A 72,089-nucleotide genomic window follows, 5' to 3' on the forward strand; every position below is an offset into this window, starting at 1 on the left:
GAGGAAGCCTGAGTACCCAGCTAGATCGAGGGCTGATGATCTCAGCCCAGGTCTGCACAGGACTATTACACCTGGAGACCTGCACTAGATCTGTAGCCTTCGAGGGGCCGTTTGCTGCCGTCTCTACCTGTCTGCTGCCTCTCCCTGCTGCTATCAAATGCAGACGGTACAAAGGCTGCCAGAGACAGCACTGCAAGAGCTTCTGCTGGCCTGCTCACCATTTCTGTTGGGGCTGAGTGGAAGGATCCCAGACAGCTGATTGGTAACATGGCGCAAACCTTGCATGGGCCACAGTTGGCCAACCCTGCTTGCTACATCCCCAGCTAGGTAAGGAGGGTAACCTGGGCTACATGAGACCCTGTCTCAAAACAAAACAATAAGAAGTTAAAAACATCCTTATAAAAGTAATAAAAAACTATATACACAGATTCTATATGAAGAGAAAATGTCCTTTAAGAAGGAAGATAAAAATTTCAGACAACAGCAGCAGCAACAACATGATTGAAAGTGTTCCTTACTGCCAGAATGCCAATGGATATTCCTGAGGCTGGAGGAAAGAGGCACTAGACAATGGTCATATCCCCATAAAAGAATAAATGACATTTTTCAAAGTCAGTGTAAGAGAATATTTTTCATTGACATGTCCTCTTAATTCTTTTATATGAATCATAACTCTAAAAGGATGGTTATATCTTGTATGACATAACAAAGGCAGATGGAATACACACACCAATAATAATGCAGATAGTTGAGTGATACAGTTCATAACAGAGGACTTTGGGCCTTCTGTATTTTTCATGAGTGATACAGTATTAACTGTAAGTTGACTGTGAAAAACTAAGGATTTATAATGTACTCCTACTGCAATGACTAACACAAAGAAATACAAACAATTTTAGCAAGATGGAGGAACAGAGTCTGGTTGTATTTTCTCCTCCTAAACAACTAGAAGCAAAAATAAATGAATATCAATTTCTTATCAAGGGTCAAGTAATGAAGGATATGGGGATAAATAAACTAAGTTTGTACAGTTGCCCCAGCTTGCTGTCCAGAGAGTCCTCAGGTGTTGGTTTAGGAAAGTGGAAGCCGGACAGAGCCCAGATGCCCACCTGAATTGAGGCCTCAAAGCTGAGAGAATGGAGAGGGTGAAGAGGCTAGGACAGGAACCAGAGAGGAAAGAGCTGTCCATAGAGAGACCTCTATCTGCAACAATGGGTATGCTGAGTCTTTAATTGAGCACCAGTCAGTACATGTTAGAGGAAATTAGCAAAAGTTGGAGAAAGAACTAGCTGGGCAATTACAGGACTCAGCATATCCTCAGGAGATGCTTGTCTCAGTAGTCAGGGGAAAAACAGTATCCTAGGCTGTACCTAAGAAAGCTTAACAGCAACCTATAAAAGATTAAATTGTCACCGATAACTCAGCTGTGCTAAAAGCAAAACTGTACTTTAAGGAATGTAAATCAGCCAGTTGGCAATACATATAGAATTAACTATTTATTAACTATTAGCAGCAAATAATTAACTATTCCCAAGAGAAGTCATTCCGGATGCTGCTTAAGTAATTGTACCAATATGGACTGGGTGCTTTTCTTTCCCAAAATTTGTATGTTGGAATCCTAACCTCAGTGTTTGGAGGTGTAATTGTGTTATTTACTTTATTGTTGGTATGAGAAAATACCTGATAAAAACAGCTTAAGGAAGTGTTTATTTTGACTCACAGTTTGAGGGGCTCACAGTTTGAGGGACCCATAGTTTGAGGGGCTCACAGTTTGAGGGGCTCACAGTTTGAGGGACTCACAGTTTGAGGGGCTCACAGTTTGAGGGGCTCACAGTTTGAGGGGCTCACAGTTTGAGGGACTCACAGTTTGAGGGGCTCACAGTTTGAGGGGCTCACAGTTTGAGGGGCTCACAGTTTGAGAGGCTCACAGTTTGAGAGGCTCACAGTTTGAGTGGCTCACAGTTTGAGGGACCCACAGTTTGAGGGGCTCACAGTTTGAAGAACTTGCAGTTTGAGGGGCTCGCAGTTTGAGGTCCAGCCCATCATGACACAGAAGACACACTGGCAGGACAGAGAGGTAACTGGGCACACTGCTGTCTCCAGAGAAACAGAAGCTGGTGCTTTCTGCTTTTTTTTTTTTTAAATTTCAGTCAGGACATCAGTTTATGGAATCCTGCCACCAATATGGAGGGTGAGAATTCCCATCTCAATAAACCCAGTCTAGAAATACCCACATAGACACTCACAGAGCCTTTGGTAATTCCTAGGAGACTTTGGGTCCCATCCAATTGACAATGTCAGTTGTTATAGGGATCCTCAGTGGGTAATTAGATTGGGAAAGAACTAATATCTGCAAAAGGGACCCCAGGGCTTTGTCCCTCTCATTCTACCATGTGAAAATATAATTGGAAGTTGGAAGTCTGTCAACAGGAAGACAGTTTCACAAAATCCTAACCATAAAGATCCCTGACCTTTGGCCTCCTGCTTCTAGAACAGTTTGTGTAATTTGTAAGTTGCCTGGTCTCTGATAGTTTGTTACAGAAGGCCCAAACCGTCTAAAAACATAGCTTAAGGGAATGAATATAATCATTACATAGTTCTGTAGGCCAGAAGTCCAATAAGGTCCAATATATTCCCTCCTGAATTATAGGGTTGGAATCAAGGTGTTAGTTAGTCATCTGAGCATTAGGATCCTTTGGAGGGTCATGGGACTTTTGGAAGGACTCACTTCCTTGTACTCTAGATCTTCTGGAGGCAGGGTCTTCTTCACATCCCTCTGATTTCTCTTTTCCCATCAACTATCTGTCCTCATCAACTAGCCTACATGGCAAAAATATCATATGACTACACCCTCACACCAAGGGCAATTTCCTCTATTGAGTAATTCAATTAATAAGAGACTTTAATTTCGTTTCCCCATTGACAGCTGATGGGATATAATTATGAAAATGATAGCCTCTCATGAAAGTCAGGGAATCATAAAATAGTGTAAGTCTTTAGGATATTTTAAAACTTTCTCAGCCATGCTTGGCACAGTGGTATGCACCTTAAACATCAGCAATCAGGAGGCAGAGGCAGGTTGATCTCTGTGAACTCAAAGTGAATACCTGATTGGCTGGGGTTACACAGAGGAACTGTGTCTGGAAACATTTTTTCTCAGCTATATTAGACATGTTAAAAAAGTAGGAGAATATGCCTTATGTTTTAGGAACATAATGAACAAAATAACTGGATAGAAACCAACCTACAATGGCAGATGGAAGAATTAACAAGAGGGATATTAAAACTATCTCTGTAATGCTCTGAGTGTAAGGAACTAGAGGGAAGTCTCACAGGTTTGGTAGTGATTAGGAGACCACAGAAAGACACAGTGGCTAAACGACACAAAGAGACACAAATGTGTCTAATAGGTTGAAATGGTAATATATGAGATTAAAATGTGCTCTGGATGGGATTAAAATCAGATTAACACCTACAGAAGAGCAGGGTATCTCGAAGATTCATTTATCTAAATTATGCTAATAAAACAGAAGGCTGCAAACAATAAACAGTGGCATACAATGTTCTAGGAGGATGGGAAATCAGGTTTAGATTTCCAAATTCTCTAAGCACACAGAATAGAAAGAGTATTTAAGGAAATAAGGCTATGCATTATCAAATTTTGATGAAAACTAAATAAACTCATGGATACAAGAGACTCCATGATTATTAGTCATAGAATATGACTTGATGAAGAAACTTGCATTAAGGAACTTCGGAAATCAAACTTTTAAATATAGCGATTGAGAGGAAATTTAAAAGCATCCAGATGAAAAGTTTACAGAACACAGTAAGGAAGACGGCAGATTTCCTACTGGAAACAACACAGAAGAGAAGATGGCAAGGGCGTATTTTTAAAGTGTTGAAAGAAAAATACCTCAGTAAGTTAAATTTCTACATTGGCAAATAAGTTTGAGAATATGATGTCAAGCTTTTCTCAGACACACAGGAGCTGAAAACACGCCCTGTGAGTGGTACCTTATGAGGAGACCCTTTCAGGAAATCACCCAGTCAAAAGAGAAAATAAAAACAACCAGCCAACTGTAAATCCCAGGACTATAAATCCTTAAATAACAGAATTGAAAAGAAGTGATTATAGTCAGTTAACAAAGGACTCAAATAGAATCATAAAATTCTATAAAAACAAACAACCTGTGACAAATGCTCACTAGGGTGTGTGCACATGTGTTCGTGCATGTGTGCATGTGTGCAGCCCCATACACTGATAGTGGGGTATAAAGTACTGTAGCCACTATGAAAATCAGTCTTGATGTCTAATAAAGAAACTAAAACCGAACATGCCCTGCAATCCAGCTGTATCACTCCCAGGAATGTGACCAAAGAATCTAATGTAATTTACAACAGAGGCATCTGCTCCTCATGGTAGGCCAGGTTATGGAGTCAGCTCAAGTGTCCAACAGTACATGGATGAAGAAAAATGTATACACACACACACACACACACACACACACACATACAACACACATATAGACACATCACATATGCACACACATACCACACCACAATGCCAACACACCACACACAAACTCATACATACACAGACACATGCACACACATCCCATGTATATACACATATCCACACACACTGACAACATGAAATAAGAAAAATAAGTCACAGACACACATATCCACACTTTGTAAAGCTCATCACAAATACATAATAATAAAAATACAGAAAATAATAAAAAAAACAGCAAATGCTTAGTTCTATGTGTATTACTATGTAAGTTAAATTTCTGGCTAAATTAGTGGCTAGGTAGTAATATGACATATTAAAATAAATCATATTAATGGTCATGTTAAATCTAAGTGATCTAACCATTCTAACAAAGGATGTGCTGTCAGATTGGATTAAACAAAAAAGCAGGGCTAATCTATTTGCTGCCAAGAGGAAACTTGATTTAAATGTAAGCTAAAAAAATGTACAGAGGTAAGGATGAGACTATATATACATCAATTAATACCAACCTAAATTCCATCTAAGCTGGAGAAGGTTTGTTAATGTTAGATAAAGTAGACTTCCAAAGAAAAAGACAGTGCTCGGAACAAAGGGGTGGTTTTCTCTGTTTTTGTTTTTAATAACTAGAAAAGTTCCCAGCCATAGAGAAAGTATAGCAATCACAAATGCTTTACAGCCAAATATTGCATTTCAAAATTCATAGAACAAAACCTGCCAGGACTAAAATTCCATAAACAAACTCACAGACACAGCAAGGGATTTAAAAGTCCCTGAGTGAAAACCTGACAGAGAGGCTGTAGCTCAATGGCACAGCCCTTGCTGCTTTACACAGGCTCCGCATTTGATCCACCCTAAATAAAAAACACAAGACAAGACGAAGCCAAACAACACCCCCATGAAACCCCTATAGAAGGTTAACAACTCATGGCCTCGCTGACCTTTGATCTACACGCTAACCAACAACACACACATGTCATGCACCACACTAAAAGGCCTCCTAGACCATCAAAAAGCCCTCCTAGGTTTCAAATGATCAGCATGTTACTAAGTTTATACTGTGATGTTAGAAGCAGTAGGTGAGAGATTAACAGAAGCCTCTCTGGGAAATCCCCAGACATTAGAAAACTACTTAATGGGACAAAAGTGAAGTCCCGAAGGGAAATTACCAAGTTGTTTGAACTGAGTCAAAGTGAAAATATAGCATGCTAAGATGTGTGGGTAGCAAGACTTGAAATAAGACTTGTGAATATACTCGCACCAGAGGGAAGAAAGCACCCATACTTTATGGTATTGGAAAAGAGGAGAAAACTCAGCTGGAAGGGATCTGAAGAAAAGAAACAACCAACTTACTGACAGTAGAAAATGAACAGAGACAGCAAACCGAAAGGGTGTTCTGACAGTCCTCGCCACAGGACAAACCAACCCACAGTTCACGGGAGCCTTACAGTCAGTGGGAGGATTTCATGGCTGATTCTGCTGTATGGGGAGCTGTACTGGAAAAAGAGACCATTTTCTGGATCCTGATATTCCAGACAGCTGTAGTCTGACACCATCTTGAGAAGGAGACAATTGTTTGAGACCGGGCTGATCTGGTGACTTGAAATCAAGAAATAATTATACCTCAAGGAGCCTGAGGTTGTTCAGTCACAGTGTGGGTAGAAGACAGCAGCTCCGGAGAGGACAAGATGAGCCGAGAAGCTTAAGCAGCAGGAAGGTGGTCAAGGAGAGAAAGCTCTGTGGTAAGGAATGGGGACGCCAGTGGATACTGGGAGCCCTCAGCTCAGCCAGTGAACCGTTCATCCTCCAGAGCAACCTGAAGTGAATAATTTACTGCTATCCAGGGCAGAGACCATGGAGTTCCAGCACGCTATAACAGCTGATCGGCACAGCCTTCTCCTCCGGCAGGGTGCTATGGTACTGGCCGCAGTCTGGAAGCACCAAGAACAGAAGGCAGAATGCTGGGTTCCCCCTAATTCTCCCCATCTGGCTCAGATCTTGGTGCTGTTTGCTGAACTGGGGAGACGCCTCTCAGCTTGGGCAGTTGGTACCCCCAGGTGACTTCTGGAACAAGTGGGTACTTCCTGGCCCATCAGTCAAAAACCTCAGTGCTATAAGCTATGGCTCATGGAATGCAAAGAGGGAATGTAGAACTGCCGAAACTGAGCATTAAGTCTTAGCTACACTGGTCTTCAGCCTGCACACATCACCAGCCTGAATGGCTAGTTTTGGTGGTGTTGTCTTCTCCCCTCTGAGTGGTTCTGGGGACTGAGACCTTAAATGAAGATTAAGAAGACCCCCTTTCCAAATAACATCAAAAGAGATTCACATGCCAAAGGATGCACAAATTATAACATAGAAATGTAAAAGTAAGGAAACATGACTTCTAAAATGTTTACTCAATAACTAACTCCGAAGACACTGAGGTCACTGGAATGTAGGAGAAACAATTTAAAGATAGAAATGAAATAAAGAAGTCAGTCAAGATCTGAACAAGCAAGCCAACAACATGGATGAGAAATTCAGTAAGAAAACTGATAGTCTGAAACAAAAGAACAAATGAAAAATTAGAAATGAAAAACTCAACAAATCAATGAAAGACAAAGTGGACTTTCTCACCAACATACTAGATTAAGCAGAAGGAATGATATTGCGTGTAGAGGCTGGCAGATGGCCCCGTTGGTAACGGTCCTGCTGTGCAGGCTCCCTGAGTTCAGATTCCCAGCACCAACAGAAAGCTGGCTGTGGAGGTGTGTGTCTGTAGCTTTAGCCCTGAGCGCGAAAGGGTGGACTCCTAGAACTCAACGGCCAGTCAGGCTAGCCATCCGATGAACTCTTAGTTCAATGAAAGATGCTGTCTCAAAAATTAAGATAGATGGGGAGGGAAAACTGTAATCCGAATATAGTTTAGGAAAAGAAAAACCATTTTCAATAAAAAAGGTAGAGAAAGACAGAGGAAGACCCCTGCTTCTAACCCATGACCTTTGCACGCACGCACACACACACACAAACACACACAAACCCTAGGGAATTCTAGATAAGGTGGTAAACTGGAATTCATGTTAGAGCAAGTGACTTATTACAGTCTGAGAAACAAAGAAAACAGGAATATTTTATTTTCACTCCATCAGATACTTCTTGAGTTCCCAGCTCAACTTAGTCAGTGACCCCCAAGAAACTTCTTCTAATGCTACATTCATGAATGTCCTCTGCCACCCCACTGGACTTACTGCTGTGACTGTAACCAGTGTATCCTCTGCCAGAGCTGCATATTAACTCCTGAAAATTGAATTTAAAGAAGACGCCTATCAGTAAATCTACAAAGGCTGTGCCATTAGGGCCCAGCAGCAGCAACCCAATGGGGAAAAGCAAAGAGGTCAGAAACAAGAATAAGCTCTACTCATGAGTGAGCACATACCATATTCATCTTTTTGGGTCTGGGTTATCTCACTCAGAATAGTGTTTTTTATCTCCATCCATTTGCATGCAAAATTCAAGATGTCATTGTTTTTTACTGCTGAGTAGTACTCTAATGCATAGATATTCCGCACTTTCTTTATCCATCCTTCCATTGAGGGACATCTAGGTTGTTTCCAGGTTCTGGCTATTACAAATAATGCTGCTATGAACATAGTTGAACAAATGCTTTTGTAGTGTGATTGGGCATCTCTTGGGTATATTCCCAAGAGTGGTATTGCTGGATCCTGTGGTAGATTGATTCCCAATTTCCTGAGAAACCACCACACTGATTTCCAAAGTGGTTGCACAAGTTGGCATTCCCACCAGCAATGGATGAGTGTTCTCGTTATGCCAGTCCTCTCCAGCATAGGCTATCATTGGTGTTTTTGATTTTAGCCATTCTGACAGGTGTAAGATGGTATCTCAAAGTTGTTTTGATTTGCATTTCCCTGATCATTAAGGAGGTTGAACAAGACTCATTAGTAGACTCTAGCCATAAACAAAGGACATTAAGCCTATAGTTGGCAAGCCTAGAGAAGCCAAATAACAAGGTGAACCCAAAGAAAAACATATATAGATCCTCCTGGAAATTGGAAGGAAACAAGATTGCCGGGCAAAAGTTGGGAGCATGAGAGTGGGGGTAGGGGTAGGGGCAAGGAAAGGGGGAGAGAGAAGGGAGAAAGGAAAGACTGGAGAGAGCTTGGGGGAGTGGGAGAGTGGATATAGGATCAGGGAAGAAGATATCTACATTAAGGGAGCAATTTTAGGGTTGACAAGAGACTTGGCTCTTGAGGGAATTCCAGGTGTCCCCGGGGATGTCCCCAGCTAGGTCCTGGGGCAGCAGAGCAGGCCTTGCCCCACTATCACACCGATGTTTATCTTGAATATCACCACAGAATCTTCGTCCGGCGAAGGATGGAGATAGAGACACAGACCCTCATCAGAGCAGCGGATTGAGCTCCAGTTGAAGAGCAGAAGAAGGGAGAAGACGAGCAAGGAAGTCAGGACCGTGAGGGGTTGGTTCACCCACTGAAACAGTGCCTGTTCTAATGGGAACTCACCAAATCCACCTGAAGCAGGACTGAATGAGCATGCGATCAAACCGGACTCTCTGAATATGGCTGACAATGGGGGCTAACTGAGAAGCCATTGAGGCACTGGGACTTGTTTCTACTGCATGTACTGACTTTTTGGATGCACAGCTTCCTAATCCTGGATGTAGGGGGGGAGGGCCTTGAACTTCCCACAGGACAGGGTTGCCTGCCCTCTCTTAAGGAGGGAGGGGGAGGGAGGAGGGTGGGTGGGGGAGTGGGAGGGAAATGGGGGGAGGGGAAGAAGTGTAAATTTTTGATTGGGAAAAAATAAAAAAAAAAAGTGCTTTGGTCCATTTCGAACTCCAGGTGCCCGAGGATGGTGGAGTGCCATGTACCTCATTCATTGTCTTTCTGAATGCACACTCAGCTCTCCAAGATCTCCTGTCCCCATCCTATGGTTAACAAGAACTGACTCAAGGTAGAACAATTAGACTTGGGGAACCACACCAAAAGGCAACAGAGGAAAGGACCAGCAAGGGGTGTACTGATCCTTGGATGGCTCAGGCCTACAATAGCAGACTCTCAAGAGACTAGAAACAGAATCTGGACCCTAATCACTAGTCCCACAAAAGAAAATAATGTTCCTAATCTCTTTTTAATATTTTCTGAACATTGTGCACACTTACAATAAAAGGTGGTTGTAGCAAAATAATAAAACCCCAGAGACAGATATTGGGATTCAACCTGAAGGTCAGAAAAGCAAAGCAGACAAGCCACTAGAGAGCTCTTACCACTAAGAAGTTCTCAGACTGAAAGAGTGTAAGTTCCTGTCTCATCCAGCCTTATTTCTCTCTAGTGTTGGGATTAAAGGTATGTGACTCCCTAGTACTGAGATTGAAGGTGTGAACCATCACACCTGCATTTTTTTCCCCATTGACTTTGTATAGTCCAGGGTGACCTTGAACTCACAGAGATCCATCTGCCTCTGTCTCCCAAATCCTGGGATTAAAAGCGTGTGACACCACTGCCGGGCCTCTAGTGGCCTTGTTTTACCTTCTGGTCTTCAGGCAAGCTGTATTTATAAAACATAAATAAAATATCATTATAGGTAGGAGACATTATAGGTGGCTGGAAGATTCTTCACCTTCCTCAAGAATACCTGGATGCACTCTGACCAGGGAAACAGGTAGGCTAATTGCAGATCTTCACCTCTCCTGCTCCTCCAAATCAAACTCCCAGAGCCATGCCAGCTCTTCAGCAAAAACACCTGCTGTGATCTCCCTTCTCTTCCCTGACCCTTTCTCCAGTGGATCACACAGGTCTTCCCCAACCTTCTTTCCTCTACTCATGACTTTATCCCCTGTCACCAACTCAAGCAGACATCCTCTGGGAACCCCCAGGCCACTGTGACCTGGGAAACAGGTAGGCTGATTGCATAGCTTCATCTCCCTCTGTTTCTCCAAGTCCAACGCCCAAGTCTCATCTCCAGCCCTGTAGTAGACCTTCCACCATGGTCCTTCTTTACTCTCTGCTCCAGTTCCTAGAGGTCTAAGTAGATCCTGGTAGAACACCCTGCTTTCTTCCCTCCCGTGGACCCCTCAATCCTAGCCTATCCCTATTCCTAAATGTCAACTTCCAATGCCCAGGAATACATTTTACCTGGAACCCCAGTGTCCACAGCTAATAGGATCCCAGAAGAAACTCCTACCAGGAAACACAGTCACCACACTCTCCTAAGAACCAGAGAGGGCAACATAAAGCAAGGAACAAAACACTCACCCAACAAGACAAGACGTCAACATCTAGAATTGCAACCTTCCTAATTCCAGATGCCTAGATGCAAATATAAAACCACACTCAATGGCAGCAGGGACAGTGTGTCTCCTCTAGAGCCCAGCAACCCTACCACAGCAGGGCCTTTTGTATTGCAGCACAACTGACACACAAGGAAAAGAAAGACCTTAAAATAGCCTTTATGACCATCATCGGGGCCCTGAAGAGGAAGTAAACCAATATCTTAAGGAAGTCTATGAAAACACAAACAGTGAAAAATTAATAAAAATGATTCAAAACCCAAAAGTGGAAATAGAATCAGTAAGGAAAACACAAACCGAAGGAAATCATGAACCGAGAAATTTAGGAACTTGGACAAGAATATCAGAGGTAAGCCTCACCAACAAAATATGGAAAAGATATGGAAAAGAGAATCTCAGGTTCTGGAGACAGGATATAAGAAATGGATGCCAGCTGGGCAATGGTGGCACACCCCTTTAATCCTAGCTCTGGGGAGACAGAGGCAGGTGGGTCATCACTGTGAGCTCAAAGACAGCCTGGTCTACAAAATAAGTTCCTGGACAGCCAGACCTGCTATACAGAGGAAACATCAAGAAAAAAAAAGAAAGAAAAGAGAAATGGATATCTTGGTAAAAAAAATGTTAAATTTGTAAAACTCCTAGCATGAAATATCCAGGAAGTCTGGGACACTATGAAAAGACCAAATCTAAGAACAAAGAAAGACTGTTGAAAGCAGAACGGAAAAAGGACCAAGCCCTATATGAAGATAGACCTATTAGAATTACACCTGACTTCTCAATAGAGACTCTAAAAGCCAGAAGGGCCTGGACAGATGTGATGCAGACTCAAAGAGACCACAAAATGCCAGCTCAGATTATTATACCCAGCAAAACTTTCAATCACAATAGAGTAAAATAAGGAACTTCATGATAAAATCATAAGCAATATCTATTTACAAATCCAGCCTAACAGAAGATGCTAGAAGGAAAAATCCAACCTAAAGAGGTTTACTATATCCAAGGAAATGCAGGAAATAAATAATCTCAGACAGCAAATCAAAAGAATGGAATTGTGTATCCCCCCCACAACCATCAAAAACAAAATCAACAACACTGTTCATTGATATCTGTCAATATCAATGGTTTCAATTCCCCAATAAACAACCACAGATGAACAGAATGAATATGAAAACAGGATCCATCCTTCTGCAGTATCCAAGAAATACATTTTAACATCAGGAATAGACATCACCTCAGCATAAAAGGATGGGAAAAGACCTCCCAAGCAAACAGAAATGGTGTGGGAGAATTGTCTGTATTCTGTCAATCATATTTTAATAAAACACTGATTGGCCAGGCAGGCAGTATAGGTGGGAAAGCCAGACAGGAAGTAGGGGTGGAGCAAAGAGATTGGGAGTATTCTGGGACACAGGAAGCTCTCTCGCCACTCCTGTGCAGACCACCGAAGAGGCAGCATGTAACTTGCCCAGCTGAGAAAGGTACGGAGCCATTATGGCTAACATAGATGAGAATAATGGGTTAATATAAGCTATAAGAGTTAACAAGAAGCCTGACCTAATGGGCCAGTCAGCTTTATAACCTATAGAGATCTCTGTGTGATTGATTTTCTGGGGCTTGCTGGTTATGGGGTACCCGGGCAGGACAGAAACCCCAAAAAGCCAGCCCTCATGTTACATATGGCGCCCAGATGTGGATAAATGAATCCACAGAAAGCCTGAGAAAGCTTGGGAAAGAATAGCGTAAAGTATGTTTTCTTGGTAGCAGCAATTTTTCGGTTCTGCTCTGCTTGCTAGAGGCAAGCAAATGCTCTCATCTAAGAGAGGCTTCCTGACTCAGCTTTAGCTGCAAAACCTTGCAGCTCTTTTAAGAGGTCCTGCCACGAAGCACTTAAACGGTGTTGGTGAAAAGCTGACTGCATGCTTTTTGGCTTTTAGCCGTAGCAGGAAAAAAGCTGCGCTGTTTTAAAATGCCAGCTTTCTGGGCTGTCCTGCCAGGGCAAACTCTGACTCTTTCAGGCAGGCAGTCTGACTGAGTGTGGTCTGTGAGCAGAATGCTGCAGCTTGCTTGCTACCAGGGACCTTGAAACGTCATAGAGTTGTGGCAGTGAACACAGCTCTGGCTGGTACCTCAGCCACGAGGATCTAGCCGTCAAAGCCACAGCTTTCATCCTCTTCTTAAAGACTCAAGTGGTCAGAAAAAGAGAGATATACAGTAAAGAGAGATTCAAAGAGGAAGAAAACCTCTAAATGGTTTACAGTATGTTAAAAATATATGCAGGATAAAAGTTAAAGTTCTTAAAGTAAAAAAAAAAGAGAGTAGTTGGGTGTGGTAGAACACACCTTTAATCCCAATGCCTGGGAGACAGAGACAGACAGATCTCTGAGTTCAAGGTGTGGTAGCACACACCTTTAATCCTAGCACTGGGGAAGCAGAGAGGCATGGATCTCTGTGAGTTCAAGGTGTGGTAGCAAACACCTTTGAGCCCAGTACTGGGAAGGCAGAGACAGAAGGATCTCTGTGAGTTCAAGGACAGCCTGGTCTACAGTGTTATTCCAGGACAAAGATATACAGAGAACCTGTGTCAAAAAGTAAAAGTAAAAAAATAATGACATCTTGAATTTTGCATGCAAATGGGTGGACATAGAAAACGCTTTACTGAGTGAGGTAAGCCAGACCCAAAAAGAGGAACACGGTATGTATTCACTCATAAGTGGATTCTAACCATAATTAAAGGTCTTTGAGCCTATTATTCGTGATCCTAGAGAAGCTAAATAAGAAGACGAACCTGATGAAGATTATTTACCTATCTGCCAGGAGGTAGGAAATAGTCAAGAGTCCCAGGTAACCTTGGGCGCATGGGGGGGGGGTGGGAGGGTTGATGGAAGGGGAGAGGGTTAGAGAGAAGGGAGTAGGGGAGGAATGGAGAAAGCTCTGTTGACCGGGATGGGGGGAAGGGAGGAAGGATGAATGTGGGATCAGGGAAGAATATATTTCAACTAAGGGAGTCATATTAGAGTTTACAGGAAACTTGATTATATATGGGATCCCAGGTCCAAGGAGAGATCCCCAGATTGTTCTCTGGACAGAGGAGGGGGTGCCTGAACCGGCCTTGGCCCGTGACCATACTGATGAATATTTTGCTTATCACCATAGATCCTTCATCTGGCGTTGGATGGCGATACAGATGGAGGCCCGCGTTGGAGCACCGAACTGAGCCCCCCAAGATCCAAACGAGGAGCAAAAGGAGGAAGAAAATGACGAAGGACTGCGAGGGATACTATCACCCACTGATACAAGGGGTCGGATCTAATGAGAGTTTACCAAGGCCAGATGGACCGTGACTGAACGAGCATGTGATCCAACCAGATTCTCTGAATGTGGCCGGATTTTCTGAATGTGGCTGGCCTGCAGTCTTTCCGAGAAGCCATTGACAATGACACTGGGACTGGTTTCCTCTGCATATACTGGATTTTTGGGATCCAATCTGTTTGGATGCTCACCTTCCTGGACCTGGAGTGAGGGGGGAGGAACTTGGACTTCCCACAGGGCAGGAGACCCTGACTTCCCTAGGGGACAAAGAGGGAGGAGGAGAGGGAGGGGGGGAGTGGGAGGGCGTTGGGAGGAGGGGCGTAAATGGAAACTTTTTATAATTTAATAAAATTACAAAAAAAAGGTAAAAGTAAAAATAAAAGAAATAGAGGTTAAAAATAAAGCTGCACAAAGATGGAAAATATACAGAGAATCTTGATACTGTATGCTATTATGCTCTCTTTGAATTGTTTGAATGCTGAGGAAGGAGCAACAGCTGCTAAAAGACTTTTGTTTATAAATGCTGCTGAACTAACCCAAGATAGGTATTTTGAAAATACCTTGGCTTCAAAATTGAAGTCAAAAGGTATGTTACTTTGGAGAAGAGATTTTGCTTTTGTTTCCACAGAAAATGAGAGGCTCTGGATTTATTCAGAGTTAAGAAAAATCATCTTTGATCAAGGGAGACCTCCTGAGAAATTTCCGGTAGGAACAGATGGCCTGGATGTCTGAATTCTACATCCAGAACAGATTCAAGACTGCTGCCTGAGATGATCAAGACTCACAGGATACTCCAGTCAGGACTTGATTATAACTCTAAATTTTCTTTAGGTCCCCATAAGATCATCAGCGCCCCCAACCAGCAGGAAGTAGCCTGAAATACTATGCCCACATTCCCAACAAATGGACTATGGGTATTTTCTTTTGTTTAAAAAAAAAAGAGGGAAATGGTGTGGGAGAATTGTCTGTATTCTGTCAATCATATTTTAATAAAACACTGATTGGCCAGGCAGGCAGTATAGGTGGGAAAGCCAGACAGGAAGTAGGGGTGGAGCAAAGAGATTGGGAGTATTCTGGGACACAGGAAGCTCTCTCGCCACTCCTGTGCAGACCACCGAAGAGGCAGCATGTAACTTGCCCAGCTGAGAAAGGTACGGAGCCATTATGGCTAACATAGATGAGAATAATGGGTTAATATAAGCTATAAGAGTTAACAAGAAGCCTGACCTAATGGGCCAGTCAGCTTTATAACCTATAGAGATCTCTGTGTGATTGATTTTCTGGGGCTTGCTGGTTATGGGGTACCCGGGCAGGACAGAAACCCCAACAAACCGGCCCCTCATGTTACACAGAAACTTAAGAAGAAAGTTAGTGTGGCCATTTTAAAATCTGAAAAAAATAAGACTTTAAACCAAAACTGATCAGAAGAGATAGGGAAGGACACTACATACTCAGCAAAGGAAAAATACACCAAGAGGATATTGCAATTCTTTACATCTATGCCCCAAACACAAAGCACCCACATTTTCAAATGAAATACTTTTATAGCTTAAATCACATATTGAACTTCACACACTGATAGTAAGTGACTTTGATACCACAGTCTCACCAAAAGACAGGTGTTCCAGACAAAAAGAAACACTGGAGCTAACTGATAACATAAACCAAATGGACCTAATAGATATTTACAGATTACTTCACCCAAACACAAAGGAATATACGCTACTTCTCAGCACCTCATAGAAGTTGTTCCAAAATTGACCACGTACTCAGACACAAAGCAAATCTCAATGAGATACAAGAAAATTTGAAATAACACCCTAAATCCTATCTGACCAACATAAATCAAAGGTGGATATAAACAACAGAAAGTTTACAAAGTCATGGAACCTGAACAACTCACTACTGAATGAAAAACACTCCAAGACAGAAATAAAGAACTTAAAGACTTTCTGGAATTGAGTGAAAATGAATATGCAACATACCCAAACTTATGGGCCATGAAGGTGGTTCTAGCAGGCAAGTTCATAGCACTAAGTGTCTACATGAAAAAAGGTGAGTGATCTCACACTAGTAACTTAACAGCATACCTGAAAAACTTAGAACAAAAAGAAGAAAGCACACTCAAAAGGAGTAGATGGCAAGAAACTATCAAACTCAGGGCTTAAATCTGATGGAGGAAGGTCATCTGTCTATTGTGTTACTTTCATTGGTTAATAAAGAAACTGCCTTGGCTTGATAGGTCAGAATTTAGATAGGCAGAGTAAACAGAACAGAATTCTGGGAAGAAGGGAAGTGAGTCAGACGCCATGACTCTCCTCTCTGAGACAGCCACAGGTTAGAATCCTCCCGGTAAGCCACCACTCGTGGTGCTACACAGATCATTAGAAATGGGTTAATCAAGATATGAGAGTTAGCCAATAAGAGGCTAAAACTAATGGGCCAAGCAGTGTTTAAAAGAATACAGTTTCCATGTAATTATTTCGGATGTAAGCTAGCTGGGATCCGGGCTGCGGGAATGCAGCCCGCCGCTCCTTCTACAGAAATCAATTAAATAGAAACAAAAAAAATACAATGAATCAATTAAATAGTTGATTCTTTGAGAAAATCAATAAGATTGACAAACCCTTTTCTAAATTAACTAGAAGTCAGAGAGAGAGAGAGAGAGAGAGAGAGAGGGGATCCATATTAACAAAATGTTTGCTTTTCCATATGAAGTTGAGTATTGTTCTTTCAAGGTTTGTGAAGAATTATTTTGGAATTTTGATGGGGATTTCATTGAATCTGTAGATTGTTTTTTGGTAAGATTGCCATTTTTACTATGTTGATCCTACCTATCTAAGAACATGGGCGATCTTTCCATTTCCTGATATCTTCTTCAATGTTTTTTATCAAGGACTTAAAGTTCTTGTCATACAGGTCTTTCACTTGTTTGACTAGAGTTACCCCAAGATATTTTATGTGGAACAATTTGAGGATAATTGGTATTATCTTTGAAATTCTGGTAGAATTCTGTGCTGAAACCATCTGGCTCTGGGCTTTTTTTTTGGTTGGGAGACTTTTAATGATTGCTTGTATTTCCTTAGGAGTTATAGGTCTATATAAATTATTTTTCTGGTCTTGATTTAATTTTGGTATGTGGTACCTATATAGAAAATTTTCCATTTATTTTAAATTTTCTAATTTTATGGATTACAGATTTTTAAAGTATGGCCTGATGATTTCTGGGTTTCCTCAGTGTTTGTTTTTATATCCCTTTTCATTTATGATTTTGTTAATTTGGATATATATTTCTCTGCATTTTGGATAGTTTGGATAAAGGTTTGTCTATTTTGTTGATTTTTTTGAAAAACCAACTCTTTATTTCATTGAGTCTTTGTAGTCTTCTCTTTGCTTCTATTTTATTGATTTCAGCCCTCAATTTGATTATTTCCTCACTCCTCCTGGGTGAGGTTGCTTCTGTTTGTTTTAGAGCTTTCAGGTGTGCTGTTAAGTCATTGTGGGATTTCTCTAAACTCTTTGTATAGGCACTTAGTGCTATGAACTTTCCTCTTAGCACTGCTCTCACAGTATCCCATAGGGTTGTGTATGTTGTCCCTTCCAACTTCTTTATGCTGTTGGCTATGCTTGCATCTGTAGTTCCTGTTTGATTACCCAGATTTTCCATTTCCAAATTCCCTTGGTTTGTGTTTTCTTTGCTGCCTCTCTTTCAATTTTCAAGTCTTGAATGGTTTCTTCACCTCTTTGATTGTTTATTCTCAGTTTTCTTGGCATTCTTTAAGGGATTTATTAATTTCTTCCAATTTTTTGTTTGCCTTTTCCTCCATTTCTTTAAGGGAATTTTTCATTTCCTCTTTCAGGGCCCCTCTCATCTTCATAAAGTTATTTTTAAGATTGTTTTCTTCTGTGTTGGGATGTGCAGGTCTTATAGTTGTAGAACCACCAGGTTCCAGTGGTGTCAGTTTGCTCCTCATGTTGAATGTTCTTTCTCTGTTGTTCACCCAACTCTTTCTGGTGCGGGTTGTGCCTGTGATTCTGGGGGCTGCTCTTCATTCAGTCAGTTAGGCAGTGTCTGTGCCTCGAGGGACCACTGATGCTGTAGTGGATGGTTGGGTTTGTGGGATGGGGTGGGACTTGTAAATTTCAGTGTCCAATGTGGGGGTGCTAGTGTGGTTGAACAGCAGGAGCCCTACCTGTTGGCATCTAGTAGGGCTGTAGTGGGTGGTGGAGGGGAACAGAATTCATCCTGGGTCCTACGACCTAAAGACAGGGCTGCCCAGCCAGGAGACCAGTCACTCACCTCTGCTTCCAGTCTGTGCAGGCAGTGTTTTCCAAATTAATAAAATTTGAGATGAAAATGGAGACATTACAATAAACATGGAGGAAATTTAAAGACTCATGAGAACAAACTAAAAAAATTATATTCCACTAAGTTGGAAAATCAAAAAGGAAATAAGCATACTTACGCACATGCATGCACACACACACACACACACACACACACATGCTTATCTGGTACATTACATTTATTGACTTGCATGGGTTGACTCAATCACTCAGTCTCTGGGGTGAAGTCAATTTAGTCATAGTGCATATATACTGTGGGAGGTAACCCAGTCCCAGAGGGACAAATGTCACATGCTTTCATTCGTATGTGTATTCTAATATTGAACCTTTAGATTTGTGTGTTTACATTGGAGTACCCACAGAATCCATGAAGCTGAAAAAGGACCAGTGGAGTGGGTGAAGAAAGATCTTAAGGCGAGCAGGGTAGTAGAACACACATGATAAGAAGGGGTAAATGATAAGAAGGAGAATGACGAGGAAGAAGGTATAGATGGGGGTTAGAGCAGGAGAAAATGTAGGCGGAAGGAGAACCAGCCCTAAGGACTTCTGGAAAAGCTATACAGAAACCCACTACTTTATAAGCTACACACATGCATGCACACACACACAAACACACACATATGTACATATGTGCTCATATGTATTATATTTATCTAAAAGAATGTAATTGGAGTTTCCCTACACAGGAGATAATACTCCTCCTTGAAGTCACAGGTTGCCAAATGAAAAGCCCAGTATCAGGTGTAGAGTACCTACCTCTCTGTAAGGGCTATGAGTTCTGTTCCAGCCCTACCCAGGGTCCCAAAGGTGAAATGCTTTTCAGGAGTGAAGGGTGTGTAAAGGATTTCTATAACTTCGCACAGACAGGCGAATGCTCTTTATTTCAAATGCTCTTTAGTGTTCTGTCTATACTACAATAATCCTGTTTTACTTCTAACTTTTCCATGCTTCTTCTAGTTTCTTCTTCTATTCTATAAACTCTTCTCCTACAGGAGGCTTGAAGAGATAAGGAGCTGAACCACTTACCATGGCAACACAAAGATCCATGGCCATAGGAGCAAATCCTCGACCAGACAAAGGGGAAGCACAGTGCCCAGTGACAGCTTTGAGACACGAATCCATTATAGTAGACTGGCAAGCAAAGAGTAGGCATGCTTCAAGGTTAATGTGAGGTTAGGTTGGGACAGCTCTTTCCTACCAGCTGGCGGAGTGGACCCAGGACACTCTTGTTCTCTATCTCTCTGAGTGCTATGACGCAACAACTTTAGACATGTTGTAATTCTGGTCCTTGGGCATCTGTGAATGCTTCAAATGAGGTCCCTTTGCCTGGACACTAACATTGACCAACTGTCTGCCGAGGAAGAGAGCAGGCTTCTAAGTTTATACAAAGACCTGATTATTTTCTTGCCAGAATCGTGCACTGCTGGGGGACGTCATCCAAGATACCAATGCATAGGGAAAATTATACCCAGTAGATGGTTAACACACTGTAGTGCTGTGGAAAGAATCCCAAGCTGTCATCTGCAGGAAAGAGCTCTTCACCCAGGAAGTCTGCAATGGGGAGAGCTTAACAAATTCAGAGGGTCGGTGACAATATTCCTCATCGCCTCGCTAAATGAGGTGTGTCCTCCATGAGCTATGCATTTCTTTACAGTATAGAATCCTGTTATCTATAAATTGGACTAATGACTTATTTTTTCCTATTTGTATCATATATATTTATATTGTTATATTTGTCTTACAGTTCTAGCTAACACTTCAAGCACTATATCAAGTAATGGTGGAGAGAGTGGGAACTCTTTCCTTATATTTATTACCAGTTTCTTCAAGACTTTCATCATGAACTTTGTCATTTGCCTTTTGCTTCTGTTGATGTGATCATCCAATTTATGCCCTTAAATTTACTTATATGGTATATTACTTTTACTGATTTGCATATGTTGTCTCAATCTTACATTTCTGGGGTGAATGTCATAATGTATGATCTTCTGAGTTAGGTTCCTGAATTTCACTTGTAAGTATTCTCTTGAGAATTTTTGCTTCTGTGCTCATCAGGGAAATTGGACTGTAGTTACACTGTTGTTATTGCGTCTTTAGTCAGCTTTGTTGGCAAGGTGATATTAGCTCATAAAAAGATTTTGGCTGAAGAGATGGTTCAGTTATTAAGAGCTCTTTCTCCTCTTGAAGATGACCTGGGTTCTGTTCCCAGGACCCAAACATTGGTTCACAACCATCTTTAACTTTAGTTCTGGAGGATCCAATGCCTTCCTTTGAGGGCATGAACATCGTGTACATACAGACATGTAGGAAAAAAAGCACTCGTACACACAAAATAAGATAAATATATCCAAAACAACAATGAAAGAGTTTGGTAGTGTTCCTTCCTTTTCTATTTATAGAGCCGTTAGAGAGGAAATGGTACCATATCTTCCCTGAAAGATTGGTAGAATTCAACAATGTATCAATCTTGTCTTTGTTGAAAGATTTAGTTATTGCTTCAGTCTCATAGCTTATGATGAATCTGTTTAAATTATTTTATATCTGGATTTAATAGTATTAGGCCATATGAGTTTAATAATTTATCCACTAGGTTTTTCAGTTTTTTAGAATATAAGTTTTCAAAGAATTCCCTAATGTTTTGATTTTATGGGTGTTTTTATAGGAATTTCTTTTTCTAATTTAACTAATTTGGATCTTATTTCTTTCCCTTCTAATTTGGCTAGAAGCTTGACAAACCTTTTGATCTTTTCAAATCAACCCCTTATTGATTGATTCAGTGCATTGTTTTTCTAGTCTGTGTTTTACTAATTTCTTCCTAATATTTCTTGCAATTTATTGGATTTGGTGTCTTAAAAATGTTGCTTAAATAAAGGAATATATAAAGTTAAACAACTGACAGGGATCCTATTATAGATTTTTTAAAAGAAAATCAATGGTTTCATTTTAGGTATTTATGTTGGTTGACTTCTGTGCTTCTCTTTTGGGTATGCCCCAAAATGTTTTCATCAGCTATGCCATGGAGCATTGCTGACAAGATACTCATAGCCACAATTACGGTTGGCTTCAGAAGGTTGTTCTCAGAAGATCATGTTCAACACGTCAAGGGTACTGATTTAGAAACACAGAAGAGGAGAGATTCCTTTTTTTTTTATTTAGAGGAACTTCTGCTGGGAAGAGCACTCTACTGAAGCATGAACATTACCAGACTTTTTACAGTAAATTCTTCTTAGGAATGGGCAAGAAGTGGCCGAATCCTCCATGAGAGCCTGAAACTGTCACTACTTCCATTATCTCTACAGAGGAAACTGTAGTTTTGAACTCAAATCTAATCCCAAATCCTGTGTTTTTTAAAGACTAGGTCCCCAGAGTGGTGGTATTGGGGATGGGAGGGTACATAAGAGGTAGAGTCTAGGGAGAGGCTGTTAGATCTTGGCTTTTGCTTCCTGTCTATGTGAATTGTTCTGTTATATCATGTTTTGTACATGTGTGTTGCCTTGCCATAGGTCCAAAGCTAGAGAGCCAACGGCCATACATGGAAGGTAAGTGTATGAATCAAAATTAGCACTTTTGTTTTGTAAGTTAATTCCTAAGGTATTTCATTATAGCAATGGAAAACTAGTATATAGATAATAATCTCTGCAAAATTTAAATTCATATATTAAGTCATGGGTTCACAATAATTAATAATAAAATAGAATAATTTTATGAAAATATACACAGATATAGCCCTTCTCCCAAATATCTTATTATACAAAAGTTGGCTCGTGCTTATGACAAATGATTCAATGCTTGTGTGAAGAAATGAAGTCAGATAAATGACATAGAATTGACAACTCCATAATGGTTACCAGAACACAAGCTCTGTAATCTGCTGGCATATGGGACAGTTACTAAGTGACTTGCAGGCAGGTGGTGTCTCAGTATGGACACACTGAACAAGGATGATTCATATTCTAGCTGGCCCAGAGCCAGATGGTGTGGCATTTCATCATGCTATCCAGAAGAGTGTGCAATTTTAAAATTCATAAATTCGGAGAAGTTTATGGATTCATTAAGTTTACAAGTGAAATAGTTTACAAGTGAAATTTCCCGTTTAGAATTTTTGGATCACAGTTGACTTCATGGGTAATTGAAACCATAGAAAGCAAAGCCATGAATGGCGGTTGGGGTTGTTACTATATTCCTAGTAGAGATGCACATAGAATAGGGGCCTGGCAAATTTTTTTTGAATGAATGAAAGAGAACTGTCCCACGGTTAACATGGTGAGGATTAGAAAGCCTTTGGCTCTTTATCCAACACTTGCCTTCAAATTGCTGTATGTATATTTCACAAGGTAAAATCGTCCTGCTACAAGGAATTTTCAAAGCTGGCCTCTGATACAGAGGTAGCGTCCGTGCCATTGGGAATACAAAAGTTTGTTGAAATATTTTGGAGATCCTAAGAGGATTAATTTATTACAAAAGCAATACACATTTGCTATGCACTGAGAAATAATGAGACCATATAAAGTATGGGGCAGAAGGTTGTGTTGGCAACATCGGCTTTTGAAATTATTGTGACAGAAATACACACTTGGAAGAATTCAGGTGCTATGGTACTCTGTCAGTGGGTGAAAGGCTCCTTTCCCTTGCTCCCTTGAGAAATTGCTGTTACTGGCTGGGAAAGGATTTTAGGCTTTACATTAGAATGAGTGTTCACTAAATGCACTGTTTTAATGGCTGGTTACTGACCTGGTGTAGAAATAGACCATGCTTCACTTAAGCTATCCTTATTCATTGACGTTTGAATAGTTTTCTCTATTATTAACTATGTTCTGATGTAATATTCTTTTATATGTACTTTTTACGGGTTTCCATGTACTTCTGTGGCTAAATATTAGAAGTAGAAACGTTAGTTTATTTAGAACAAAAGTAATCACTTAAAGCCGCAGTTCTCAACTTGTGGGGCATGACCTTTGGGTTGACTAACTCTTCACCAGGGTCACCCAAGACCATCAAAACCCACAGATATTTACATCATGACTCACAACAGTAGCAAACTACAGTTATAAAGTAGCAATGGAAGTAATGTTATGGTTGGGGGTCGGGCGTTCGGAGTGTGAGGACCACTGTGAAATTAAAGGATTGGAGCGTTAGGAAGGCTGAGAACCACGGACTTCAAGCAAAATGCCGAGCCCTCAAGTTCTGGCCATTTTCAGAAAATTTCCCTGTTATTTTTAGTGGCTGCAGCAAAGAATGAAACTGAACTGTTCACACAATTCACTGTGTTCTGAAGGGCAGATGCTTGAGTAGAACCAGCAGAATAAGCACTGGAGAGAAGCTGAGGTCAGTCAGCTCAGGGGAGAGTGGACTGTGATAGGAAGTGGACCTGGGCACTTCCCTAAGGGTGGGAGAATTTGGCTAAATCCCAGTCTAATACACATGCTGTTCAAAGACCAGGATCACCAGGCTTTCTTACATGTGTAGGCATTCTTGAAAGTGTAGAAGGACAAGAGCAAAGATGGAAGTTTTATTAGAGAGAGAGGAAGCGAGAGAGACAGGGGGACCCTGCACAAATATAATGCTATTTGCTTCTTGGATAAGATAATATTTAAAACGGAAGTATTGTCATGCCCACTTAACAGATGAGGAACCAGAAGAGAAAAGTGATTGGTGTGATCACACAGCTAGAAATGAGGAATCTAGGCTTAAGCCCACACTAGGCACATGGATGGCACAGATAGCTCTGAATAGGCTCCTGAGATCTTTAGATTAGGAGATGACATTAGGATGTGGATGTTGACAGGGTGAGGGCTTTTGGGTATGTCACAGCTGTCTGGTTGGAGCTGTAACTCCAAAATTCGCCTCCCAGAAGAACAGGTATCGGGGTCTTACCCACCAGATCATGGGCATCTAGAAAGGTACTGGCCAGGAGCCAAGAACTTCACAGGTAGCAGAGCTTTTGGTGTGGGGGTTTGCCCTTTTAGCTGATCTGACCTCATTTCTCCTGTTCAAAACCTAAAAGACATACCCATTAAGGGCTTACGATCAGATCAGCACTCTCTGGGGGCCTTATAGGGCATTTGCTATGCATGTGGTCACAGGATGACCCATTGCCTTTAGTATATTTCAGCCATATTGTAAATTTCCTCAAAGTCATAGCTATGACATATCGCTCTGCGATACTTTACTGGATGCGTGCCATTCCAAGAGAAGCAGTTCCTAATGAAGAGATGATGGCATCACGATAACCTTCTGCAACGAGAGAACATCTCTCTTCCATTCCTTCTGCCATGAGGACACCTGTGTTGGGATCAGAAGAATGGATTAAATGTCCATTCTAAAGGCAAACCCAGAGTTGGAACACAGTCAGCACTGCCCCATTGCCACTTTGCTGATCTTTAGAAGAACGATACTAATATGCAGTCTTTTAACTTGACCATTTATTCATTAACATCACACAGATTTATTGGTAAGGGCTAGGTTCTCTGCTAAGTGCTGCAGACAGAGGAATGTTCCCAGCTTTAAACACACAGAAATCACATCAAGGCTGTGAATTCAGCCAGTGAGACGACTTGCAATCTAGAGTACCAAGCAATGCTTCTGGTTTGTAGCCACCAAGTACTACAGCTGAAAAGACAAGCATTTGCACGGCTGTAGAAAGTCCCTAGGTTCAATCCAAGTCATGAACTCACAGTCTGGTTGCTTAAAATTGTCATTCCCCTCCTTTATGGCCTTCAGGAAAAGAAGTCATTGCTTCCGATGTCCTCATCATTCCATTGTGGAGGCATAAATTCCGAAAACATGTTTTCAGTATGGATACCTTATACCCAATGTCCACAGGAAAACACTTGACTCTCAGCTTCACCTATCAACTTCCTTTTGCTTGCCAAATGTGCCAAACCCCTCATGGAATTTGTGGTTGTCTTCAATAACTAAGAGAGATACGCAGTCTCAAATGTCTAGTTGGCCCTAGACCTCAGCAGAACACTAGGGGAGCCTGGAAACTGGGGACCATAGACAAACAGGCTGCTTCTAACATTAACACAGGTAGAACTCACTCCTGTAGACCCCAGCTATCACCATCATAGCTACAGATCCTAAATCTATCTCCCTGTTTCTTCACACGATACAAACTTGGCATCTCAGGCTGGAGCTGCCAACTGGCCAAAACCAGGTCTTGTAGTCAAGTCTTAGGTTACAGGGAGAGAAAAAAGAACACATGAACCAGCTCTCATCAGGACACACACAGTGTCTTCAGCACAAGCTCCCCAGTATAGTGCCCAAATAACTAATGTCCTTTAGGCATTATCTGTGTTCATCTCAGAAAGGCAGCTTAGGTGACACAGTCTAAGGATGTGAAGGGTGGTGACTGATGAAAATCTCTGTAGAACCCAGTGAGGTAGAGTTTAATGATTTACTGGATATAAGTAGAGTCGGAGGGGGCAGGGAGAGGAACCGAAATGAGAGCAGGGAAAAAGGAGAAGGAGATGGGCATTAAACATTAGGCAGGCAGTCTGGAGGAAGAGGCTCTGGCATAGCTTGAAGGAACAGTGAAGATGCTTTTGACTCAGGAAGTGGGACTTACCCAACTTGTACTTCAGTTCCTTCTTTTGTAGGATGGGGGAGTAATACTATTTGTCTCAAAAAGTCAGGTGGAGAGCGTGTAAGGCTGGAACATGGGCACGAAGCCAGGCATTGCAATGGGCTTCATGGTTGCTACCATTACTTGAGGTGCTCTACAAATCTCTTCAAGTTTATTACTCAAGGATCCATAACTGATAACTATAAATCAGCTGGAATACAGTTACAGTCACTCATAACAGCTGGGACAGTGAGGTCGTTAGCTAAAAACAATGTTCTGGGCACACTGTTTAGAAATCAAGAAAATGACTTTTATTTTTACAGAGACCAAGGCGATGTTTTCACCGTGTTCTGTTTTTACTTTCAGAAACTGCCAAATCATAAGTCACTTCTACAAATCACGGTGACACAGCGTTATGAAGCTCCCATACTCTCACTAGGGTGTCAACCCGGAGTCTTACGTAATGAGGACTTTGGCACCTCACCCAGGGGTTGGTTGCTTGCCAGTCCTCCATTCCCCAGAAAAAGGCATTAAGATTATTTGGACAATTGGGTGTGATCCAAGCTTAGGGTATGAGACAACATGCTGGCTCTGAAAGACCCTGGGAAATTCAATTTTACATGCACATGAACAAGTAAACGCTTCAAGATTGCTGCATTTCCAATTTCATCAGAACCTGCTTGAGGGCTACCCAAGTTCAGACTTGTCATGTATTCTGTGCAATCTACAGGGACTCTGAATCCTCTCGAGTTCCCTGAAGGGTCCTTGTTCTCTCGTCCTAAGGAATAGACTACCCCCAAAAGCCTTTCCTGATGCCCCCGAGGGAAACTGAATGTAGAACTTTCACCTATGAAAACCAGCTTGCATAGAGAGAAGGTTTAAGCTTCCTAAAGGGAAGAAGAACCTAGAGTCAAAAAGATCAAGATCAACTTTCCATCTGGAGAACCAATAGCCTTTGCGGCCAGCAACACAGAAAATAGCTAAGTATTTATTAAAATTCCAGCACAAACACTCCATTCATTTTTTATCCTGCTCGGTTGCACTGATCACAGGACTCTCATTCACAGAGTCTGGATGCTTCTATAGCATTTGGGGCCACTCTACCTTTATGAGTTCTCTAGCTCCAGGGAAGCTAAACTGAGACAGACGATCCCGACTGCTTGTGTGGAACCTAATATTGCTTAACTTTAATGTTAGGGAAATTAACATTCCAGGATAATGTTCTTTCTTATACCACACTGGAAAGGGTGACTGCTTTAATGACACACTGCTGAAAACAAACCTGTTTTATAAGCATTTGCTCTCCTAGTTCCATTGGAAGAGCCTTATTGAATAGATTTTGACTCTAGTGCTAAGGATGGTTGTTATTCATGTCAGGTGTTGTCCTTGGCATTTTCAGCACATCAGAATTTCAACAGCAACCTTTCCAAGCGCAAGTTATTGCTCCACAACAGGGATGAGGAAACCTGGGTCAGAGAGGTGACTTTGGCTCGGACAGGAGGGACAGGGTCCTGGTGGAGTGGGCTTGCTGTCTCAAGCACCAACTGTTTGTCACTTGCTGGCTTCAGGATGTCTTTCCCTACGCAAAGGAGAGTGCCCTGTACTGGGTTTTTTTTTCTTCTGATTTTGGTAATCCAGATAAAACCCAAGCCTTCATTATTAATTTTGCTCAACCTTTTGCCAAGCAGCAGGTGATTCTGAAGTGAAATTATGCTTTTATGTAAGGGTCAAAGTCTCACAGTTTAGGCCTGGCAAGATTGTTCAGTGGGTAAAGGTGCTCGTTGCACAACCCAGATAGTCTGAGTCCAGTCCTAGAACTCATGGAAGGAGAGCACTAAGTTCTAAATGCTGCCCCCCTCCATGTACACCAAAATTACAGATGATAAAAAATTAAAAAAAAACTCATGTTTTTATTTCTTTCCCTGTCTTGCTTTTGTACAACCAACAAGAATGTACCAAGTATGGATTCCCTTGCCATTTGCGAGAGATCTTATCAAATGTGATTTGAGAGCAGAGCCCAGTCAACTCAGGCCCAGTAGCAAGACACTCAGTAAAGTATCTGGTGATTTCCCCCAGGGAAATTTCCAGCAGTGACACAGCCTCCATCTTTACTTTTCTGCAGAAGAGGTAACTGATCAACGGAGCAGCCCTCACCCACTTCCCACCCCAGCCCCTCAAGAGGAGAACTTAGAAAGGGAGCAAGCATCTGCCATGTTGATTCCCAAGCTCCCTGCATCTGGATTGGGTCCCACATTTTCTTTTTATTTCATGCTTAGATCGTCAATTCATCTTATATTTTACCTTTTTTTCAAAATGTTTAAAAATTATTAATTGTTTAACACTATCTTTTCTCATTTTGTATACCAGCTGCAGCATTTTCAAAGTAGCAAATGGCCAGTGTTCTCCAGAGCGTGTGCTCTGCGGATGTCAGCGTCGGTCAACAACAGAAGGGTCCTGTGTGTAAGGAGCTTTGAGGAACTGCAGGTTCCTGCACAGCAGGCATCCCAGTACTTCTGTGGTCCTGATGCAGATCTCATTCTACCCGACGGGCACACTGGTTACGTTGTTGCTATCTCAGTAGATTCAACCATGTAGCTACTGTACAGGAACCTATGTTGTCAGAATCTGGGAAGTGCCACCTTAATCTTGCTTTATCAGCTCCACCTTGCCTTTGGTTGCCTCATTTTGGGCCTTTGACATTATCAGTCATTTTTATGTTCATCTCTCCTATGCTGTGAAGTCTCTGCTAGTATAGGGCATTGTCAAATCCCTGGTAGGTAGTCTTAGTATATTTGGGACATGGTGCCTTTTAGAATGTGGAGTCTAGCTTGGAAGGTAAGAACGACACACACCGATATAACTCCATTCCAGACAGCAAAAGAAAACATTTCTGATGTCTGGAAAAGAAAACTGAAATTAGATCTTGAGCACTGAAACTCAAACAAAAATCTTCTTTACATGAAGGTTGTCTTCTTTCTCCATTTCACCAAGGAGCCAAACTGGCACCGAGAGTGAAGGCGTCTTGTGGGTCAGGTTTCTGGGCAGAACTTCCGACTGCACAGCTGTCCATGACCTCTTTTGCCGCTCCGAGCCCATTGCCACATCACCTCGCTGTGGTTCCAGGAGTTCCTGAGGGCAGGCAGTGGAGGAGGAGCAGGGTGGACTCTTTCCAGATACTTAGGCTTTACAGACAAGCAGAGGACAGGCTGGTGGCACATCTACTCCATTGGCCTCCTGCCTAAGTTGGCCATGAGTTTTCTTGGCTCTTCCCAGAGTTTGTTTCTCGCTTCTGGCTATTGACAATGCAAATAAACAAAAGACCGGGCTGTTTTATTCAAAATAGCCTTAAGAGGAACCAAAATTAGCTACAAAGGCCAGAGTGAGAAGCTCTCTCATCCTTAAATAAACTTGTCGGTGCAGCCTGAGAGCCCGAGAAGAAGCTCAAATGGAGGACCTCTTCTAGCTTGGACCCCAGACTGGTTTCTTTATGGCCTTTAACAGAGTGGGTGAGGCTCTCCCACATTATGAAAGATATCTGGTTAGTCTTTGCAAAATAAATTACCTTCTTAGAAGCATTCAGGCTAGACTAAAGCCTAGCTAAGGTGACACATACAATTGGTCACATACTCATTAGTCTCCTCTTACCTGGAGAGGGTATATTTCAAAAACCCTAGTGTGTGCCTGAAATTATGGATAGTACCAAATTTCATATATATATATATATATATATATATATATATATATAGTACCACCAATATAAACACATAGCTGCAGTAAAGCTAATTTGCAAGTTTCACATAGGAGATTATCATATTAACTTAATGAAATAATAGTGCATTTATAAATACATCATATAAATAAACTGAAAGAAAAAACCATATGATCATTTCATTAAACACTGAAAAAGCATTTGACAAAATTCAACACCCCTTTATGATAAATGTCTTGGAGAGGTTAGGGATACAAGGATCATACTTAAGTATAATAAAAGCAATATACAGCAAGCCAACAGCTACTATCAAATTAAATGGAGAGAAACTCCAAAGCCATCCCACTAAAATCAGGAACAAGACAAGGCTGCCCACTCTCTCCATACCTCTTCAATATAGTGCTTGAAGTTCTAGCAATAGCAATAAGACAACATAAGGGGATCAAAGGGATTCGAATCAGAAAGGAAGAAGTCAAGTTTTCGTTATTTGCAGATGATATGATTGTATCCATCAGTGACTGGGGAAGCGCAGCTTGAGCTATCATGTACGGTTTACGCTTTATACACGTTCCTTCCAGAAACACATTCTAGAGACACGGCTACAAGCGAAGACTGCATTTTCTTTCTTCTTGGTCATAACCTTCTTTTTGCTGGCTTTTGTAGAAATTTCCAGATGAACAATCTGAGTATTCTAAGTTAACCCGAAAACAGATTAACTCTGAGAGCACATGTAAGGATCCGTTTGTGTCTGAATTCAGAAATGAATAGGCCCGGTATATTCTGTTGGTCGGTGTACCTCCCCCATGCTACTCCCCTACCTGGCCAAACAAACACACACAAAACCAGCAATCCAGTTCTAATCTAATCCAGTTCAGGATGCAGTTTTGGTCCATGAAGCAAGATGGGGGCATGGGAAAATTTCTCTTATTTTAAAGTAAATGTACAAAGAAAATATATCTTCATTCTTACCTTCTGCTGTTTGGTTCCTATGTGAGGGAGAGGGTGCCTGAACTGGCCTTGTCCCATAGCCACACTGATGAATATCGTGCATATCACCATAGAACCCTCATCTGGCGATGGATGGAGATAGAGACAGAGACCCACATTGGAACATTGGACTTAACTCCCTAGGTCCAAATGAGGAGCAGAAGGAGGGCGAACACAAGCAAGGAAGTCAGGACCACGCGGGGTCTGTCCAACCACTGAGACGGTGGGACTGATCTAATGGAAGCTCACCAGGGCCAGCTGGACTGGGAGTGATAGAGCATATGATCAAACAAGACCCTCTGAATGTGGCTATCAGTGAAGGCTGACCGAGAAGCTAAGGACAATGGCACTGGGTTTTGATTCTACTGCATGGACTGACCTTGTGGGAGCCTGGTTTGTTTGGATGCTCACCTTTATAGACCTGGATGGAGGCAGGAAGAACTTGGACTTCCCATGGGGCAGGGAACCCTGACTGTTCTTAGGACTAGAGAGGGAGGGAGAGGTGGGGAGGAGGAAGGAAAAGGGAGGCGGGGAGGAGGTGGAAATTTTTAATAAATAAAGAAAGAAAAAAGAAAAAAATCTCAAGGGAGTCAAGAGCAAAAGTGTCACTGTTAGTGCTGTGGGACAATGGTCTTACCCTGTAAAGATTTGTTTCTTGTACTTATTTAATAAAATGCTGATTGACCAGTAGCCAGGCAGGAAGTAGAGGCAGGGTAAAGAAAAGAGAATTCTGGGAAGAGGAAATCTCAGTCTGTAGTTGTCACCCAGACACAGAGGAAGAAAGATTTGACTGCCTCTCAGAAAAAGGTACCAAGCCAAGTTACTAACATAGGCAAGAATAATGGGCTTGTATAAGTTATAAGAGTTAATAAGAAGCTTGAGCTAATAGGTCAATCAGTTTATGATTAATGTAGGCCTCTGTGTGTTTCTTTTGGACTGAACGACTGTGGGACCAGGCAGGACAGAAACCTCTGTCAACAGTCAGGTATCATTAGGGCATAAGGAAACACAGAGTGTTTGGAAGCACCCGTGGAGAACATGAGTTGGTGAACCTTGGAAAAGATGCAATAGGATAAGGAAGGCCATGGTGGAACCTAGGTATGTCAGCCTAATATGAATACATCTTACCATATCTCACCCAACAGAGAGGAAAGGAAATCTTTGCAAAACATCTTCTCAAGGCAGAGAAAGCTGTCTTGCTCCAGCTGACGGATTCCAGGCACTTGTCACAAGCCGCAGACTTCTGGACATGCACCAGTAATCTGGTCTATGACCAGATGCATACTGTCATCAGCTCCTTTGACAAGCCCAAGAATGATGAAAAAAAGACAAAACAACAACAAAAACTCGCCACACTTAGAACTGATTGAATTTTAATTCATTTGTCACAAGGTAAATATGTTATAGGTATGTCTTGAATCAAAACATTAATTTCTTGGGATGAGAAAACATGCATTTTAAAATCTATGTATAACAACTTAATATACAGAAAAGGCTAAAATGGAAGATTAACCCATTATCACTCAGAAGTGCAATTGGATATACTCGGGACCCTTAGGTGATTTCTTTCAGAAAGTCACAGGCCGCCCTTGACACCAGGAGTTGGCCTGGAACTCACTGGTTCTGGTGTTCTGTTGAATGGGAACTGTTTCATATGCTACCATCAGACAAGGTCTGCTGTGACTATGATGCACCAGGACAGGAGCAAGACTGTTGGTGACCAGAGCCGAACACAAACTGTGAACATCATCTAAGCCACAAAACACCAAGCAGCCGGCTCTCCTAGCTACTCAGAACTGCTCGGCTTCTTCATGCATTGGAGCTTCAGTTGTCCCAGCGTGCCTGTCCTCTACATGATAGCTGCAGAGACTTGGGGTTAGTACCTTAGGGTTGCCTTTAGAAACTGTCTCAAGAGATACCAAAACAACAAAAAGTTATTTTTTCACAGTTCTATTAGCCAGAAATTTAGATGACAACGTCAGCAGGCCTGGGCCTTCCTTGATATGGATCTGGAAGGGTCTGTCCTCTGGGCTCTCTTCCTGATTCTAGGTCTTTGGCTGGTAAACAGCACTCCAGTCTTGGCCTCTGTCTTCTTCAGCTTTTCCTCTTCGTTTCCTGTCTTCTCTTATAAAAACTCTTGCCAAGGGATTTAGGCTCCACCCAACACGTTCGGGACCAACCCATCTCCCAAACCTTCCTTTACCCCTATCTACAGAGATGCTATCTTCAAGTAAAATCACATTCCCAGGCCCTGGGTATCTGGGCTTGGGCATATCTTTTGCATATCCATGCAATCCACTACAGATAACTATCTCAGAGTGATCCTAGTTCCCTGACAAAATGCAGTCGAAAACAAATCATATCCCTAAACTCTCTCCAGCGGAAACAAACCTCAGTCCTGTAAGTCTTCTGGAAGACCCGAGGAGGCCTTTATAAAGTGCATCCCACTCCTGTACCACGGAATGTGCCTGGCTTACAACACTGTGGGTGTCCTCTTTGGGACACTCCTTCACAGTTCACATTTGTGAGCACCTTAATGTGTTAGGTACCAGATGGATGCTCATGTACAGGAATTCACTGGATCTTGGTAGCAGTCCTGTGGGAAAATACAACTGGCCCCTAATCTACAGGTGAGAATATCGAACCTTAGCACCGTTAGTGTCTACTTTAGTCAGGGCTTTTCAGAAAAACAGAACCAACTCTGTGCCTGCATGTGTGTGTGTGTGAGGGTGAGAAGAGAGAGATGGGAATTGGTTCGTGTGATTACAGCATAGGTCTGAGCTTTCCAGGCTGAGCTGGAAGCTGGAGAGTCAGTGGCTGTAGTTGCAGTGTGGGTGTGAAGGTGACCAGTGGTGCAGTCTGAATCTAAAGGCCGACGACAGCCTTGCCTTGGCGAGAGCTAATGTTTCATCTGAAGGCTGACGTCCAGAAGGCAGTCAGTGTTCAGGGTTGAGCAGAGGAGAGCAGAGGCAAACTGAAAACTCTGAACATTCCAGTCAGGCTGTCGAAGGCTTGGATGAGGTTTACCCAGATTCAGGGAGCAACTGGTTCTCCTCTTTTGACCAATTTACTTGATTAGAAACCATTTTCAGGCAGCCAGAAGTCTGTGCTATGGCCTGCAATGGACAGCTTGCACCCATAGTCCCGGTGAGCTGAACAGTGAAAAATTACCTATCTCAGCATGTGCCCCAAGATCCCACAGCTGGTAATTGGTGAAGCCAGGATTCAGGCATTGTACTGGGTAACGTTCGTGCCTTTCCTCACGGTCACCCCACTACCACCACGCTCCCTGCCCAACTCTCATGTTACATATGAGCCTCAGCCAAAATGACTTCTGTATGGTTCTGATCTAGGGTCAGGATAACACGGTTTGGGTCTATTTACACGTATTTCACATTTTGGCGGCTGTATCATATGTGTTTTTTTTGTACCTCTCATTATATTGTAAGGAACTGAACCAAGGACTGTATCTTACCTATAATAACAGCTAATGCTAATACTTCTTGTAGACCATGAATCTGAGTTGTGCGTATCCACTGAGTTCAACAATACCATGAATCATTTGCTTCTTTTATCTCTGCTTTCCAGAAGCTGGCAGACTGAAATCTCATCTGTTTGCACAAAGTGGAGCCAGGATTTGAGCCCCGGCAATCTAGCTCCACAGCCTGACTTTTTAACCACCATGTTTTCGACACCCCTGAGATGTGCTCCTGTTCCTTCTCCACCACTGGCCTTCATTTTCAGAATCCATTTCAGAGGTGACGCGCAGGCTAAGGAGCTGTCTTTGAGACGTTGTTATCAAGGACCAAGAGCTCCGTGGGAGGTCAAATGGTTTAGGGGTTGACTAACTGGCAACGTAGCGAGGGCATGGAGTCCCTTCTGCAGGCTTCACTGGCCTTTATGAGCTGCCATGTGCTGTGGCCTCTCCTGCCGAGGTTCCTTGGTTCCTGCTCACCTCCGCTGCAGGAACACTTCCTTGGGAATCGGTGTGGAGAGTCCTGGGCCCTCCCTTCTCATACACACCCGGGCTGTCCTTATCTGCCTGACACCTGCAGCCAAGATTGGGCTTTGACAGAGCCCTGTCACCTCACTAAACACTGGCTGGCTGCTGTTCCCACTAGTCCTGTACAAACAGGTTCTTTGCATAAGGGCCACCAGCAGGCTTATCCATGGCCTGGGCACTGTGCCAACATGTGGGTTATCAGGTTGGCACACCTCGTCCTTTCTCTGGAGATACTGGGTCAGATGCTAACTTAGGGCTCCAGGGCCTCAGGACAGCAGGGCTTGTGCCCCATTCCCAGAATACTTTCCTCCATCTTCTCTAAATGAGCAGGCAATATTTAGATGTCCTTAAAGCAAGTTAACTCATCTTAGCTATCCAGCTAGTCAACAGGGAATAGGACTTCTAGTTTCCCGTGGGAGCCTCTTTGGTTGGTACCCCTAAAGTAGGCAGATTTTCTTCCACAACATTGGGTCATCATCTTCTTCAATAACTGCACTGTGAGCTCTTTTAGGGCTGAAGCAGGCTTTATAGTTAGTTCCTCATACCCGGTACAGTGTCTGGATGTAGGAACATTCAGAAGTTATTTTCCCACCAAGAAAGCTCGTAGGACTTCCTCTTGATCACATTACTTTGTTAAACAGGACAAATCTCTGCTAAGGCTAGAGGAGGCTTGCTGGCTTGTCCCAGCTCTGGAATAAACCAGCAAGGCAGCCTGCACTGCTCTCTGTCTGAAGGAAGGACAAGGCTGGATCAGAAAGGGTCTGTGGTGTCTTCCAGGGGACCCCCAGTTAGATGCCATTGAGAGAAGGGACATTGTGGGATGAGTCATCTGGATTGTAGGGCTAAGTGTGAAGACATAGAGAATCACATTGTCAGGGTCTGCCAGCTCCAGGGACTGAGAAGAAAGTGGGGGTTGGGGGGGGGAATGACGGTTTCCTAGAGCCTCCAGGAAGGTGGGGCTAGAACTGGTGGCCCTACCTTAAACCACAGCGTGTACTTTTGTACCAAGGCCCTGCTGCTCCTAGGATGCCAGCTGAGCGACCCTGAGAGCTCTCCAGACCTCTCCCTCAATTAAACCAGGCAATCCTACTAATGAAACACAGCACAGAAGGCCCCCTTCAGACTGCACATTCAGGAAGCATCCTTCTTGTGGGACTTTCATGGGAAAAAGAAACCCGTAACTCTTTGATCCCAATTGCCAACAAGGAATTTTTCTTAATATCTTTGAAATCTTGGAGAAACAACAAGAGGCACCTGAACCTTGAAACCCTGTCTTGTTTGATGTTATTATCCTCCAACAGGATAAATATTATCCTCTGGGCTAAACTTCTTTGTTCTGGGAAGATACTACACTTGATATTTGGCTCTTAAAGGAAAAAGCAAGTGCTCTCACAGGCAGAAATTCAAACCCTAGGGTCTTGTGGCATGCATGCTCACCAAACAGCTGGCTCTTCTCACGGGCAGTACTGCACATGCTTTCAAGAGGAAAGCGCTTCATCTCTAAGGAAAGTTTAGTCTGCAAAGTAGAAAACTGTGATTGTTTCTACCAGAGAGGAAACTGTGCTGGGCCGTGTCCCATGAGAGGAGAAAGTGGGGGGCACTTTGGAATATAGAGACAGGATTCCAGGCAAGGATGACAGGAGAATGGGGTGACTACAGACTATTTTCTCCCCCTTTCTAGTGTTGAGATCGCAGACCTTAGATCTGTTAGGGTGGGCTGTGAGCTGAATGGGGCAGAGCCCAGAGGTAGTTACACAAAGAGAAGTTTGGCTCACAAACTTCCCAGTTCCTCATTTCCAGAGCCAGTTTTAAGTGTGAGAGCTGCAATTCCCGTTTTTGATTTCCAGATCTTTGTTAAACCCTTGTCACTCATGAGAGCTTGGGTTTAGCTATGCTGTTGGAAGAACTATAGACCTGGCTGATAACAGCACAGTTCACAAGGCAGGGTACTGGTGGTAAAGCGAGCAGAATCTGAGTAGGAGCAGCGGGTAAAGGGGTTGGTGTGAAAGCTGAAGGTTCAGGTGGGGGTATAGGTATAATATATATATATATATATATAAAATAACGTTTTTTTTTTTAAGCCAGTCTGGGGTTGCAGATTAACAAGGAAGCAGGCAATGGGATAATCCTGTATGCAGATGTATGAGAGGAGGTGAGACCTCCAAAGACAGAGGCTCGGAGCTACTTTAGTAATGCTAGTGGGGACACTGAGTTTGCGGACAAGTGGGTTATGGCTAGTACAATAATGTGTCTTTTGTACACAGCACACAAGAACAAAGGTTTGTGGAGCTCTCGTCTTTGGTGGGAAGAAGAGAATTTGTAAAGTGTTCCATAAATTAAAAAAGGAAAAAGAAAAGTTCCAGGACAGGTTTCACATTTACACAAAGAAATCGTGTCTCAAACAAAACAAACAAACAAAAACATGCATCTCATTTTCCATTATATGTGTTGCCCAAATCAGTTGACGTACTGGTTTTTCCAGTGAGCATTAAGTAGGCTTTATAGAGCAAAAATTGGGGATTGGGAGCCATTGTTAAGCGTGACTAAGAGTGAAGATGGATGCTACAAACACATTCCTTAAGGTGCCTATTCAACCTTCCTAAACGTTAGTTTTTTTTTTTTTATCAAGACTAGACCCACCAGACAGCTCTCTTGAGGATTTACTACAGCCAGACCATTAAAAGCCATTTCTAGGAATGAGGCCTACGTGTCCGCTGTCATTGTTCTAGGCAATCCTTCATTCTCTGCTTCCCCAGGATAGTCACATGATCATGATCCTAGGGGACAGAACTGATGGCTCCCAGGAATGCTACACTACCCACTACCACTGAGAGTCCTACATCGAATGCTACCTTTGTGACTGGAGTTGGGGACTATGCTTTCTCTTGGCCTAATGTGAAAGGAAATTACCGACCGCTACCTGTGAGGACCCGGATTTCAAGCAGTGGGATCTTAGCACCCAGGGGAGCGTCTCCTACTTCAGGAAGGCTATGCCGAACAAAGTGGCTATGAACTTGCACATACTCCAGTGTTGTGTGCCCAGCCTTAGTCCCCAAGTCTCACAGAGTACAGTAAACTCTAGTCTCTTACGTTGGCCAAGCTGTCATGAGCTTGAGCTCAAATTGCCTCTCGCCTCTCATGTTTAGAGATTTAATCTCTAAGCAATTTTCTTCAAGTAATGATTAAATCATCCCCCTAGTGGTTCTGCCTCGGCATCCTGCTTTGGACAGTGTATGGCTATTATCTTGGCAAGGGTAAAGACAGCATAGGAATCCCTGAAACCAAAAGTGAACCTCTTGTGTTTGGTTCACTCCCAAAGTAAAAGGCAGTGTCTTAACCAAACGAATTATCTAATACTGATGAGAGGTTTCATCAGTTAAACAAACCATTGTATCGGCCATTTCCTCTGAATTAAAGCATTCCTTCTTGCTGGGGTGGTGGAGGCCTCATAAGACTTAGGAAGCTAAGAGGCCTTGTAAGTAAAGGCTCAGAAAATTCATGTAACTTAGTAGATTCGGGAAATTTAGGAAGTTACTCGATTTTTAAGGTTCCTTCTCAAGGTTATATAAACAGACAATACTTGCTTGGTACAGGCAAGTAGGGAGCGCTAGAGATGGAGTTTTGGGGCTCCCGTTCCCCAGTAAGAAGGCCTCATCAATATTCAGTAAAGAACCCTGATTAACTCATTGTTTTGTTTGTTTGTTTTGCTTTCATGGTGCACCCCAATTCTGCCTACCTCCTGCTTCCCCCATAGCCTTCCCTCATCCCTGCGATGGGCCCCCAAAAGGAAACAAATCAAAGTAAGCAAGCAAACAAAAGCAAAACCAAAACAAACAAAAAAACAAACCAAAACAAACCAAAACAAAACAAAAACCGTGCCAGAAAGCGCTCTCTGCTTCTCCTTTCCTGCTTCTCCAACACCCCTTCACTCATCCTGGTGGCAATGAAGGCTTCAATGTGCCATGTAATATACCTCTCTGTCCCATCAGCTTTACTAGCGAATGTTTATTGCAATGAGTCAGTGGTCTGGTTCAAGGCCTCTGGTGTCTGGCACACCATCATCCCTGGATCCTCACTGGAGCTCCCCTGGGATATCCTGTGGCTGCCACGAGTCTTAGAGATCTTGCGGGTATTGTTCCACAGGACCAGTCTCTTCACGGGCTCCAGCAGGTCCTAGCTGGTGTAGATGTTAGAATGGGTCAATCCAAGACCCAGCTATGGGCCTGGATAGTAGCCAAACTGCTCAGTCCAGGCTCCAGGGGCCACCCACCTCAGTCGAAGGGGTTGAGTCAGCTCCCCTACATGTATGCCCGTAGGGTCAGTTCACTCTGGCCTGTGGGGTAGGGTGGGGGTCATCTCTTCAGCGTGCAGGGGCCAGTGCTCTTGCTGAAGTACCATTCCTGTAGAAGCAGAGGAGTGCAATTTCAGTTTCGCCCGTCGGTCTCTCTTCACTGATAAGGAGACTCACTCCATGTCTCGTTTTGCAATTTTTCATTGCTCATTTATTATTTGTGAGGCACAGGCCAAGGCTGGAGTCCACAACTGATAAGTCGGACCTGAACTTTGTCCTCTTAACACAGGCTGGTGGAGGAAGACAGGAAGGCAGGAACCATGCGGTGCAATGGGTTCCATGGTTAAGGTGGTGGCAGCGTCCTTTGAGATGCATAAAGGAAAAACATATATATTATAGGTGCAGACATCAGGGCCACCTTAAAGTGAAGGTAAAGAATGAGGAGACAAAGAATTAAGTGGGTGGAAAGGAAAGAGAATTTCGGGGAAAGGAAGCAGCAGGTGACCCAGAGGTGGCAGGAGAGAAAATGGCCGTTATCAGAACACAGCCTCGAGTGGAGTGTCACAAAGCAGGTGTCTTAGGGGCAGAATTTATTCTTGGAAGGGAATGAAATTTTGATTGTACTTGGATTTGAAGCTTGTGAGAAGTTATTTGATTTAGCTCAAGCTTGATGTAAACAATTGTTGCAGGGACAGAACAATTAGGAAAACCAAGTTGAGTTCCAGAAGTTTCAGTAAGGGATTGTTGCATACAAGCAAAGAGTGAGCTCTGTGTAGGGAAGACCTGTTATGTCCGGGTGTAAGGTATCCACACACAAAGATAATCAATAAAATAGTTATAGGAAAGAATAAAGTGACGCGATTTCTCTGAAAATTCCTTTCTTTCTCACATGACTTTTATTTTCTCCTTCTGACAGGCTTGTTTTTTACCTTCTAAAATTTCTAAAAAATGATCTAAAATGTGCTTTTCCAAAGTGTTTTTATTTTGGATAAAGACAGGTCTGCAACAAAACTTTATAAGCTATTTATTCTGTTAATATTAAATGTCAGGACAAGCATGTTTTCAATCAGCATTTACAGGGCATCTTCTGTGAAGCAGCTGGATTCCAGACATCGGAGATACTGAAATGGTCAGAATACATCCAGTCCTGATGCCAAGGAACTTTTATTCTTGTTGGAAGTCGACTGCATACCAAAAACCAAGCAAATATGTAAATAACAGCTCCTATGGGATTGGTGTTAGGAAGAAAGATAAAACAAGCTGAAGGGGTTGGGAGGGATAAGAACGCTGTTTGTAGGGAAGCCAGGAGCAGTTTCTGAAAACAGCCTTGAGTAGGCGTGAGATGTAGAAGAATCATTGTGTGCTTATGTTGAATGTACAGTCAATAGATTTGTGGAGGACGGGAGGAAGGCAAGTGGAGAGATGGCTTCTGGATCAGGCCACAAAAGAAGAGATGAAAAATGAAAAAGTTATGTTACTCTAAAAATTATACACGAGTCCCACACATCAGCCACTCAACAGCCCAAGAGAAAAGCTGTTGAAAGGTCCATATTGGACCAAGGATCTGATACACATCCAGAGGCAGAAAACTTGAGGTTCAGTCCTGCCTGTGGAGGCCAAGGCTGAAGTGTGACCCTGCCGCAGAGACCGACAGGAACCCCCAGCAAAGGCTCCCATTCTCTCCTCTACCACAAGGCTGAAATGAAGAGAACATTGTGGAAAGAACTGAGAGCTCCACAGTTCAACACAGCACCACTTTGTCAGAGATTCAGACCATAGTAAAATACTGGGTCCACGCTCCTCTGGAGACAATATCTACCAGAGCTTCTCAGCCCTCTTAATGCTGTGACCCTTTAACACAGCTCATACTGTGGTGACCCCAGCCGTGAAATCATTTCACTGCTACTTCATGACTGTAATTTTGCTAGTGTTATGAATCATAATGCAAATGTCTGTGTTTTCTGATGGTCTTAGGTGAGCCATTTGAAAGGGTGTTCCACAAAAGGGTCACCGGTTGAGAACCACTAAGACATACACTAAACCTGATTGTACAGGCTTGAACTGGAATTACAAATTGAACCTTCCTTATCAGGTACAGTTTAATATATGATATATTACAAGGAAGAAAATAATTTAAAATTTACCCCACCCTGGGGAGAATTCTGATCGATGTGACATTTAGAAAACTAATGTCCATTCTTTATGCTTTGTTTTTTGTTATTGTTAATGTTAGAAATATCTCTTAAGATGAGTCTCTCTGCCGACGTCAATAATTGCAATTAAACCAAATTAGAATGAGCAAAAGATGCCCACGTTTAATGCAGCGCTCCCGGGTGGCCTGGGAAAAGCATGGCGAGGGGGAGAGAAAAAAAGGGAGACCACGTGAAACCCAGTGATTATGTGTTTCTTTTCTGGGCGGCAACCCGAGTAGCCTGTGGGAGCGACCCTGACCCTTCCTGGCGAGTGACCACTGCTTGGTGGGCTTGTTTGACCCTCCCTGGGGAGGAGTCACTGCTTGGCAGGTTTTCCCGGAGGCGGAGTCCGGACCTAGGCAACTCCCAGGGGAGGGGGCTTGAAATGGTACTTCCTGCTCCATTCCGTAGATGGCTACCAGGGGCTGGAGTGACGCTTCTACCCAAACATCCCAGACTTTTTGTATATAGAGGTGTCAGGGGGCTGGGGTCTCACTTTCAACCAAACATCCTAGACTCCTTGGATATAGGGCATTGGCTCAAGTCTGGCTACTTCCTGCGGGCATGGGGTGATGTTGGAGAGGGGACAGCTGGGAGTTGGTGGGCTAACACTCAGCGAGAGGGGTGGCTGGAGCAGCATCCGGTTAGCTGTCATCCTGGAGACCTCAGGCAGATGTTCCTTGAGGGAAATGAGAAGGCAGGTGACTAGGAGAAAAAATATTGTCATTATTGGCCCTGTGAATGAGGCTAGCCATGGGAAGAGTCAGTAACTGCCAGAAAGAATGAGACAGAGAAGTGCCCTGGTTGTACAGGTGAGGCTCAGGTGTATAACTGGGACACAATAGTAGATAAAACCAGATTTTATTGGGTAGGTGTCCTTGATCCAGGAGAGTTGGTACCAATGGTGAAGTCCCAGGAGCTGGTACAGGTGTTGGCATTGTCTAGAGAGGCGTTGTGAATTTGTCTTGGCCCAGACAGCTGGAGTGACCTGTAAAATATGCTTGAAAATGGGTGGAGTTAAATAGGCTCGGGAGACTGTTAGTTTTTTTTTTTTCTTTTTACCAGACCTGATTTGTGATATAGCAGCAGAACTTTTTCCAGGAATCTGTGGGTATCTGTAAGAGGACTGGAACAAATTTACATCTTGGTGTCATAGCAAAAGTCTATTGCTTTAGGTTAAAAGGTATGCACATTTTAGAAGACAAAGGAAATTAGGAACTCTGAATTTTTTTAAGATGCACCTGAAACCTGTTAATCCTGAACTATGAAGCCTGTTAAAGAGGCACACCTGTTTGCATTTTAGCAGAACAGTTAACAAATGAGATAATGAGTGACCAGCACCTTAAGTCATCAAATGCCATTAGATAGATCTAGGGAAAAATGAGCAAAAATGAGACAGCTTTTTTTTTTTTTTTTTTACATATACAGGCAATACACAGTATTTCCTTAGTCCTTACTAGTCTACATCTTACTCCTTTATTCTTCAGTGGTTGTTGAAGGCAAAGGGATTGGTGTTTTTAAATGGCTAGTATGGCATTTGCACATGGGCCTAAATAGCAGCTTTGGTTACTTATGCATATAATATTCTGCTCTGCGAATAGTATGGGGATCACACCTGACGCTGAGTGATTAACTTCTGACACATGCACCTTGACTCTACTACAGCACATGACATAAACCAATCCACAAAATAACCCTGGATGATAAGTCCCAAGATAGAAATAAAATAAAAAAAACTTGAAAAAATAAAACATATTACCCCACCCGAAAAATACCAATTCCATACTAATGGATTCCAGTGGGCACAAGTTTGATTAAATCCCAAAGAATTTAAAGTGATTATATGAATATTTAACAAAATGAAAGAGACTACAAATTTTAAAATAAATTTAAAGAAACTAAAAACAAGCAGCCGAAGGACATAAAATAGTCAATAGAAGATACGAAACAGAAATTCACAAAAGAGATATAAATACTGAAAAAATTCACAAGTCAAAAAAGGAACTCAGTATTTGAAATGGATCAAGTAGAAGATAGAATCCCAGTGATAGAAGGCAAGAGAGATGCATTTGAATAGTCAGATAAAGTCTTAAACAATATAATATATTTCCATCCATTTGCGTGCAAAATTCAAGATGTCATTGTTTTTACTGCTGAGTAAAACTCTAATGTGTATATGTTCCACACCTTCTTTAACCATTCTTCTATTGAGGGGCACCTAGGTTGTTTCCAGGTTCTGGCTATTACAAATAGTGCTGCTATGAACATAGTTGAACAAATACTTTTGTAGTATGATAGGGCCTCTCTTGGGAATATTCCCAAGAGTGGAATTGCTGGGTCCTGAGGTAGGTTGACTCCCAGTTTCCTGAGAAACTGCCACACTGATTTCCACAGTGCTGCATAAGTTTGCATTCCCACCAACAATGAATGAGTGTTCCCCTCACTCCACATCCTCTCCAGCATAGGCTATCATTGGTGTTTTTGACTTTAGCTATTCTGACAGGTGTAAGATGGTATCTCAAAGTGGTTTTGATTTGCATTTCCCTGATCGCTAAGGAGGTTGAGCATGACCTTAAGTGTCTTTTGGCCATTCGAAGTTCTTCTGTTGTGAATTCTCTGTTCAGTTCAGTACCCCATTTTTTAATTGGGTTAATTAGAGTTTTAGTGTCTAATTTCTTGAGTTCTTTGTATATTTTGGAGATCAGACCTTTGTCTGATGAGGGGTTGGTGAAGATCTTCTCCCAGGCAGAAGGTAGCCTTTTTGTCTTAGTGACAGTGTCCTTTGCTTTACAGAAGCTTCTCAGTTTCAGGAGGTCCCATTTATTCATTGTTTCTCTTATTGTCTGTGCTACTGGGATTCTACATAGGACGTGGTCTCCTGTGCCCATGTGTTGTAGACTACTTCCCACTTTCTCTTCTATCAGGTTCAAAGTGGACGGATTAATGTTGATGTCTTTAATCCATTTGAACTTGAGTTTTGTGCATGGTGATAGATATGGATCTACTTTCATTCTTCTACAGGTTGACATCCAGTTATGCCAGCACCATTTGTTAAAGATGCTTTTCTTCTTCCATTGTATACCTTTAGCTCCCTTGTCAAAAATCAGGTGTTCATAGGTTTGCGGGTTAATATCCGGGTCTTCTATTGGATTCCATAGGAAAAGGCTTTACTGAGTGAGGTAACCCAGACCCAAAAAGAGGAATATGGTATGTACTCACTCATAAGTGGATTTTAGCCATAATTAAAGGTCTTTGAGCCTATAATTCGTGATCCTAGAGAAGCTAAATAAGACAGTGAACCTGAAGAAAATTAGTTATCCTCCTGGATATTGGAAGTAGACAAGATTGCCAGGCAAACTTGGGTGCATGGGGGGTGGGGGTGGGGGGTGGATGTAAGGGGAGATGGGTAGAGAGAAGGGAGAAGGGGAGGATTCGGGATAGTTTGGGGGAATGGGATGAGGGAGAGGGAGGAAGGAAGGATATGGGAGCAGGGAAGTAAATAGCTCAACTAAGGGAGCCATTTTAGGGTTTGCAAGAGACTTGATTCTAGTGGGGTTCCAGGTCCAAGGAGAGATCTCAAGATTGTTCCCTGGGCAGCAGAGGCCCATGAACTGGCATGAACTGGCCTTGTCCCATAGCCATACTGATGAATATTTTGCATATCACCATAGAACCTTCATCTGGCGATGGCTGGAGATAGAGACAGAGTCCCATTTTGGAGCACTGGACTTAGCTCCTTAGGTCCAAATGAGGAGCAGAAGGAGGGAGAACATGAGCAAGGAAGTCAGGATCATGAGGGGTGCGTCCACCCACTGAGATGGTGAGACTGATCTAATGGGAGCCCACCAAGGCCAGCTGGACTGGGAGTGACAGAGCATGTGATCAAACTGGACCCTCTGAACGTGGCTGGCAATGAAGGCTGACTGAGAAGCTAAGGACAATGGCATTGGGATTTAATTCTACTGCATGAACTGACTTTGTGGGAGCCTGGTTTGTTTGTATGCTCACCTTTAATGACTTGTATGGATGGGGGAGGACCTTGGACTTCCCATGGGGCAGGGAACCCTGACTGCTCTTAAGACTAGAGAGGGAGGGGAAGGTGGGGAGGGGGAAGTGAGAAGGGGGAGGAAAAAGGGAGGCGGGGAAGAAGTGGAAATTTTTAATAAATAAAAAATATATAATATAATATTGTAAGGGAAAAAAACCGAACCAATTAAACAAACAAAAGACCCAAATGTGGAGGAAGAGGTGACCAGATCATCCAGACCCAGGAAGTCTTTAGAATATCAAACAGATAGGACTTGAAATGACTTCCCCAAATCATCCTGTAGCTACAATGCCAAATGCAGAGAGTGAAGCAAACTGCTGAAAGTTTCAAGAGAAAGACTTGACATCACATGCGCAGGCAGACCACCAGTGTCACTCAGATTTCTGAACAGAAACCCTAAACACCAGGGGAACACAGAATGGTGTGTTCCAACCATCCGAAGATAGGAAGTGTCAGCCCACAGGAGAGAATGATGGAGAAAGAACTGTGCATTATAAAAGCGTGTGGAGAGAATTCCTAACCAGTCCTATCGAAGATACCAGATTGAATCCTTTGTGTTGGAGAGGAAGATGTAGCATTATGCTACAGGAAAGACAAAAGAAACCAGGTTTGAAGAGTAGCTAAATGGGCGAGGAATAGAAGGGCGAGGAAACACTACATTAACAGAATGCCAGGACTGAATATATAGCCTTTAATAATAACGTTGAAATGAGTAAAAGTCAATATGGCAGTGTTTAAGAAAAGAAATGAGAACAAATGTCTGTGTGGATGCAGACGGAAGAGCACACTAGCGTGCTGCTGGTGTGTGCATAAAATGGTGTGGCCACTGTGGAAATTGGCATGGAAGCTTCTCAGAAAACTAAAATTAGTTCTGTCATATGACCAAATGGGTATTTGCTTGAATGACTCCAAGTTAACATATCTCAGGGATTTTTGCAGTCTGCTTATCAAAACATCATTTAAAATATCTAAATGATGAGACCAACTAGGAAAGAAAGTATGGTATATATATATACACAGCAGAACCCTTTTCAGCCAAAAAGATGAAACGTTCCATTTGAAAGAAAATGGATGCAGTTGGAGAGAATCACACCAGGCAAATTAAATCAGTCTCAGAAACACAAATATTGCACTTCCTTTCATTTATGGTCAGATCTTACGTAGGTATATACAGATGGCATGAAAGTAGAAGCAACACTGTCTATGGTTCCAAATGCTGCTAATGGATGAGGGAGGGAGAAAGGGGAACCTAAGGGAAGGGGTGGGAATACATTTAAGTATGTTATATTTGTATTGAAAACTAGAAAATTACATGAGTGGGTCCACTTAGAAGGGGGAAGGCTTACAGCTTCAGAGGACCAACTCATAATTAGGCTGATCCATCGCTCTTAGTCCCCTGATAGGGGAGTCAGGTTGTCATGGTGGTGAGTGTGTACCAGAGTAAAACTGCTTACTTCATGGTCAAGGAAAGAAAGGACTGGAGTCCCCTAATACCATTAAAAGGCGTTCAATGATCTAACAACTTCTCCTAGACTCTCTGTTACCTCACAGTAGTACCTCCTTGGGGACCAGTCTTTTTTTATACATAGTCCTCTGAAGAACACTTACCCTAATCATAGCAGATCTGGACCAGAACACAGGCTTTGGAGTTGGAACTGGCTGTGACATTGGGTCAACCTAGGGAACACACACAGCCTTGTGGTCATGAGAGTTGGGATGGTAGGGATTCCGGAGTAGCTGTGGCATGGGTTTGACAAGATTGTTGCTGATGGTCTGCAAAGGTCATGGTGACAAGGCTGTTTAGTATGGCGAAGGAGGGCCAAACAGGGCCAGCAAAGTCCCATGGTGCCCTCTGGCTCTCTATAGAACAGAGGTTCTCAACCTATGGGTGGCAACCGCTTTGGGGTCAAATAACTGTTTCCCAGGGGTCACATATCAGATATCCAGCATATCAGGTATTTATAACAGTATAATTCATAACAGTAGTAAAATTAGGTATGAAGTAGCAATGAAACAATTTTATGGTTGGGGTCTCTACAATATAAATATCTGCACTACAGGGTTATAGCATTAAGAAGGTCGCAGCATTAGGAAGGTCGCAGCATTAGGAAGGCTGAGAACCACTGCTCTAGAGCTATTGCTCCAATGGGTGAGATGCAGGAAAATATTATAATGACCCACACCTCAACATTTCTTTTCTAAAAATGTTCAGAAGATCCACAGGTCCATGGCCAGTGTCGTATTTGTTCATGAAGATTTGAATAATGAACAAGGAAGGGCTTCTGAAGTGTCTTCAACATTTCCCCATAACACAAAGATGGGTCTTCATTGTGTCCGGGACTGCCACTTCCTGACCAGTTCCAGGAACCATAGTCTTCACCTTTCTTGTGAAGCTTGTCCTTTTTGACTAATTCCACACCTCCTGCTGAGAACAAGGCAGTAGAACTGATGTTGCTGACAATGCCGTGACTGTTTGCTAGGAACCTGTGTAGACTGAAGTAGTGTGATTCACTTGGCTCCACTTACCGTTCACGCAATGTCAGTTACATCACAGAACTGATGCACAGCTGACTCCCAGTCACCCTCACTGGCTTCACTGAGCCTCACCAAACAAGGCTTAACTTCACGGTGCAGAAACCTGATGTCCTTTCTGAACATGCTAAGTGTACTTACTAGCTGTTGTAAAGAAACTGCTTATTTGTTTTCCAGCTGCCCAAACTCCTGAAATAATCACACAGAAACCATATTAATTAAATCACTGGTTGGCCCATTAGCTCTAGCTTCTTATTTGCTAACTCTTACATCTTAGTTAAACCCATCTCCATTAATCTGTGCATCACCACAAGGTCGTGGCTTATCAGCAGTTTGAGCAAATCTGTCTCTGACAGTGGTTCTATGGCTTCTCTCTGACTCTGCCCTTCTTTCTCCCAGAATTCAGTTTAGCTTTCCCTACCTAGCTAAGTTCTGTCCTATCAGGCCAAGTCAGTTTCTTTATTCACCTATAGTATTCACAGCACATAGAAGGTAATCTCACATACCTCCCCTTTTCTGTTTAAATAAAAAGGAAGATTTTAACTTTGACATAGTAAAATTACATATAACAAAACAGGTATCAAGTAAGAATCATAGTTACAATATTTATATTTACTCTATCTCTTATTATAACTAAGGAAAATTATATTATTACTATTTATTCTTCAAATTCATCAAAGACTCCAGAAGGATATGATATTACCTAAGTAAGCAGAAAGTGCATTGTAACCAACTTCCAAAACTCTAGAATCAACAGAGGCATCTCACTACCTGGACAGTTACCCAGAGTTATTCTGTACCATTGGGAAATCCATTTTTAGCCTACAGGCCCATAGTATTCAGCAGACTTTTCCACGAAGCAGGAAATTTCAAAGACAGTTTCACCTATATTGGCAGTTTGTCAGTCACATTTTTCTGTGTCCTGCAGAATATCAAGCAACTCTTTTATGAAGCAGAAACACCGAAGGACTGTCTTACTTTTAGGCAAGTTCAGCAGTCATTTCTCTGTGGGTCCTGCAAGTCCAGTTTTTACAGCAGACCATGAAGCAGTCCAGGCAAGAGCAACTTCTTGCCCAAATGGCTAACAACTCCATAAGGAGCCTCTTCAATGCCCATCCACCTCTCGAAGACAATGGTTTGTACCATGTCAGTTGTATTTTAATAAAACACTAATTGGCCAGTAGCCAGTCATGAAGTATAGGTGGAACAACCAGGCAGGAAGTAGAGGCAGGGTAAAGAGAACAGGAGAATTCTGGGAAGAGGAAAGAAGCAGTCTGCAGCCATCACCCAGATGCAGAGGAAAGACGTGACTGCTTCGCTGTAAAAGGTACAAAGCCACATGGCTAACATGGTCAAGAATTATAGGCTAATATAAGTTACATTAGTTAATAAGAAGCCTGAGAGAATAGACCAATCAGTTTATAATTAATGTAGGCCTCTGTGTGATTATTTGGGACTAAATGGATGTGGGATCTGGTGGGACAGAAACCTCTGTCAACAACTGGCCACAGTTTTATAATGTAAATATAGAAAAGCAGATCTTGTACAAATTCTCCTGAACTCTTTAGACCACAGTCACTGCATTCCACGAATGTCCTCTCTTTCCACGTTGGCTGCATCTTCCCTTCCACAGTGAAGTATGGGTCGGTGAGCCATGAGCAGAGCAGTCGGAGTAGTTCTGCAAACCAATGCAGGGGATCTCTTTGAATCACTACCTCTTGCAGGTTTCAGACAGACCTGGACCATTATGAGGTCATGTTATAAACTGGAGAAGAAAAGAACCTCACTGAAGTCTGTTTGTTGCCAAAAATAGCTTAATAAGTTCTTAGGATCATAAATATGTTCACCCCCAGAACTGTGTTGCCATATAATGGGGGTGATTTTAGAGGCTGTGGGTAGTTCTGGGTGCTAGTGCCAGAAATGACTTAGAGATCTCTGAGGTTCCTCAGGTACTCTGCACTGGAAGAAGTACTGTAGGCAGAAGATAAATGGGCTAGGCCGTACCCACATGGGCATTCCAAGTACTGAATAGTCTGTGAGCTAGCATCCCAACCTTGACTTCTCTCAGAAGTGAATGGGTGCCCTAGCTCTGCATATCTGAAGGATGACTTGAAGGGAAAGCTCTGTGCTCAGTGGGTGTGGCCAAGTCACTTACCTTGAAGGGACAGACCAGGAAGTAATGGATCACGTGTAACAACACAGATATAAGGGTACATATGGGGTATGGTGGTACTCAGGACATGAGGTCAACCCCAACCGGTAGTGAATTCAGAGGGATGGAGAGCTTCTGGATCTTGTCCTACAGTTACAACAGGGACTCTGAACCCACTGTTGGGTGGAGGTTGTGAGGGGGTGGTGAGAGGCTTGGGTTCACACATGTCCTTCCTTCCCTTCCTTACTTTGCCCTCTAGTCCAGGTGGTAAGTACTTGCTCCCTAATTCAGAACTCAGTGAAAACATTTTATTTTCATTTTAGTCCTTTGCAGAAAAACTTACTAGTCAGCAGGTCAGACTTTAACCCACGGGTTATGCTCTGTGTCTCTTGGGCTTCTTAGCAGGACAGTGGAGGCAGATACAGCAGCAAAGGAGAGGATTGTTGACTTCGAGAGACACACTTCTGATTTTCTTCTTATTGGCGGCCAGTTATTTTCCCAAAGTAATATTTCTATTTTCCACAGGTTAAGATTCAGGTCTGGTGCTGAGGCCATGGGTCTCCCAGCACACAGAGAAAGCGTTTGAGTGTTTTTATCGCAAGGAACCACGGGGAAGGAGGTAGGGTGAGTGCAAGTCTCTGTTGACCTGTAACATTTAACACTATACTCCCTGCCCCACTCGGGGCTCTTCCTGGGCATTTTCTCAGTGGGAAACAGCTCTGCTAGATGGACCACCTGCATCTAGAAGCTGGGGGGCTCTCCATCACATCCAGTTGCCAATGCCATTCTCTTTGTCCCTTCCCTTTATTATAACTGTACTTCTGCAACCTCGGCTGAGTCCAACTGTACTTGGCAAGTTCTGTGAAAAACTAACTCACTTAGCAAGCACTGTGTCCTGGGATCATACAATGTCTGATAGCAGAAGTAGCTATTCCTCAGAGGTTTGGGTACTCTTTGACTTCACATGACCCCACTATCTTCATATCGTGGATCTCCTATACATGTTCTCCTGCCGACAACCAAGTGTTCAGCTCCTTTATGGTTCTTCTTCCTGCCTCCCAAGGTTCTACTTTTGGCAACAATCGTTCATATGTTGCTGTCCAATTGTATGACTGTCTATGATAGCATTCTCATCTGGTAAAAAATGAGAAGACAGAAAAACAAAAGTGCCAGTTCCACTGATAAACTGGTCAGGTGCATCCATGTTAACTTTGTTTGACTGCAGAAAAAAAGACCCAGGAAGAGACTCAGGTAACATGTGGAAATTCCACCAACAAATGTTGACACAGTGCCCGCAGAAGTAGAAACTGGGGATTGATTGGCAGGAGCTATGTATAAGACTATGAAGGTCCACCGCCTCACACACTCCTTCTAGAAAAGATGACTGGTACACAATTTTCTCTTGAGAACAATTTCAAGAAAACTTATTTGACATCTTTAAATACAATTGGTGCAAACCTATCCTTCCCCCACCTCCACAGAAGTCCCGATCTGGATGACTGGCAGTTGAGGTAAGACCTGATCTCAGTATAAACATTTTTATTACCTGTCTTTAATAATGTTTTAATTATTTAAATAATCATGTATGTATGCTTAAGCAACAAATGCCCTAGTTACATTTACAGATTCTATAGTGTTTTTGAGCTCTCTGGAAGTAGAACCCTTTAAACATGCCTACTGTTTGACTTTCAGGTATTTGGCTTTCAAATACATTTTCAGAAATTCATTGCAAGGGAACTTTGCTGCCTTTAATTTATGGGGAAAAGATCTATCCCTTCTGTTAAGAATACTGTGGCGTTCTTTGAAAGGAGTTTTCTCTCTCATAAGGCAAAACGTCAGATCTGATTTTGTTTTTAAAATAAGTCAAGCAGTTGTGCCCTTCAGGGTCAGTGCCAGTCACTGATCATGGACTTACAGGTTGCTGCCTACTGCCCAGAGACGTGAAGTGACGCAGAGACATCCCTCCCCACACACAGACACTCATGAATCTGTCTGTGATAGACTAGGAGTATTGCCACTGTAATTCATGCAGAATCACGTTGTGTGAAAGAAACTGAGAATCTAGTGGATGCTGGTTTAATACTCACAGGAAGAAAAGGACCCTACTCTCATCCCAAAGACTCGATTATCTCTCAGGGTTGAAAAAATAAAAGCATTAAAAAACACTCAATTGATTTCCCAAGTCTTCAAGTGTCTTATTTCTCCAGTCAAGCTGTTTATACTTCCTGAAATGTGTCAGATGCACCCATGAGGCCTTGAAATAGTGTGTAGCTTATAGTGACCTATTTCTTAGCACTTCCAAAGATTCAGGTTTCTAAGTGCACACTTTTCTGGTTTATATCTTGAATTGTACTCTCCAGTATATGGCTAAATATTTAGAGATATATAAAGAAAATGCCTAGGAAGCTGTTTCCTGCTTGGATTTTGAAGAGGCTTATAGCATAAATTTAAAAACCTGAATATGTAATATTTGCCTCTTCATGGCTTTCTGGATTGGGTGTGTTTTAGAAAGTGCTGTGTTTGTTGAACAGATTTTTATTGTGCATTTGACTATTGTCATTACAGACAACAGAACTGCAGCAGTAGAGACTTAGGTAAAGATTCAAAAGTTTGAAGAAATCTCAAAATGCATGAAGTACACAATAACATTTTTGAAAATGTATAAATGCACAAGAAAGAAAAGCCTAGAGTAATGTATATTATAGTTTTACTAGTGGTTATACAATCAGGTGATGAGATTATAGCTTCATTTCATTTTAAAGTCCCTACAACAAAACTGTATTTTTAACATGAAAACTAAGATGCCTGGAGTCTGGTTCACTCTGGCCTGTGGGAGCAGAGCTACCAAACCCCCTCTTCCTCTCATTCTCAGACTTCTTTAATTCAGAGAGGCTAAGTGGAGGTTTAAAGAACAAAGGCCTGGGCTATATTATTCCCGGAGCAGTGAACCAGAGCAGTGAACCAATCCCATGATGCTATATTGTTCCTTCAACAATGGAACAATCCCACATTGTATTGCACCTGGGAGGCTTTGGTACTTTCTTCACACCTGTGACAGAGCTTATCATTATCCACACGGCTCTAGTCCTGAGCCTTGAATGAGACCTCTTCAAGCTTGAAGCTCTAAGCTTTATATAAAAATATTCATCTCCGGCACTAAGTTGCCCCTGTGTCTGTTCATGTATGATTAGACACAGATATTTACTACTGGTGAAACATGCTTGGGAGCCCAAGACTCAATCTAAAAACATTAGGGAATGAATTGAGGAACTGCTTCTGGCTTAGTGTCTTTCTGTGCTTGTCTCTTGCATTTTAGGGCAGCTGATTGATACTATGGGTTGTATAACAATTATACCTTATTTAAAATGCTTGGAACCTGGAGTGTTTCAGATTTGGAAATTCTGTATGCTTTGGACAATTTCCATGCACAAAGCTGTACTAAGTCTTGGTGTTTTTGTTACCTTTATCACTGCTGTAACAAGATACACAACAGGAAGCAACTTGGCAAGGTTTATTTCTTTCTTATTGTTTCTTATTCTTCCTGGGGAGATAAAATTCACTGTGACATAAATACATGGTGGTGGGAGTGTAAGAGAGAATCACATAGCACTGGCACTCAAGATGCAGAGAGGGAAACACTGGTACCCACAATACACTCTCTTCTTTATCTTTTTGTTCAGTTTGGGAACACAGGCTCTGGGATGGTGCTCCCCATACTCGGGGTGGATCTTCCCTTGACAGACATGCAGAGAAATGTCTTCCTAGAGGGTGCCAAATTCAGCTTAGCTAACAGTGAAGATTAATCATTATACCTGAGGATTGGATCCAAGTCCAAACATGAGATTCACTTATGTTTCTTATACAATTTATGCAATAAATTGAATGCAATTTTATTTGTGTGTGTGCGTGTACACACGAGTATGTGTGTGTATAAACCCATTTGCATGTGTGTAGGTATGAATTGGTGTGTGTGGTCAGTTTACATGTGTGTTTTTGTGAGTATGCATGTAGGTATGAGTGTGTGATTGTGTAAGCCCATTTGCATGTGTATGGGTATGAGTGTGTGTGTAAGCCCGTTTGAACGTGTGTAAATGTGAGTGCGTATGTAGCACATTTTTAATGTGTGTAGATATGAGTGTGTGTGTATGTATGTGTAGCCCATTTGCATGTGTGTAGGTTTGAGTGTGTGTGTGTCTGACATTGACATTGGGTGTCTTCTACCCTCTACACCTGATTTGTCATCGGTCTGTTACTGAATCAAGGACTGATTAATTTGGCTAATTAATCACCTTGGCATCCCTGTCTCGGCCTATTAGTGCTGGGATTTTAAGCGTGCTGCACGCCTGGGCAGTTCTTAGCAGAGTTCTGGGGATCGGAATTCTGGTCTTTACACTCGAGAAGCAAGTGCTTCACCTGCTGAAAGCCTTCTCCCCAGCCCCTGAAGACAATTTCACAGGGTACTTGTAGTGCTGCGTGTGTTTTACACACACCTCTCCTCTTGGAGTCAGGTATGGACTATCTCGCTTGTGACACAACCCTGGTGCTCCAAGAGTTCTCAGTCTGGGAACATTTAGATTGGGAACTTCGAGAGGAGGCATGCCTAGTTTGTGTTTCTCTATTTTCCAACAACTTCCTCCAGAACCGCTGACAGTCTGCGCGGTGGTGCCATCTCCTCATGTCAGGCAGAAATATTTAGAAACAGTTCTGTGTCTGTTTTGTGACACACGGAGCTACAACAGCTTAGTCTCTAGTTCTGTCTTCAGTGGCTTTCAGTGAAGGCAGTGCTGTGGAAATGCCTCAGGGTTCTGTTAGGCAGTATCACAAGGGACCAACTTCCGGTCAGGATGAGTTCATCTCTCTCTCTCTCTCTCTCTCTCTCTCTGCTAGTGAGGTCTCACACGGTCTGCCACTTCATCTCAAATACATACAAACGGCAGGTTTCCCTGCTGCAGACACGCATGCACTACAGATGGCTAATAGCTTGTCCCTTTAAAACCATGCGCTTATTTACTGGGCTGTTAAAATGCAAATGCTCAGAAGTGAACTCAGCTCTCTATTTTTGTGGCTTTGCCAAAGCCATTGTTCTCAATCCAATCTGAAATATAACTGCCCTTTGGGGAGTTAGAGGATTCCCCTCCAAAAGGAAAACTGAATGATCAAAAAAAAAATCAAGTTGATTTTGTCCATGATGCTATCATCAAAATGAGGGAGAAAGAGAGAAAAACAAAGAGACAGAGAGAGCACCCAGAGATCCTTCCCAAGTAGGACACTTTCACATTTTAAAAGTTAGATAAATCAAGAATCATAAATATATCAATCAACTAATATGCCAACCCATCTCTGATAGGTTGAAAGAGAATTACACAAAAGATGTAAGTGATAGACGCACAGGGGGCTGATGTACCTGTGTGGCAGAGTAATTACTCTCTCTTAAGAGAGTAACACTCACTAAATCGCTCATTTAGAAGGACCAGGAAGTCTATTTGGGGAAGACAGATTAGTCTGCAGTCCATAACTCAAAACCTCACACCTTCCCTCAAAGGTCCGGTATGGTCATCTACATCAAGGAAACCTGAATGCTCTGATCTTTGTGAGGAGGGAGAAGAATGCGCCAAGTATGCAGGGGTGGCAGACCCCACAGCGCATGAAGAACTTCCTCTGCTGCATGCACTGGGTCCTCAGCACAGCATGGTGATGCTCCAGCCACAGGCATTGGGAAATCTGTCTTCAAGGCTGACAGCACACACAGAGCAAAGCTGAGAGGTTTTAGCACTGAGCTTAACCCTCAGTGCCAGGGCAGAGAGAACGGGATAGACACACACTTCTACTGTCAAATGGGTTTCACTACACAAAGAAGAGATCCAAGGAAGTAGATGACCTGGGAGGGTGAGGATGACCCAGGAGATCTGGGAGGGTGGGGATGACCTAGGCAGTCTGGGAAGGTGGGGATGACCTAGGTAGGACTTTGCAGATGAGGTGAAGTTCACAAAGCATCAAGTTGGCTGAGGAAGAACCTGAACATCTGAGCACTTACTCCAGACTTTTCTTCCATTGTGATTTTAATTGTGTTCCCCAAAAGATAGGCTGACCTCCCTCATCACTACGAATGGTTTTTTGTTTTTGTTTTTTTGAAACAAGATATTTGTGGATGTAATTACAGGTTCCAATAATGACATAAAAGATTCACGTGGGCCCTAATAGAATGGCTGCATTCTTAAGGAAGAGAGGGGTTTAAGGGATGTAGGTATTGCTTAGCAATGATGAATACTGATTGCTCTTCCAAAGGTTGTAGGTTCAAATCCCAGCACTCACATGGCAACTCATGACTGTCTATAACATCAGTCCCAGGGAATCCATGCTTTCTCCTGGCCTCTGTGGACACCAGGCACACAGACATACATGTTGGCAAAGCACTCATATGTAGGGCAGGTGCAGACGTGAGTCAGGAGAGCCAAGGATAGCTGGCAACCTCCAGAAGTGTTCACACTCCTTCTCGAAGAATCTAACCCGTTGACACCTTAACTTTGGATTCCTTACCTTTAGAACTGAGGAAGATAAACAGATTTCTAGTGTCCTGTTGTGGTTTGTTATAGAAGCCCTAGAAGAGGAACTCACTCTTGGTATAGCCAACCCTGGTGGTTGAGACGGAAGGCTGGTGGAGAGCTAGGACTAGGCTAGATTAGTGCCTGAAGGACGGGTGGGAGAGACACAGAGGTCCCTGGACAAGTGATGGAAGGCCTCCCAGAGAACCTCAGAGGTCAGGAGGGGCCATAGGAAGTGTTCGCAGGTGTTTTCTCCCGTTCCACGTGTCACCTTCCATTTCATTGCTTGTTTCATTTGCTATTAAGGAGATTTTTAGCCTCGTGGTCCTACCCTTTCATTTTTGTTTTTGTTGCCCTTTTTGGCATCATATCTATGAAATCAGCAATGTAGCCAATGCCATACAGTTTTTTCTCTCTTTTTCTCTAGGAGTTTTCTAGTGCCTGTCCTTGTATTCAAGACCTTAATCCATTTTGAGTTGATTTTCATGTGTGGTATAAGATAAGAATCTAATTTAAATCTTTTGCATCTGGATATGCAGTTTTCTTAACATCCTGAGTGAGTACCCATTCAAAATTATTGAAATGAAGCTCTCAAAGAGGGCTTTTCTCTACCAAGTTAATTGCAGGGTTGTTTAAAAGAGACGAGAGGAGGGAGCAACCTCAATGCTCATCAATGGATGAATGGAAAAGATTGCAGGGCAGTCATGCAAGGAATCTTAGTCAACCATAAGAAGAATGACATAAACATGGATGAACCTTGAGGACATTGTACGAAGTGAAATAAACTAGTCAAGAGAATGGATACTGCATGATAGCATTCGTAAAAAGTATATAAAATAGTCAAGTGTGAATCAGAGAGCTTAGTAGAGGTTTCCATGAGCTGAGAAGGGCCACCCAAAAGATCTACAATTGCAGGTTTGTAAGATGATCCAGTTATAGAAGGCCACTCTACAGCACTGCACCTGTAGCTAACAGTACTCTATTAAATACTTAAACTTCTGTTTAAAAAAACATATATGCTTAAAAAAATACATGTCTCTGCACACACACATACACATACATGCACACACACATACACACATGCACACACACATGCACACGCACATGCACATGCACACACACACGAACGCATGTGCATGCACACACGACACACACATGCACACACACACACATATGCACATACACACACATACGAACGCACGTGCGCACATACACATGCACACACACATGCACACACACACATACTGGGATCTGCAGCACTCAGTTAGTGGGGACAGCAGTTGCTTTTTGTTGTTCATATCAAACTAGTAAACCTATCATTTCCCTGCTTGCTGGGATTTCTGAGAAATACACAAAGAGAAATCAGGAGATATGAAATATTTACCTCAAAAAAAAATTTACCTCAGCAAAATAGTTTGACCCTGCAGGGAGGGACCAGCATAGAACAAGGGGCTTCTCACTGTTGCACGTCTAAAACTCATATGTTCTTTCTGTGCTCACATGCTATCTGTGGAAAAGGACAGTGGGTACAAGGCAGACTCCCGAAAACCAAACCATTGTCCAAACAGAATTGTATTAACCAGAATAGACCCCAAAGTGGGAAACAATGAGACACCTTGAATGTGCAAGCTTTACTCCTCCTGCTATCACTGTGTGCTGGAGCAAGGGGAGACAGAGGATCACACTGGCCACGTGGAGGGGCTGTCTTCAGAGTTCTAGATCAGTTTTAGTAATCAGAGAAAGGAACATTGTATCTCACATCTGAATTGTAGTGCCCACACTCAGACACATCTATCCCTAGGAAGCTGGTGCAGAATTACCTCCCTCAATCCCAGAGGAAAGGCTTGGCTGGAGCGGTGGCCACACACAGTGAGACGGCCGTCTTTTGGCACATAGCTACTGAGCACCCATACAAGGCTCTACAGCAAGGCAAGTGTAGAGATCATAAGACAATATAGGCAAGTTGGGGAAGATGGCTCTTTCTCCCTCCCAGGCCCTTTGTAAAAGACCTTCATAAATGTCCCTTTTCAATTGCCAGCATGTATCAGGAGGAAGGAATAGAAGCCTAGGCACATACTTTTAGACAGCTTTGAAGTAAAGACACAACCTAAGTCACTACCCATGTCCCATCATGCCACCCTCTGAAGTTTTTCTAGATCTTTCCTTTAGAAAGAACCAAATGAACAAAAACTCCATTTTGCTGACCACAGTCTGATAGCATTGAAGTAACAGACAAGAGAACAGTCAATGATAGCATCACATGTTGTGGGGAGGAAGGGAGAGGCTGCCAAGGAGCAGGGGCTGCACACAGAAGACAGAAGGAAATGGTTCTTGTCCAGCCCTTCCTGGGCTGCATTGCAACAGGCACTACCTCGAGCTGGCAACAGTCCCACCTCAAGCCGGCCAGGCAGCCCAGCTGGAGCAGAGCCAAGAGAAATACAACACCAGCGGAGAGCAGCTTGCGGTGGGCAGATAACTCACCTGAGTCCCACGATCAAGCGAAAGCCACACATCACCTTCAGTGAGTTTCTGGGGACCCTGATGTCAGTCAGATAAAATTCTTTTATAAAACACAACATTCATCCAAATTCGTGATTGAAGATGTCTGCCTCTTAAAGAGAAATGTGCATTTCATGGAACCCAATACTTTGGATTGCACAGGGAAACATGTTCTATAGTTTACATGCTAAGTACAGATGGCCGCAAGTCTATTTCAGGCATGGCATAGGTGAGCATTCCATAGGTAAGGCAGAGACACAGGGAGGGCAGCCTTTTTCACTGTAAGGATAGATGCACTCTAGAAAGAACACAGGCTCATATTTCATAACAGATCAACTGCAGAGTCAAAGAGATGCCAGTAATGGAAATGACCTTGAATGCTGTGGGGGAAGCAAGAGCTGGGTCACAACTGGCCATATCTTGGAAGTCTGCTTTGGCCAACATATTCTATAACCTGAAGGAGGGCCTTGATCCTCCTTCCCATGGAAATACAATAAAAGGAAAGTCGTTTTCATCTTTGAAATGGCATCTATGAGACCCGCATAATAAGCAATAGCAGCAACGTTGTTAGGAACTTTGTCACCCAGCAATGCTGTGACCTTGAATGTAGGGTGCCCTGGCTCTATGGAGCTTTTGGGTGTCTGTGTGCAGTGCTCAACTGTCTCTTGGCCATGCGATTTCATGACAAGGGTTTGGATTTTTCCTCAGTAGTAACATCTTCTCTTCTGGAGACTGAAGACATCAGCACAATGTCTGAACAATATGGCTGGTCCTGTCACAATGATCTGGCCATTTAGACGTGCTCACATTTGTCTTATTCTTTAGACAATGTCTCAAGGATTCTTCTTCCAGAGGCAGGCTGCCTCTTGCCCTTTGAACTCAAAGTAAAAAGCACTTCCCTCCCTTCTCTTCAGAGTGGGAGCCAATGTTTCAATTAAAAGGCAATAACAAAAATTGGTCCAACTGCCAAAAATGGCATTGTAGTAGTGACCTTGAATGTAGAGTGTCCTGATGACAATAGATGACCTTGTGTAGAACACCCTGCTGACAGTGTAGTAGATGACCTGGTGTAGAACACCCTGATGACAGTGTAGTAGATGACCTGGTGTAGGTCACCCTGATGACAGTGTAGTAGATGACCTTGTGTAGAACACCCTGATGACAGTGTAGTAGATGACCTTGTGTATTTCCCTGATGACAGTGTAGTAGATAACCTGGTGTAGGTCACCCTGATGACAGTGTAGTAGATGACCTTGTGTAGAACACCCTGATAACAGTGTAGTAGATGACCTTGTGTAGATCACCCTGATGACAGTGTAGTAGATGACCTGGTGTAGAACACCCTGATGACAGTGTAGTAGATGACCTTGTGTAGAACACCCTGATAACAGTGTAGTAGATGACCTGGTGTAGGTCACCCTGATGACAGTGTAGTAGATGACCTTGTGTAGAACACCCTGATGACAGTGTAGTAGATGACCTTGTGTAGAACACCCTGATAACAGTGTAGTAGATGACCTTGTGTAGATCACCCTGATGACAGTGTAGTAGATGACCTTGTGTAGAACACCCTGATGACAGTGTAGTAGATGACCTTGTGTAGAACACCCTGATAACAGTGTAGTAGATGACCTGGTGTAGGTCACCCTGATGACAGTGTAGTAGATGACCTTGTGTAGAACACCCTGATGACAGTGTAGTAGATGACCTGGTGTAGAACACCCTGTTGACAGTGTAGTAGATGACCTTGTGTAGAACACCCTGCTGACAGTGTAGTAGATGGCCTTGTGTAGAACACCCTGATGACAGTGTAGTAGATGGCCTTGTGTAGAACACCCTGATGACAGTGTAGTAGATAACCTGGTGTAGATCACCCTGATGACAGTGTCGTAGATGACCTTGTGTAGAACACCCTGCTGACAGTGTAGTAGACGACCTTGTGTGTTGGTACTCAGGTTTTTTCCCCTTTACTCGAGGCGCTATGCAGGGTCGTTTTTCCTCTGACTTCCTGGCCTCTCTGCTCTTGCACCGGCCTGAGGGTTTAGCTTAGAAAGAACTTGGCCCTCTTTTGTTATGGTAATTCCACATGCAAGCAAGGTTCTCGCTGTGGGCCTATTATGTCTGCCACTACAGCTGCTCCCTGGCCTTGGGCGCCCAGACACCTGACATCCTCTTCCCCTGTTCCAGATGGAAGGGGCTATTTTCCTTTTTGCCCCCTAATATATAGACCCGACTTATGCTTAATAAAGTTGCCATTTACTCCTTTGGTGAATGAGCCTGGTTTCTTTCTGTGTCTGTTCAACCCTTAGGATATTCATCCATTCTCGTGAGCTTGATTCGGGAAAGCGCGCACCTGAATCGGGTGTGGGGATTCACAGAAAAGTGCAGCCAACACTTGTGTATTTCCCTGTGACCGTGTAGTAGATAACCTGGTGTAGAACACCCTGATGACAGTGTAGTAGATGACCTTGTGTAGAACACCCTGATGACAGTGTAGTAGATGACCTGGTGTAGAACACCCTGATGACCGTGTAGTAGATGACCTTGTGTAGAACACCCTGATAACAGTGTAGTAGATGACCTGGTGTAGGTCACCCTGATGACAGTGTAGTAGATGACCTTGTGTAGAACACCCTGCTGACAGTGTAGTAGATGACCTGGTGTAGAACACCCTGATGACAGTGTAGTAGATGACCTTGTGTAGAACACCCTGATGACAGTGTAGTAGATGACCTGGTGTAGAACACCCTGATGACCGTGTAGTAGATAACCTGGTGTAGAACACCCTGATGACAGTGTAGTAGATGACCTGGTGTAGAACACCCTGATGACAGTGTAGTAGATGACCTTGTGTAGAACACCCTGATAACAGTGTAGTAGATGACCTGGTGTAGGTCACCCTGATGACAGTGTAGTAGATGACCTTGTGTAGAACACCCTGCTGACAGTGTAGTAGATGACCTGGTGTAGAACACCCTGATGACAGTGTAGTAGATGACCTTGTGTAGAACACCCTGATGACAGTGTAGTAGATGACCTGGTGTAGAACACCCTGATGACCGTGTAGTAGATAACCTGGTGTAGAACACCCTGATGACAGTGTAGTAGATGACCTGGTGTAGAACACCCTGATGACAGTGTAGTAGATGACCTTGTGTAGAACACCCTGATGACAGTGTAGTAGATGACCTGGTATAGAACACCCTGATGACAGTGTAGTAGATGACCTTGTGTATTTCCCTGTGACCGTGTAGTAGATGACCTTGTGTAGAACACCCTGATGACAGTGTAGTAGATGACCTTGTCTAGAACACCCTGATGACAGTGTAGTAGATGACCTTGTGTATTTCCCTGTGACCGTGTAGTAGATGACCTTGTGTAGATCACCCTGATGACAGTGTAGTAGATGACCTGGTGTAGGTCACCCTGATGACAGTGTAGTAGATGACCTTGTGTAGATCACCCTGATGACAGTGTAGTAGATGACCTTGTGTAGATCACCCTGATGACAGTGTAGTAGATGACCTTGTCTAGAACACCCTGATGACAGTGTAGTAGATGACCTTGTGTATTTCCCTGATGACAGTGTAGTAGATGACCTTGTCTAGAACACCCTGATGACAGTGTAGTAGATGACCTTGTCTAGAACACCCTGATGACAGTGTAGTAGATGACCTTGTGTATTTCCCTGTGACAGTGTAGTAGATGACCTTGTGTAGAACACCCTGATGACAGTGTAGTAGATGACCTTGTATAGAACACCCTGATGACCGTGTAGTAGATGACCTTGTGTAGAACACCCTGATGACAGTGTAGTAGATGACCTTGTATAGAACACCCTGATGACAGTGTAGTAGATGACCTTGTGTATTTCCCTGTGACCGTGTAGTAGATGGTCATGAATGTCTTTGAAGCCTTCAGGTGTCTATATGGAATTCTGAGCTTTGTCATCTGTTTAACCTCTCCATGTAAGGACCAGATGAGGACAGTCTTTCTTGTGACCATGTCAGACTCCATGCCAGTATGAAATCCCCAGGATTGACTCTCTCTCTCTTTTTCCACTCATGTCCCATGTCTCTTTCTCAGAAAAAAGTAGAAACTTGTGAGTGGAACCATGGCAGGGGAGCAAGAAACTGATCTGGAGGAAATGAGGGCTTCCCTTAAGCTTGAACCAGATACACCACAGAGCAGAGATACGTCATCAGACCTGTAGACACTGATTTGACCCAAGGCCAGCTTCAGAAGGATTCTCACAATGTATCTTTTCATATAAAACCAACCCTAAATACTTTCTGTTTGTATTTGGAGTAGGTGCAAAGGAACATTCTAGAAAGATTTCTTTCAAGTCAACATTAGATTGTTACCTGGTTAATCTTAGAAAGAGACTAGACTGGAAAGGTGGTGAAAGGGAACCAAGCCTCTCTTGTCTTGTTTTTTATTGTTTTTATTGAGCTCCCTCCCCTTCCTTCATCTCCCTTTCCCTTCTTCTTTTGATGAACAATTTCTTGAGGCCTTTATATATTTTTGGAGATCAGTCCTCTGTTTGATGTCGGGTTGGTGAAGCTCTTTTCCATTCTGTAGGCTGCCGTTTTGCCCTGTTGCTCTACAGAAGCTTTTCATTTTCAGGAGGTCCCATTTATTAATTTTTTTCTCTCAATGTCTGTGCTACTGGGTTTATATTTAGTAAGTGGTCTCCCATGCCAATGTGTTCAAATGTACTTCCCACTTTCTCTTCTGTGAAGGTCAGCGTGGTTGGTTTTATGTTGTGGTCTTTGATCCATTTGGACTTGAGTTTTGTGCATAGCGACAGATATGGATCTATTTTCAATCTTTTATGTGTTGATTTCCAGTTATGCCAGCACCACTTGTTAAATATGCTTTCTTTTTTCCATTTTATATTTTTTGATTCTTTGTCAAAAATCAGGTGTTCAGGCTGGGAAGTTCTATCCAGAGAGGTGAGTGGGTGCTCGCCTGGGCTCTCTGTCCCAGAAGAGAGCACAGCCCCTCCCCCCTCAGCTTCTGTGGCAGGGTCTTCGGTGTCCCATGGGGCCCTTCCCTGCCCCCACTGCTGCCGCCTTTTTGTCTTCTGGGTCCTGGAAATACCAGCTATCCCTGCTGCAGTGCTGAGGACTTCTATCCAGAGAGTGCTGAGGAGTTCTATCCAGAGAGTGCTGAGGAGTTTCATCCAGAGAGGAGGAGATGGGCAGGCGTCAATGCAAGAATTCCTCCAACAACTTGAAAGGTAACATGCCATCTCCAGAATCCAGGGAGCACGAAATGAGAAGAATTGAACACCCTACTCCAGAAGAAATAGAAGAAATCGACTCTAAGCGGATCTTTATGAAAATAATAGAGGAACTTAAACAGGAGGTGAAAATCAGCTGTAAAGAAATGGAAGATAAGTATAACAAAAAGATTGAGGAAATGAGTAAAGAAATGGAAGAGAAATATACCAAAAGGTTTGAAGAAATGAGTAAATCCGTAAATGAAATTCTGGGAAACCAAGAAAAAACAATCAAACAGGTAATGGAAACAGTTCAAGATTTGAAAACTGAAATGGAGTCAATGAAGAAATCACAAGCCGAGGGCCGGCTGGCTATGGAAAATCTAGGTAAACGAACAGAGACTTCAGAATCAAGCATAACCAACAGAATACAAGAGATAGAAGAAAGAATCTCAGACTCTGAGGACACCATAGAGAAATTAAACGGTCTGACAAAAGAAAACAGCAAATCCAACAAATTCTCATCACAAAACATTCAGGAAATGTGGGACACAATAAAAAAACCTAATCTAAGAATAATAGGGATAGAAGAAGGAGAAGAATTGCAGATCAAAGGTCCAGAAAATATATTCAACAAAATTATAGAAGAAAACTTCCCCAACCTAAAGAACGATATCTCTATGAAGGTTCAAGAAGCATACAGAACACCGAATAGGCTGGATCAAAAAAAAAATCCCCTCGCCATATAATAATCAAAACACAAAACATTCAGATTAAAGAGATAATATTAAGAGCTGCAAAGGAAAAAGATCAAATAACTTATAAAGGTAAACCTATCAGACTTACACCAGACTTCTCTATGGAAATCATGAAAGCCAGAAGGTTCTGGATAGAGGTACTGCAGAAACTAAGAGACCATGGATGCAAGCCCAGACTACTTTACCCAGCCAAGCTATCATTCACTATCAATGGAGAAAGCAAAATATTCCAGGATAAAAACAAATTTAAACAATACGTCACTACAAATCCAGCCTTACAGAAAGTATTAGAAGGCAAATCACAACCCAAGAAAATCCAACATTCCCAACACCGCCTACAATAACTCAGGCATCTAGCGACCCTTCACAAGCACAACTCAAAGAAGGGAAAAACATACACTCTACTACCCCAAAATAAATAAATAAATAAATAACCGGAGTCAACAACCACTGGTCATTAATATCACTTAATATCAATGGACTCAATTCACCTATAAAAAGGCACAGACTTAGAGATTGGATATGAAAACAGGCTCCAACATTCTGCTGTTTACAAGAAACACACCTCAGCCACAAAGACAGACATCTACTCAGAGTAAAGGGCTGGGAAAAGGTTTTCCAAGCAAACGGACCGAAGAAACAAGCAAGTGTGGCCATTCTAATATCTAACAAAATTGACTTCAAACTAAAATCTATCAGAAGAGATAGAGATGGACATTTCATACTCATAAAAGGAACAATTCATCAGGAAGAAGTCTCAATCCTGAATATCTATGCCCCTAATATAAAGGCACCCACTTATTTAAAAGAAACACTTCTAGAACTCAAGGCAGTCATCAAACCACACACACTAATAGTAGGAGACTTCAACACACCTCTCTCACCAATGGACAGATCAACCAGGCAGAAACCCAACAGAGAAATAAGAGAATTATTGGAGGTATTGAATCAAATGGACTTAACAGATATCTATAGAACATTCCACCCAAATAGGAAAGAATATACCTTCTTCTCTGCTGCCCATGGAACCTTCTCAAAAATTGACCACATACTTGGTAACAAAGCAAACTTCCACAGATACAAAAAAAATATTAGTAACCACCTGTGTCTTGTCAGACCACCATGGATTAAAGTTAGAATTCAACAACAATGCTACACCCAGGAAGCCAATAAACTCATGGAAGTTGAACTGTCAACTATTAAATCACCCCTGGGTCAAGGAAAAAATAAAGAAAGAAATTAAAGTCTTCCTTGAATTTAATGAAAATAAAGACACAACATACTCAAACCTATGGGACACTATGAAAGCAGTGCTAAGAGGAAAGTTCATAGCACTAAGTGCCCAATTAAAGAAAACGGAGAAAGCGCACATTGGAGACTTAACAGCACACTTGAAAGCTCTAGAAAAAAAAGAAGCTGATTCACCCAGGAGGAGTAGAAGACTGGAAATAATCAAACTGAGGGCTGAAATCAACAAAATAGAAACACAGAAAACAATCCAAAGAATCAATGAATCAAAAAGCTGGTTCTTGGAGAAAATCAACAAGATCGACAAACCCCTATCCAAACTAATCAAACGGCAGAGAGAGAACATGCAAATTAATAAGATCAGAAATGAAAAGGGGGACATAACCACAGACACAGAGGAAATTCAGAGAATCATCAGATCTTACTAAGAAAGCTTATATGCCACAAAGTTGGAAAATGTAAAAGAAATGCACATTTTTAAGATAAGTACCATATACCAAAGTTGAACCAAGAACAGGTGAACAATCTAAATAGACCTGTTAGTCGTGAAAAATTAGAAGCTGTTATTAAAAATTTCCCTACCAAAACAAGCCCAGGACCAGATGGTTTCAATGCAGAATTCTACCAGAACTTCCAGGAAGAGCTAATACCTATACTCCTTAATGTATTCCACAATATAGAAACAGAAGAATCATTGCCAAACTCCTTTTATGAAGCTACAGTTACCCTGATACCAAAACCACACAAAGACACAACCAAGAAAGAGAATTACAGGCCAATCTCACTCATGAACATCGACGCGAAAATTCTCAATAAAGTACTGGCACACCGAATCCAGGAACACATTAGAAAAATTATCCATTATGATCAAGTAGGCTTCATTCCAGAGATGCAGGGCTGGTTCAACATACGCAAATCTATCAATGTAATCCATCATATAAATAAACTGAAAGAAAAAAACCCATATGATCATTTCATTGGATGCTGAAAAAACATTTGACAAAATTCAACACCCATTTATGATAAAGGTGTTGGAGAGACTGGGGATACAAGGATCATACCTAAATATAATAAAAGCAATATACAGCAAGCCGACAGCTAACATCAAATTGAATGGAGAGAAACTCAAAGCCTTTCCACTAAAATCAGGAACACGACAAGGCTGTCCACTCTCTCCATACCTCTTCAATATAGTGCTTGAAGTTCTAGCAATAGCAATAAGGTATCATAAGGGGATCAAGAAGATTCGAATTGGAAAGGATGAAATTAAACTTTGGTTATTTGCTGACGATATGATAGTGTACATAAGCGACCCCAAAAACTCTACCAAAGAACTCCTACAGCTGATAAACACCTTTAGTAATGTGGAAGGATACAAGATCAACTCCAAAAAATCAGTTGCCCTCCTATACACAAAGGATAAAGAAGCAGAGAGAGAAATCAGAGAAAGATCACCTTTCACGATAGCCACAAATAGCATAAAATATCTTGGGGTTACTCTAACCAAGGAAGTGAAAGACCTATTTGACAAGAACTTTAAGTCTTTGAAGAAAGAAATTGAGCAGGATACCAGAAAATGGAAAGACCTCCTCTGCTCTTGGATTGGGAGAATCAACATAGTAAAAATGGCAATTCTACCAAAAGCAATCTATAGATTCAATCAATCCTCATCAAAATCCCATCAAACTTCTTCACAGACCTTGAGAGAACAATAATCAAGTTTATATGGAAAAACAAAAAACCCAGGATAGCCAAAACAATCTTATACAATAAAGGAACTTCTGGAGGCATTACCATCCCCGACTTCAAACTCTATTACAGAGCTACAGTATTGAAAACAGCTTGGTATTGGCATAAGAACAGAGAAGTCGACCTATGGAATCAAATAGAAGACCCGGATATTAACCCACAAACCTATGAACACCTAATTTTCGACAAGGGAGCTAAAGGTATACAATGGAAGAAAGCATCTTCAACAAATGGTGCTGGCATAACTGGATGTCAACCTGTAGAAGAATGAAAGTAGATCCATATCTATCACCATGCACAAAACTCAAGTCCAAATGGATTTAAGTCATCGACATTAATCTGTCCACTTTGAACCTGATAGAAGAGAAAGTGGGAAGTAGTCTACAAGATATAGGCACAGGAGGCCACTTCCTAAGTAGGACCCCAGTAGCACAGACAATAAGAGAAACAATGAATAAATGGGACCGCCTGAAACTGAGAAGCTTCTGTAAAGCAAAGGACACTGTCAGTAAGACAAAAAGGCTGCCTTCTGACTGGGAGAAGATCTTCACCAACCCCTCATCAGACAAAGGTCTGATCTCCAAAATATACAAAGAACTCAAGAAACTAGACACCAAAACTCCAATTAACCCAATTAAAAAATGGGGTACTAAACTGAACAGAGAATTCACAACAGATGAACTTCGAATGGCCAGAAGACACTTAAGGTCATGCTCAACCTCCTTAGCGATCAGGGAAATGCAAATCAAAACCACTTTGAGATATCATCTTACACCTGTCAGAATAGCTAAAGTCAAAAACACCAATGATAGCCTATGCTGGAGAGGATGTGGAGTGAGGGGAACACTCATCCATTGTTGGTGGGAATGCAAACTTGTGCAGCCACTGTGGAAATCAGTGTGGCGGTTTCTCAGGAAACTGGGAGTCAACCTTCCCCAGGACCCAGCAATTCCACTCTTGGGAATATTCCCAAGAGATGTCCTATCATACCACAAAAGCATTTGTTCTACTATGTTCATAGCAGCACTATTTGTAATAGCCAGAACCTGGACACAACCTAGGTGCCCCTCAATAGAAGAATGGTTAAAAAAGGTGTGGAACATATATACATTAGAGTTTTACTCAGGAAACTGGGAGTCAACCTCCCTCAAGACCCAGCAATTCCACTCTTGGGAATATTCCCAAGAGATGTCCTATCATACCACAAAAGCATTTGTTCAACTATGTTCATAGCAGCACTATTTGTAATAGCCAGAACCTGGAAACAACCTAGGTGCCCCTCAATAGAAGAATGGTTAAAAAAGGTGTGGAACATATATACATTAGAGTTTTACTCAGCGGTAAAAAACAATGACATCTTGAATTTTGCATGCAAATGGATGGAAATAGAAAACGCTTTACTGAGTGAGGTAACCCAGACCTAAAAAGAGGAATATGGTATGTACTCACTCATAAGTGGATTCTAGCCATAGTTAAAGGTCTCTGAGTCTATAATTTGTGATCCTAGAGAAGCTAAATAAGAAGGTGAACCTGAAGAAAATCATATAGTTATCCTCCTGGATAGTGGAACTTGGCAAGATTGCCAGGCAAACTCGGGTGCATGGGGGGTGGGGGGGGTGGAAGTAAGGGAATATGGTCAGGGAGAGGGGAGAGGGGGAGGATTGGGGAAGGCTTGGGGGAATGGGAGGGGGGAGGGAGGAAGGATGGTTGGGGGAGCAGGGATGTTTATATCTCAGCTAAGGGAGCCATTTTAGCGTTTGCAAGAGACTTGATTCTGGAGGGGTTCCCAGTAAAAATTAAATAAAAAAATAAAAAAATAATTAAAAAAATAATAAAAAGAAAAGAAAAGAAAACGCTTTACTGAGTCAAGTAAGCCAGACCCAAAAAGAGGAATTTGGTATGTATTCACTCATAAATGGATTCTAGCCATAATTAATGGTCTTTGAGCCTATTATTCGTGATCCTAGAGAAGCTGGATAGGGGGGTGAACCTGAAGAAAATTCAGGTAGTTTTCCTCCTGGAGATTGGAAATAGACAAGTGTTCCAGGTAACCTCGGGTGCATGGGGGGGGTAGGAGGGTTGTTGGAAGGGGAGAGGGTTAGAGAGAAGGGAGCAGGGGAGGAATGGGGAAAGCTCGGGGGGACTGGGAGGGCGGGGAGGGAGGAAGGATAGATATGGGATCAGGGAAGAATATATCTCAACTAAGGGAGTCAGTTTAGGGTTTACTAGAGACTTGATTATAAATGGAATCCCAGGTCCAAGGAGAGATCCCCAGATTGTTCTCTGGACAGAGGAGAGGGTGCCTGAACTAGCCTTGGCCCATAACCATACTGATGAATATTTTGCTTATCACCATAGATCCTTCATCTGGCGATGGATGGAGATGGAGACAGAGACCCACATTGGAACACTGGACTTAACTCCCTAGGTTCAAACGAGAAGCAGAAGGAAAGAGAACGTGAGCAAGGAAGGCAAAATCAGAGGGAACCTTCATCCGACGATGGATGGCGATACAGATGGAGACCCACATTGGAGCACCGGCCGGAGTCCCCCAAGGTCCAAATGAGGAGCAGAAGGAGGAAGAACATGAAAAAGGAAATCAGGACCGCGAGGGGTGCGATCACCCACTGATACAAGGGGACTGATCTAATGAGAGTTCACCAAGGCCTGTTGGACTGGGACTGAGCAAGCACGTGATCCAGCCAGATTCTCTGAATGAGCCCGGATTCTCTGAATGTGGCTGGCCCGGAGTCTTTCTGAAAAGCCATTGACAATGACACTGGGACTTGTTTCCTCTGCATATACTGGATTTCTGGGATTCAGTCTGTTTGGATGTTCACCTTCCTGGACCTGGAGGGAGGGGGGAGGAGCTTGAACTACCCACAGGGTGGGAGACCCTGACTGCTCTTGGGGATGGAGAGGGAGGAGGGGAGGAAGTGGGGGGAGTGGGAGGGAGTTGGGAGGAGGGGCGGAAATGGAGACTTTTGTATTTTAATAAACTTTGAGAAAAAAAAAATCAGGTGTTCATAATGTATGTGGATTGATATCCGGGTATTCAATTCAGTTCCATTGGTCCTCCTGTCTGTTCTTATGCCAAGGCTGTTTTCATTGCTGTAGCTCTGTAGTAGAGTTTGAAGTCAGGGATGGTGATGTCTCCAGAAGTTCCTTTATTGTACAGGATTGTTTTGACTATCCTGGGTTTTTTGCTTTTCCATATGAAGTTGAGTATTGTTCTTTCAAGGTCTGTGAAGAATTTTGCCAGGCATTGCATTGAATCTGTAGATTGCCATTTTTACTATGTTAAATCCACCTACCTAAGAGCATGGGAGATCTTTCCATTTTCTGGTGTCTTCTTCAATTTTTTTCATCAAATGCTTAAAGTTCTTGTCATACAGGTCTTCCTCTTGTTTGGTTAGAGTTACTCCAAGATATTTTATGTTATTTGTGGCTAATGTGAAGGGTGATGTTTCTCTGATTTCTTTCTCAGCCTGTTTATCATCTGTGTAAAGAGGGCTACTGATTTTTTTAGTTAATCCTGCATCCTGCTACATTACTGAAGGTGTTTATGAGTTGCAGAAGTTCCTTAATAGAATTTTTGAGATCACTTATGTAAATTATCATATCATTAGCAAATAGTAAGAGTTTTGACTCCTTGTCTTGTTTTAATTGCAATAAGCAAATACTGTTTATACACTGCTTTGATAAGATAATACACCACTTAAATTATTATAAATTAAAGTTAAGAGTTGGTTTTCTTTTCTACTCTGGAAAGGAAAATACAGTGGTTAGAGATAAGGCTAGGAAGGACTTTCTTTTCACTACAAGTGTTTTTGTGAGTGAATTTTCCATTGCATGCAATTATTATAGGAAACAAATGAATGTAATTTAAGAGAAATCACTAATAAAATTAGCTTTAAATGTTAGCAATGAGGCTCAAAATTAGCTAAAATTTGTTGCAAAGGTTGGGCACATAATTTGGAACAGTAGGCAGAACATCTTGGAAGCGAGCTTAGAAGGAGGGAGGGAGATCGCCTTTCTGTGTTTGGAGGAAAGACAGACTGGGGCTAACTAGAATCTGAAAATCCAGAGGCATAAGCTGAAGCTGCTGCCAA

At 42.5% G+C, this 72,089-nt stretch overlaps 2 long non-coding RNA genes across 3 annotated transcripts; both read left to right on the forward strand.

Moving 5' to 3' along the window:
- Positions 1 to 16,418: 16,418 nt before the first annotated feature.
- LOC125387857 (uncharacterized) lies at positions 16,419 to 30,720 on the forward strand. 2 transcript variants are annotated; one of them, XR_015739267.1, is made up of 4 exons: positions 16,419 to 16,484; positions 21,983 to 22,018; positions 26,410 to 26,613; positions 28,411 to 30,720. It is a non-coding gene; the product is annotated as an uncharacterized LOC125387857 (long non-coding RNA). The 2 variants fall into 2 exon arrangements; XR_015004490.2 differs by lacking the exon at positions 28,411 to 30,720 and having other exon boundaries at positions 26,410 to 27,956.
- A 1,909-nt stretch (positions 30,721 to 32,629) lies between these two features.
- On the forward strand, positions 32,630 to 36,009 carry LOC148120555 (uncharacterized). The gene is made up of 2 exons (XR_015739268.1): positions 32,630 to 33,369; positions 34,328 to 36,009. It is a non-coding gene; the product is annotated as an uncharacterized LOC148120555 (long non-coding RNA).
- The last annotated feature ends 36,080 nt before the right edge of the window (positions 36,010 to 72,089 follow it).

Source organism: Myodes glareolus, chromosome 11 (assembly GCF_982192425.1).
Source record: "Myodes glareolus chromosome 11, mMyoGla1.1, whole genome shotgun sequence".
In the NCBI taxonomy this organism is placed as follows: domain Eukaryota; kingdom Metazoa; phylum Chordata; class Mammalia; order Rodentia; family Cricetidae; genus Myodes; species Myodes glareolus.